The following is a 60,948-nucleotide window of genomic DNA, read 5'->3' on the forward strand; positions in this document are numbered from 1 at the left end:
TTTTGAAAAAAATCTCTAACCATCACGTTGGTGCCTCGTCTTAAACTTTCTGTACACTCAGCACTACCATGTAACAAATGCATATGAAGTTACAGCACATCAGCACTCGAGGCTGCCATCTAACCGGTGAGACGCGTTCGGAAGGTCTCTGTTTTCCCCGTCACTTACATGACAGATCTCAACTGCCGAGATAGCTTGTCATCTGGGTGAACGAACGAATGAGGAACAGACCGGCTCCGTTTGTCATTATCGCCTCTTTTATTGCCGTGTAGCGCGCGGCTCCAGCGGGGACGGAGGCGAGGACAGCAGCCCCCGCTACGGCGGGAGGGGTCGGGCCGGCAGCGCTGCAGGGCCGCGGGCGGGCACCAGGAGGAGCTGCCGCCCCGCACCGCCGCGCTGCTGCTGCTGCTGCCGCCCCCCCACCGCGGGCTTCAGCGAGGGGCTCCTGAGCCGCCCAGCCGCTCCGAGGTCCGGCTGTGCCCGGGTCGCCGCCACGGGACAAGGACAGGCGATGCTCGGGGTGCAGGAGCACTGGGCAGCCGCACCAGGAGCGCGCAGACAGCAGCTGCCGCGTTCTCAGAATCATTAAGTTTGGAAAAGACTTCTAAGATCATCTAGTCCAATTGGCAGTCCATCCCCGCCGTGCCCCTCAGTGCCACGTCTCCATGGACCCTGAGTCTGTAGAGACACCAACTGGCGATTTGGCACCAAATTCAGGACAGAGGAGTGCACTCAGGACTGCCTTCCCAAAGGAGCCAAGCTCACCAGCTGCTCCCGCAGCAGGAGGCCAGGGCCCTGGCACAGCCAGTGACTGCAGCAGCATGAGCCAGGGATGGCATTTTGTGGTGCCTGCCAGTGCTGCGGTTCTGGCCCCACAGAGCCCTGCGCCCACACTCAGAGCAGGGCTCCCATCCCTCCACACGTTGGTCATACTGAAAGGCCTGTTTAAAGCCACTTGTCCCAGGAATCCCACTCCCCGTTCATCACTGCCCCTCCACACCCACAGCCAGACTGGTGCCCCCAGGCTTTCACACCTGTTCTCCTCAGCCCCGCAGCACAGCCGCTCTGCTCTGCTGCACTGCCCTCCCAGCTCACCAAACCTCTCTCTGGCACTGCCTTTATAGATTATAGGAAAAGTGGGTATAAGTTTGTGTGTCCAGTGAAATAAGCAGAAAGCAGTCACACACTGCATGCACCCCACGAGCAGCAGCACATATCATTTCAGCGTCCTTGCTCCTGCATGGCTCCATTTCTCCTGCTCTGCTTGCCCTTCAGCAGTCCCTCTGAGCCCGCAGCCTTTCATCTTCTGTTGTTTCAGACCCAGTAGAGGTTTCCATCGCCCTGCGCACAGCCTAACACAGCCCGGCCACTGTGCTTCCAGACAAAGTCAGTATGACTGCGAAATGAGGAGCCTGCCTCGCACTTGTTTCCAGTCATATGAAGAACTCCTCCTCTTCCTCCTCGGGCCTGGTTCCAGGGCTGGCTCTCCACGTTTGCACGTGGGAGCCCAGAGCCCCGTGCCCCGCTCCTTTCCTCCTGTTGGCCACAGAAGATGGCAGCTGCGCACAGTGCAGGGCAGTGCAGGCCGTGCCCAGCACCCATGGCTGCAGAAGGCTGTGCTGCAGCGAGCAGCGACAGCCCGCAGTTCTGCCCACAGCCAGACCCGTGTCCACATTGGTTTCTGCTGCCGGCCGGCACGGCCAGCCCTCCTGCTGCCTGCTGCTTGTGAGCACGTGGTGGGAGGGCACTGCGGCACCCCAGGAAGAGTCGAGGAGGGCCTGGCCTGGCATGGATGTCACTCTGCCCCTCGAGGCCCAGGCCTGCTGGCCTCCCTGCTCAGCGCTGCGCAGAGCGACGGGAAGAGGAGCTGCGCTGGGGCTGCGCGGCAGTCCTTCAACACCGACAGCACTGCGCCGGTTGGGAAGCCCAGTGTTTGTTTCATTCTGTTTGGAGCTGTTCTGCACCTGTTGAGGAAATGTAGAGAGAACTCCCTTAAAACACAGTGCTAGCTTTACTCAGGCAACAGCACTCTGAGCCCCCTGCGATGGGAGGCACTTGGAGCCACTGAAAGCACTCAGGACTCCAGCCATCCCTGAACAGGTCCATGGGTGACACTGAACTGGTGGGAGGCACATGCTGAGGCTGTCCTGGAGAGAGGTGTGCAGGCACAGCAGCACAAAAGTAGGCCAAACAGAATAGGCAGGCTGATTTGTAATAATGATCTAACCAAGAAAGGGAAACAAAGAAAACAGGAAATGTTTAAATAATGTAAATATCCAAATAATAATAAAAATATCCAAATAGCAACCCAAGAGGCCAGAGGAGTTGTTACAAAGCAAAGAGCACACAGCTGAACTTCCCTCTGCTCCGTGTATAGCACAGTGAGCACCACCACCAAGGCACCGTCTTTGTCCAGTTTGATTGGTGCTCACACACTCTCAGGGCTGCGCACCACAGCAGAAAGGAGATGACTTTCCCATGGCATTTATTTAGTCCTTTTGCCCAACTGCAATTACAAAACTACTGTGGGTGATGTTGCATCAGCTCTGTACTTGCAAAACACCTGGTTTGGGATGGTACAGTGCTAAAACTCGGCTTTCAGAAGCATTTATAAGGTCACATCAGAAAGAACAGGCTGCTACTATCATCTGATTTAGGCAGGAAAGGGAAAAGGCGAATTCAGTGGCTCAAAAAAAGTACTAAGCATTCTAAGGATCTGTGCTCACATTTATCAATGACATCATAGCACTGGAAGGTGATTGCTGAGTTCATGAATTAAAAGCAAAATATGGACAAGCAAAGCCTCAATTTCCATTTTGAATCAGTCCTGCTCTTTACTGGAATAAAAAAAGAAAAAAGAAAAAGGCATCTTGTCTGCAAGCACCATGCACACACATACCTGAAGCAGAATTTTATTTCCTTCATAGTCTTGTGTTTGCCACCTGGTCCTGCTGATAGGAATGCACGGATTGGGCAGGAGAGGCACCAGCTGCCCCATTTCTTGCACCTTGAACTGCAAAAGTGATGACTCCTTGGGCTCAGCAGCCATCCCAATGGGCAGCTGCTTCAGGCAGAGCTGGACAGCAATAGTTTTAGTGGCATATAGCACGAAGACACAGAAATTGCTTTTCCGGAGGGTTGCTTCTTTCCGTAGGATCATCTCGTACAGCCCTACTGCATCATCGTAGTTATCAAAGCTGCAGTAGAGGGTCACACGCAGGATTTCGGGGCTGCAGCCCACCCGCCGGATGCCCCACACAGGCATCTGGTCATCCAGGCCATAGAAGTCCTGGGGAGCTGGTGTGCGGGGATGACTTCGTGGCCAGGTCGGGACACGCTGGTAGTGCCAGGGTGGGTGCTGGAGGAGATCCTGGACCTGGAGAATCCGCTCTTCTCCCAGGTCCTCCTGCAGAAAAAGGAAGACAGATATTCCAGGAAAGCTGCAGTTTCTCCTTTGGTACCTCTCATAGTATTTCAGTGGAGCAACTCGCTCAGACACAAAGAAAAGTCGAACATCTGGGCAGATCCACTCCATGAGCCGATCCAGAGCTTGCTGCAGAAACGCTGAGTATCCTGAGTTGGCGAGAAGATGCACAGTCATCAGAGGCTCTGCTCTGTCACCCATCACAAAGTTTCTCTTCAACAAACAAAACCAAACCAAAAATAGGAGTTTCCTCCTGCAGTGCTTGGAGTGGCAGCAATGCAGGCACTGCACTGAGGCAGAGAAAGAAGACGATCACTCAGAAGCTTTGCAACAACCCAGTGAGATGACAGGATTGCACACATGTGCACGAGGCTGGAAAGTGTGCCATGGCGCGACGGGACCAGCCCCTGTTTGCTCACGTCACATCAGAGCTCAGATGCAGATGCACATCTGACCCAGCAGCATGACCCAGATCTGGTCACCGGGTGCACACAGCCGAGGTGTTGAAGCACTGCTGTGCTGCAGTGGCTCTGTCCCACCTGGAGCAGGGTGGTGGAGGGCTGAAGCAGGAGTGCAGTCACTCTCCCGCAGGCATACATCTCCTGATTCTTGCCTGTGTGAAAACCTCAGCGTGTGTTCCTGCACTTCAGCTTGCTGATCTCCCCGAAGTCACACCCTTCTGGGGCACACAGATAAGCTATTATTTAAAAACAAGGAAGGAAAGCAGACTAACAAAGGGAAAAAAAACCCGTGTGAACGGGAGAGATAACAATGAGGGCCCATATGAATTGGCTCCAGGCACTGCAGGAGAATCCCAGGCTCAGGGCTGTGCACCTCGTGGGGCAGCAACTTGCTGTGCAGAAATCCCAGTGTGTGGAAGGGTCTGCTATTTAGAATGCTGAACTTGGACTATTCCCCTCAGCCCCCCCTTTTTTTTTTTGGAAATTAAATACAGCCCTAGCTTTATGTGTACCTGAAGAAAATCTCCAGGGTCTAATGGTACAAGGATCTGTGCTTCACATTTCTTTTATTTAAAGATTGCACTCAGTTATAGAAATGCAGTCATGAGACCAAAGTACAGTAAGAACTTAAAAGTTCAGCTTGTACTGACACAAACAAAGCTACCTGCAGCACTTCCAACAAGTAGTAACTGTTGGGACAGAGACAAAAATATCCAACCGCTGGACAATCACAGGAAGAGTGAGGGCTACGAGTGTTCAAAACATTAAATGCTGTAAATGAGCACTGAACAACACAGAGTATTACTAAAATATAGAAAAAGGAAGTGATTCATCAACTCTTTGCTGCAGCAAAGAATACAAAGAGGCAGGCAGTCGTCTGCCTTCCTGGGTGAAAAAAATGGGAATTCTGCTTGTGCAAGGAAAACCAAATCTCAGAGCTCGTCAGGACTGAGCTGGGAGTGGGCAGCAAGGTGATCACTGTCCATGGCAGCGCAGGCAGGGACACCTGTGTGGCCAGGTGGCACCAGCCCTGCGGGTACCTTGTGGGGACACTGCAAGGTGACAGGGCAGGAAACTGGAGAGCAGGAATGACGGGATGGACATCACCAGCTCTACCTCTGTGCTCACGTGGTGGGATCCCAATCTGCTGCAGGGCAAGCTGCTTGCTTCCCCAGGCATTTCCTAGCACTGTGTGCCCAATGCAGTCCCATCAATCACCAGACTTGCACTGCTCTTTCACCCCCATTTCCCTGCTCGTATCACATTGGCCTGGCTGTTCTGCAGGGCAGCAGCAGTGCAGGGGGAAAATGGCAGCGCCTGTAATATGAATGTTCACAGGGCAGCCACAGAGTGAGGGCTGTGAGCTGGGATGAGGGCAGCTCAGGAATGCTGCAGACAGCAAGTCCCACTCCAGCTCCCAGCACAGCTGGTGGGAGCCAATCTGGTTTCCAGGTAAGCCCACAGAGACTACAGAAGGGCACTGGCAATCTCTCCTTCACAGACTGAAGTCTGAACTAGCCCTGAATGTGAGCAGCTCCTGCCTTTCTCTCTGCTTCCCCTTCCCCCAGCTTTCCAGTCTGGCTGCCAAGCGGAAAAGCACATCATTCACTGTGACCTACCCAGCATGCCAAGAAAGATTGCTGTAAGAGATTAGGAAAATAGCAGCTCAGCCCTATGTGAAAAATCAGCCTGCACTCACAGAACGCCCCAGAACACCATCTGCACATGGCAGCGACAGGCAGCACAGTACAGGGTACAGCGTGCTGCAGAGAGCTGACCTGGTAAAAGCATGTGAGAGACGTACTGACCGCCAGCACAAGCATCAGTAGGCCCAGCATAAATAGATGCCCAATGCGAACAGCCAACAAGTACTGTATTGTGTGAGAATCAGTCTGTGATATGTTTCAAGTCCTATGGTGCAAGGGCACAGCAGAACTGTAACTCCTTTCCATAATGAGCTCTTTGATTGCTCCCAGCCCTCTGAGGTGCTGAGCCCCTCACTCCAGCTGACACCCAAGGACTGATGACGCACCACAGGATTTAATAAGTTCACTGTAACTTCCGTAACGAAGCAACATGGCAAGGTTTCAGGCATTGCACACTGTAGGTAATTAACTTCCAGGAGGGCGACTGAATTACTTCAGCATCTCAGGAGCAGGCCTCATTAAATCCAGGCACTGTCTTGGGCTCATTAGCTTTTAAGATATTTTTTTTTTCCTGCCAATTTCAATTTCTTCCTACACTGAGGCCAGTGACAGTTATCGACAGCAGCACCAAGACAAAAAGCAGAAGTAGGGCCCTACTTGAGCACAATAAGCTGTGCAGTCTGCCTCCTGCCCCAAGTGCTGTGCCCCCAAATTCATTATTTCTGAGGAAAGTAAAACCCCAGCGGCCAGAGGAGGAAAGCAGTCTGACCTACTGCACTTACAAAAGAGGACTTCTCTCCCAAGTAGTCCTTAATTCTCCTTTTTAACGAGCTAATAGAGAGGATCTCTACTAGCTCATCACACACAGCAAATCAGAATCAAGCAGAAAACAGGACAAAAATGGAGCCATAACCAGAGCAGGAAGGGGAAGGCCGGCAGGGCCACAGCTCCTCCTGTCAGTGGGACACAGCAACTCAAGGCTCAGCCTTAGGCAACGCTGCACCAGGCTTTCAAGGTGCACAAGAGATCAAACAAAAAGGAGTTTCCTGAGCTTCCTCCTGTGGCAGAGGGGGAACAGGCAGCCTCAGCAATGCACAGACACATAGGATCTAGCGAGTTATGTCAGGAGCTTACATTCAGCACGGCTGAAGGTGACTCAAGAGAAGCCCTCGCAAGGCCAGCAGCAGACATGAGCAGAGACCACATCGCACTGGGTGCTGATGAACGAGCCGCCAGGAGACAGGATTTCTCTCTCTGGACTCATAGAAGCTCACCTGAGCAAAGTCAGACGTATCTCCATGTTCACACTTACCCGCTGTGATGCCAGGTGTCCTCTTCAGCAGTTTAGCCTGTGGTGTGCGGTATCAGCTCCTCCAGCAGAGGGATGGCAGGCATCAGAGGCGTGCATTTGGAAACGCAGGCAAAGGAGCCACAGCCACTGCTTTGCTCTGAAGAGCTTACCATGCTGAATCAAGTTTTGTATTTGTTACAGCAGAAAGCAAAGGCTGCAGCCTTTTTCAACAGATACATTTCCAGCACAGCTGAGACCTCACTATTCTCTCTGTTCCCTTTTTTCTCTTGACATTTTAGTAAAATGCTGTCCCTTAAAAACTTGGCTTCATTTCAAAGTTTGAGGAATTTGTTAGATGTAAATACAATGGCAGGCTACTTAAAGCAAGACCCAGCGCTGTCTCTTTCATAGCATAAATACAAAGTGATCACAGCTGAGGCTCCAGATACCAACCTAATGAAATTCATAAATAACCAAGATTAAAATAAAGGTTAAAAAAGCAAACCAACCAACCAAGGAACAATAATGCTAACAGCCCACTTGGACAGACAGCATAACTATCCTGGATAAGACCACGTCTACACTGCGCTTTTATAGCACAATTCTTACTGCAGCTAACAAAAGGCTTTAAATGCAGAATCAGTGACTTGAAAACGACAAGCTATATCCTACCATTTGGAACAGTGTTCTCAGTTTTTTTTATATATTATTTGTCAGTTCCTTGTTAAAACCTCATCTCTCCCTTGCTCTTCCTTTTCACATCCCAGAAAAGGAGCTTAAACACGTGTTTCAGACTGATCACACTGATTATCTCATTTACTGAGACACCAGAATCACTAACAGAAAACTTTCATGCAGAAAAAACAACACCTCACATGCTACTTCGAGCCGATCTCTGGGCTGGCAAATCCTCCTCCTAACCCTGAATTGTTTCTAAGAACTGGAAGCTAATGCTCAGAGCCCACCTCACCTTTAACCACTGTGATGAGTAAGAGTCAAGGAGCTGCAGAACAAGCTGGGAAGGTTCTAGACAGTCTTGGACAGGCAACAGACTGCTCACAAGGAGTCCCATTTTCTGTTGCTTTTGACAAGAAACCCTCTGTGCAAGCTCACCACCCAAACCACACATCTTAACAGGCTACATTACTGTATGCATACCACCTTATTCACATGACATGTGAATAAAAAGATTTCAGTCATCCACAATACTTCATTCAGTGCTTTTGTTGTTACAATGGTACACGAGTCTAATTTCAACTCTTTAAAATGAACTTGGGTATTATGTACCTTCCAATATGTATAAAACTTGAAGTCTGCTTTTCATTTTAAAACTTTTGAAAATTAAAACTACACGTTAATAGATTGTTACAGCATTTACGTGTACATGAACTCAAGGAAAGAAAACTTACAACTGATTACCCTCATAAATGTGATCATGCAAACCTATTAATGAGCTTTTAACTAAGTTACAAGTTTAAAGGTGAACTAAGAAAGACCAAAAGTAAAATCAGGTAAGGAGCAGCAGAATTCTACTATGGAATCTAAAAGAAATCTCACTAAACCTAGAATCATATGATTCTCTAATGTACACAAACAATGTAAAGGCATAGGCATCAAACTCACCTTAAGCAGAGTCACAGTGATACCGTGTTCAGATGCATCTGATCAAAGTTTTCACATTTCCATCTTGAACTCCTTGGAACTGTGATCTGGTTGTAATGGTAAAGACATTTCTAAAAGGTGACTTCAGTAGAAGCCCCTTCCTGAACATTTAGTGTCTCCAAAATTCTATTAAACTTGAAATGGAAATGATATTCTGGTATTTGTTACTGAAATAGCTATCACCATCTGTTATTCCTTCAGCAACTCTAGCGTGCAAAGCTGGCCAAAAATTAAGATAAAAAAATCAGACCCATCCACCCCTTAAACATAGCTAGACAGCTGTTCATCTAACATTCAGGCTTGTGACATCTAACTTCACACTTGCCAAGAGCAAAGCAATCAGAGGCAGAGAGCTTCAGCTGATGCACAGCAAAATTGTAACTGCAGCACAAAGTCCACATGTCATGGATAGCAACGTTAGTATCTCTAAACCACAGTGGAAAAGGCTATGAACTCACTCCTTCCTGAAAAGCACAAAGGAAAGCATTAAAATAAAACTGTCACATGAATGCTATTAAGGACTAAGATACACAGAAAAGAAAGCCTTCATACCAACGCATGGAAGAACTAGTTACAATTTTAGGAAGACCTTAAGACACAATCCAAAACTAGAGTGGCTAACCAATTATTAGTTTTCTAATGTCACTAGAAAATAGACATACAGGCATTTTACTAATTGCCCCCAAATTCATTTTAGAAAATCTGATGACATAGCTGGATTCTTCATGAACAGTAGCAGGTTAAGCTCCTCGTTGGTTACCTTCCTTCTACTTAATTGAAAGTAAATCATGAGTTAGGGAAAAGTCTTATTTTTATTTAGTAAACTTCAATAAAGCCTTTATAAAAAAGACAAAACAGGCCTCAGAATAAATCGTGCTGAAACCATCCCAATCCCAGGCCTCCTCCATAGAAGCAACCCACCACTGAACAACAGCCAGGCTTCTCATCTTAACAGGCTGTAGACAGGGGTGAAACTGGAGGCACACTATCAGAAATACACTTCAGGTGAATTGCTAACATTACACAACAGTGCATTTGCTTGATATCGCTAATGAAGAAATAATCTGGCAGTACCGTAGCGCTCTACAACCAACTTCCTTTTCGCTTCCTCCAGCTCCACATTTTGGGAAGTCCATCCCCAGTATGTTTCTGTATCTACGGATGAAAACGACGTGAACCAAAACAAAACCATCATCAAATTAAAACAAATATTTACAGCAGAAAAACTGCGTGGTATGCAATATGCATTGCAATGTCAGAAAAACAGTTTAATAAAAACTCTGCAGTACAATGCACGCTTCAAACAAATTCTATGAGAATAATAGTGCCACTGAACTGCAATTTTAAATCTATTTTTGCAGCATGCTGACAAAAAGAATAAAAGCTTTGGTTTAAGAACTGAAAGTTTCATTATAGTAACATTTTTTTATTGCATGATTAAAATGCATTTTTAAAAGCAAATAGTGCACACTGGCTTCACTTTAATCTCCTCAAATACGTACTTATGATGGGAAACCCTGGGGCTACAGATCCATCTACAGTATTAACTGACAAAATATAATCCCAGTATGCTTCCCCAGAGGACAGTATTTAGTTTCAAATATTGCCATCCCTGTACTCTAACACACTTGAATTGTTTGTGTACACTAGATCCATTTATTTTAAAATTTTGTCTACATTTAGTGAAATAAAAACATCGCCCTGTACAATCCACCATCAGCAGTGAGTACAACAGCAAAAATTATTATACAGTTTATACACACTAATATCTTTTCCTTTTTCCTATGAAGAAACCAGAACAAATCTAGAGTATAATTTAGAAGGACTCATATTACAGAAGGGAAAGTCAAAATTATCTTGGCCTTTTCTGAGCCCCCAGTAGTTGCTGATTCATGTTGTTCAAACAATGAGTGCAGTTGGAAGAGTGAAACATGCTCAAGTCGTATTCTTGGGTCTCCAAAAGGTTACCAAATATTTAAATTAAACATGGCTAGTTAAAGAAACATTTGAAGCAGAGCACTATAACTGGGAATTCTGTTTTACCAGTTGTGGTTGTTCTTTTAACCCAACTTATACAATGCGCGAAGTGCTAAGCAACACTACAGAAACACGTTTACATCAACACTGAAGATCTGGGGAAATGAAATTCCAACAATTTTATTTTTTTAATGAGCTGTATTTTCTAAATTTGTTTTTATTTTTCTGTTTTCATACAGTATTGAAAACAAACGCGGCACATTCACATTTTCCCAAAGAATTGTAAGGATGATCTCTACAGGGATAACGTTGAAAAGCCTGAAGCTCAATCAATTCATGTTGAAAACTCTCAAAAGGAGTAAAAGGCTTGATCTGAATGGTCTAGAACATGTATTGTAATTTAATAGAAGAGATGGTTGTCTTAATATTAATGATTTAAAAGAACTTCCCAGTTCATGCGAAGAGTACAGTCCAAGAGTAAATCAAATTTTCTGAATGCATTTTATGCTACGTAAGTGTATACTTTGCGATCCTCAGGTGTTCGTGCCAAATATTCTCTCTCAATAAGTCCTTCAATACGTTTTTTAATAACAACTGGACTTGGTAAGAATCGGGCCTTCAGCTGCTGAGTTACCTAAAACATAACATTAAAAACAATAACATAAAATTACAGGTCAAGCAAGATCATTAAGTATCTTAACTGATCAAAATAATCAGAAAGTTGCACAGAGGCGGGGCTGGCTACAACCATGAAACAACAATCCATCTTCACTCTCCCATCATTTTTTCCCTTCGGCTGCCTGCTCAATTTTGAGAGGGGAATGGTCAACCTGGAGACACTCAATTTCACAACCATGGAAGAGTGCAAGAGTGGAAAGCACCTCCCATTTGCAAAGGTGTCAGAACTCAATGAGCACTCTCGCTCTTTCTCTGCAGACCTTGAAACTTTCAATCTTGGACCCAACAGTTAGCAACAAGACAAAAACAGAAAATAAGTCATGCTAAGCACAGTGGTTTTCATTGCCAATTGGTACTTAAGGAATATGATGACATATTAATAGCAGTAAAGGGAGGAAGGAAAATCAGATGCACATGAGTACAGGGTATGGATTTAGGTGTCTTTAGATAAATGGGAAAAACAGGATGGATTAATCACAATCTGTCAAAAATCCTCCAAAACCATGTTAGACTTGTGTAACTTCAAATGGAATCAAATGGAAAAACAAAAGCAATTCTGAAGTCCATGTTAAAACTATGTACAAACATACCTCTGCTACTAGCACATTGTGTTGCATCTTCTTTCTAGATTTCATTATCCGAACTATAGCAGCTTCTATCTCATGCTTTCTGTCATCGTCTACTTTCTGCCTTGTTTCTTTCCTTTCTGGATCAGATTCTCCTTGTTTGGCAGCAACTGAAAGGAAAAAAAAAGAAAGAGAACAAAGTATCTTAGCAAAGTTAAAATTAACACTGTGTAAGCTTTAGCTTTGCTATTTATTTTGTTCAGAAATCAAATGCTTTCCCAAGTTTTGACATCCTCAAACTCATTTGTTTATGAAAAGCAGCCAGAAGAACATATTAGCATTTTCTGGCATATTTTGATAGCATTTTGATAGCAACTGACAAGGTAGCAATCTATTATTCAATTATTGCTATGTTAAAATTTTAGCAGTACTCAGACCTGCTTACAGGCACAACCACCCCTATGCTCCCATTAAATATTTTTCTCTTTAAAGTAAAGAAATTCGTTAATTAAAACAGACAAATGATTCAAAGCTTTCTTCATAAACTATTTAAATACTTAAGAAGTTCCTCAGTCAGATGAAACAGTCCAACCTTCTCTATCCTTTTCATCTCAGCTGTTTCACCCTTGTATTCTGTTCTCTTCTACTTATGCTTTGCTCCTGCCTTTCTCTCGCCTTTTCACCCCAGTATCATCATAAACAATCCCTTTTCCCACACTGCTCCCACTACCTGTTTCCCTCCCATACTTCACTCAAAAGCCCCAAGTATTTATTGGTTTTAAAGAGGTCTACATTAAAAGTCATCTTTGTAAGAGAAACAAAACCAGAAGTATTAAATTTGCTCTTAAACCACCTTGAACTCCAAACTATATTCTCCTACCCCAGAAATTTATGAAACAATAAAGCAGAACTACACCAAAATTCCGACAGTTGTCACAGACTCCTGTTCAATTCTGCCAGTGATGTTTTGGGCCCTGATCAGAGAGATCATGGCCCTTCATTTGGTTGCTGCACTCTTGCTCACCAGAGAAATTCTCCACATGTGGTGAGCATGCTGAGAGCACAGCACTGTGCATGCATATGAAGACAGCTCAGCTATTGCTCCAGCAGCAGGATATACTCAGTGTAATAACATACTAATATGTTGTTACATATTATATACATAATAACCGTATGCAGCCCTGGATTTACACACTTACATCCCAGGACATAGCAGGCTCAACAGAAGCCCAAAGCTGCATTATGCACAACAAACAGCACGTGAATTCCAGCACTGCATGAAAAGACAACTAAAATGCCAATAATGGTGTGTATTTTACGTACCAAGACCCATAGCTTCAGAAAATCTTTGATGAACTAAAATTGCAAAGTTATTTTGCAAAACACTTGGAAGAGCATCTACAGCAGTACTACAAGTCAGAAAATATTTCCAGAGAGCTTTTTGAACTAAAGATACCAGTATGACTTATGTGTAACATAAACCAGCTCTTCACTGAGCTGGTAAAGCTGTGTCACGCCAATCAGTTGCTCTCATTTGTTAACTCCACTCAAATCATGGCCTAAAGACACTGCAGCTAACTGCTGTATGGAAATAAACTCTGCTATATCACGTGATAACGATTTTACTCAATTTCACAGCAGTACAACAATTTACACACCTGAGGCTATCTTCTTTTTTTATGAATCAGTCAATAGCCTGATATTTTTAATTTTACTACTCAAATTTCTCTTTTAACATTTCCTTTTATCTTAAAAGGAACTACACACTTTGAAAAGCAGAAGGCTTATTAACTATCACTTCCACACTTCCATTTTTAAATTCTTGTTTGGATGCAACTAGAATCATAGATTTACCAAATCACAGAATACCTCAAGTTGGAAAAGACCTCTAAGGATTGAATCCAACTCCTGGCTCCACAATCATTAACAACAAAGAAATATGACTCGTTTCCTTCTGCTACTACGGACATCAAGCTTACAAAATAACATTCTAAGACAAAACACTTTAAAGACAAGATAATATAAAAAGCCACTTACCTGTCTGAATCTTCACTCTGTGTAGTTTAGATGTGAACTGATCATTCACTGTAAATATATGTCCATTTTCTATTTCTTTCGATTTGGGCTCTTTTGTGAGAACACGCTGTGTTGGTTTGCCACACGCAAGGGACTGTAGGGCTCTGACCAGTTCTCTTTCAGGGATGTCAGTTTCTTGTTGAATTTCCTGAAGAAAAACATCCTCATCAGTTTACAGCTAGTGCAGAAGTATCACATTTTGCAGACAACAGCAGTGACTGCTTAAAACATCCATCCTTCAAGTCCATAAAGCAGCAATCACAAGTTAGTAAGCAAAGTATACTGGATGCAGAACGATGTCTTCATATGCTTTAGGGGAAGGCTTCTTCAAATTTAACTCAGTCAATGAGCTCACATTCGTTAGAAGTTCATTATTAGACTTTTAGAAACTGCAAACATCTCCAGTTCACATTCCCATTCAGACTCTTAAGAGACACCTGGCAGCTGAAGACTAAACTACCAGACAGAAAAATAGTCGTCGTACATGTAATTGCCACCAGAACTGCCACTTCACCAGCTTCCCCATCACCTGATCCAAGAGCAATACCCAGCTCTTCTGTTGTCCACCTACACTCCCCATTCTCATGGCACACAAGTCAAACTGACGACCTCCTGACTCATAACAACCGCAACATCCCCCTGTGCTTAAGAGGCTAAGACTTGTAAAGAACTTCAGTTCTTCAAACAGTGGTTAGAAAGCCAAACTTCAGAGTACAGCCGAGTTCTATCATGCTTATTTCTTCTGTGCACTCAGATTTTATTGTAATGGTCAAAATAATCCTCCTGTGGTCATACACCGCTGAGAACAAGTAATATTTTTCATATACTGGCTGCCAAGACTGTCATTAACTGCAAAGCATTTCCCATTCAGCATCTCACAACCAGATCTCAGCAAAGCTCAGACAGATAACATGCCTTTATTTTCCAACTATGTACCCAATATTCCACGTGTAATGATAACTTTATTTTTTTTTGCACATCTTTTTAAATTACTTCAAATTACTTTGAATGAGCTAGAAATTCCAGAAGTCTAACATGACCAAATCTCACTATTTTTGGTATTTACTGCCTGTGGGTGATTGGAAAACATTAAGTATTCTTAAGAGTATTCTTAGAAGAGTACATTCAGAAATATTCACAGTATTTGAAGTGATGTGTACCCACAGTTAAATTATTTGCTGACATCAACAATGCCTTTTCACAAGCAACTCAAACTATTTATCTGTTGCTTTACTTAAAACAATTGTCACAATTTTTTTTCCAGATGCAGCACAAAGCAGTATTAAAGAAAATAAGAAATCAAAGATGCAATCCCTTAGATGGTCACACCAAAAATTCTTACTAAAATGGATCAATCAGCATAAATTCAACCAAGCAAATGAAGACAGCACTTACAACCTGAGGACTTAGATAACTGTAGAGACTGTAAACCAAATCCAGCTTACGCTTCACATAATGCCTCTAACACGTTCATCAGAAATTAATGTTTGGAAGCCTACAACTAAAAGCCATCCTTTCATAATTGAGTTGCTATCACAAGTAAATGTGTTCTTTGCTCTTGATGAAAGCAAAACAGTTTTTTTTTCCTTGCTGTATCTTTCCAACTGAGCCATTAACACGTGCAAAACATTTCAGAAATCATAAGCAAGCTTAGAAATCAGAAGCGCAGGAAGAACTGTACTGCAATATGCTCCCTCAGAAGAAGGCAAAAAGTTCAAGTTGGACAAAAAAAAATGTAGCTCTGAATACAAATGGTCCTCTGCTCTCCTTTCCCCTCAGTCTGTGACATACCATTTTTCTTATACAATGCGCTTATACAATTGATGTAAACAGAGGAGAATCATAGAATGGCCTGGGTTGAAAAGGACCACAATGATCATCAAGTTCCAACCCCCCTGCTATGTGCAGGGTCACCAACCAGCAGACCAGGCTGCCCAGAGCCACATCCAGCCTGGCCTTGAATGCCCCCAGGGATGGGGCATCCACAGCCTCCTTGGGCAGCCTGTTCCAGTGCATCACCACCCTGTGTGTGAAAAACTACCTCCTAATATCCAACCTTAATCTCCCCTGTCTTAATTTAAAACCAACCCCCCATGTCCTACCCACCCTGGTAAACGGCTGTTCCCCCTTTTGTTCATACGCTCCCTTCACGTACTGGAGGGCTGCAATGAGGTCTCCCCAGAGCCTTCTCTTCTCCAAGCTCAACAAGCCCCGTTCCCTCAGCCTTTCTTCATAGGAGAGGTGCTCCAGCCCTCTGATCATCTCAGTGGCTCTACAATGCTTTTCCCCTCGTTTCCAAAAATGCATTATTTTGAAGGAGATAACAGAGCTGTGCACAAAAGCAGTACCTATTACATAATTTCAGTTCTAAAAACATTACTAAATGAGCTCCATCCGAAACCTACAAAGGATATATTCTAAGCATGGCCTTTGTCCAATTCTACACATGAAAACTGGTTATTACTGGGAAAAAAACACAGGGAAATTAGAAGGAAAGAAAGTCATGTTGTTGAAATGACAAAAAGACTAAAAGGATTTTTATTCATACAAACTTCAACCTGCAATTCTTCAAAAGCAGAAACGAGCAAAAGAGAACAAAGGCACACCAGTTTTTAAGATCCAGAGTCACTTCTTTGTTAAAATAATCCCTAGTTTTACTTCTACCAGCAACACCTGTATTTCTTGTTTGTGAAACCTAGAGATATAATAAGAACTAAGTATTTTCCCTTCGTTTTCAGCATTATCATTAAAGATTACATTTCACCCTTCAAAACACCGAGCTGCTTTGTAAACTTCAGCAAAAACAGAAACAAAAAGCTGAGCATTACATGAAATTCCATTACAAGAAACTGAATTGAATGAAAATGGAACGAGCTCTGAGGGTTTGCACAAACATCCTTCCTCTTAGAAGCAAGTAACATTAAGCTAGACCTACATGGCCGCTTGTTCCTTTGTTGATGTAAACAAATCCTTGACATGCAGAGATACATTAACTACGTAAATTTTGGAGAAGGAATCTTGCTATGTCATGATTCTTCACATTTCTGAAGAACCATGTACATTATTCTTGCATCATCGTAATCTTTTTCTCTCAGTCACATAGTTCAACAGCTGTTCACAATCTTAGCAAGTTTCCAGTTAATAATCTCACTGAATACAAAGAAAACGGTAAATAGCAAAGGTTTTCCATCCACAAAAGCAACTTAAAATTAATCTGTCCAGCTGTGAAGCTGCAGAAACACTTTGCTTTTATGCTTACTCAAGCACACTGCAGGCCATCTCTCACGCTATGCTGCGGTAAAAGCAGTAACTTCATAGGAGAGAACAGCAGCACATGGCAGCGCTTGGTAATCAATCGTGGTATTCAATAGTCAGTGAAGACAGACAAAATTCAATCTACTCTTAGATTTTCATAAGCTTTTCTGCTGAAAGACAACTCCCACATACTTCACCAAAGAAGCCAAACAAACATAGTATGCCTTCTTAATGTTTTAGTTAAAGGCTGACATAAAAACAGCTTAAAAACTCCTGAACATGAGAAAACAAACACAATCTAAACACTTGCAGACAGTTCTCTATTATCTAGTCTTAGTAAAATTAACTATGATTTAGTGCACGCGTCACAGTCGTATTTGTCAGTGCCAGGTATTATTTATTCATATATAAATGAGGCTCTATTCATAAAAAACCTCAAAATAATACATTTATAAAATAATGTAGCTATTAGTCCAATTTCAATTAGGAAAACCAAGCTGTTAACCTAGCTGTTAAATTCTCCTTTCTTTTTAAGTTCTCTCTGAGGAAGTACTCAAAGCTGTAATGCTCCTGCAGTGCACTGCACAAAACACAGGACTTTCTGAGCTCCCAAACTGTACATATTATTTAAGAGATTCTAAGCAAACTCTGCCTTTCTCAATCCCTACTATTTCAAATGAACATCCTCATAATAGCAGGCTAGAAGAACGCACTCCCAAAGCATTCTCCACCACCTTTTATGAGCTTCAACATTCCCTAGTAATGCCCCTCCAATCTCTATATTAGGAATCTCTTTGGAACTTCTTTATTGTCCTTTCTGGTTCACCATGAGAGAAGGGATAAACTACAGCTTACTCCAGACTGCCAGTTTAAACAATTTTACTGCTTAAAAAGCAATGACAAAAATCCCTGGGCCTATAGATTCAGTTACTCAAAGAAACTGAGCAAGCAGAGCCACCTGCTGCATTCCAGCTTCAGCTTTTCTCCTACAGCCAAGGAATAACCATACCCAACAACCCTCTTCAACTGCCCTGAAAAAACTTCCATTCCCAAATGACATCCTCTTCTGGCACTGTTTCTAGATAAAGCAGTGGTGCTGATCTGTTCCTGCATTTATCAGTCTGACCCACCATGCTCCAGTGGAATGAGAAGCGTGGTATTTGTACTCTTCAAATACCTAGTTAATAGAACTAGAAAGCCTAAAAAAAGTTATCTGAAAGACAGGTAAGAAAAAAAAAAAACAAACAATTCATACCTCAAAGGTGTATTTTTCTCTGTTGTTAAAGAGCATTAATATTGTCATCTGGAAAGTGGACACCTGCAATATGTGCTTCCGTGTATTTGAGCCAGTTACTTGGGCACCTCCAACGCCAACTTCGGAGCCATCTTCCTATTTTAAAAATAACAGAACTACCATCAGTTCATTCTTCACTCCAGAATATTTCCTCAGTAAGATGGAAGTTACGTGATGAAAGTTATCTTGGAGCTCAGTCCATAGATGTCATCGACTGGCATATGTCTGGTGGCACAACCAGAATCTCTCTCTAGTAGGTGACCTTACAATCACAGCAGATTTCTTTAGGATGGAGGCACCTTGGTAAATTGCATGGTCCAGCCACTGCTCACAGCCAGGCCATACAGAACAGGACACTCGAGACTCCATCCAGTCAAATACTGAGCACTTCCCAAGAACAAACCCCAGAGCCTCCATGGGCACCCGCTCCGCCACCTGAGTAGCTTCCAGATTTTTCTTGTATATATAAATATGAAGTATTATACACATTTGGAAAAATCTCTACATTGCTAGCACTCTAAATATGAAAAGCAGAGTAGACTTCGCTTAAAAGTACGTTTTCACACTAACAAAAATTAGTCTAAAGATAAATTTCATTTTGCTTTTGATTATTTCAGCCAAAAAACCTGCAGAACACTAAATTTCCTTCAAGATCCAAATTACTTTTCTGCAAGGAACTGAAAGGGATGATTTGCAACACATGAAAATCAGATTTAGAAGAAAAAAACATTTTCAAACATTTACAAAGGAAGAATATAGAAGGGATGAAAGGCACTTTTTGCTAATATTATCAACAGGCAAGCTTATTTTGTAAAATTATGGAATTAATACAACTGCGCACTTGCTTAGGTTTTATTCTAAATGCTAAAATGCAACACTCTCATAACCTTCATACTTCACCTTTTTAACTGGCCCATAAAAAGTGGCATTGAGATCTGCAGAACCCATGTGATGCTGGAGTGTCAGCTGTCGTCCACTGTGTTTGGCTAAATAAAATCTGCAATATAAATGAATTAAAAACTTAAATACAGCACGTAAATTATGTATTAAGTGGAAACTACTTAGTAGAAGCTTAGTAATTATGTGCACTTTCCATTGCAATTAAGGAAATTTCTAACTCCTCCTTTTTCAAAGCATTGCATTAGAATTCATATTAAGAACTCCCAAAGCCTCAAGTCTAAAAATACAAATTCTTGTATTCTCATTCTGCATCAACTGAAAAAGAGTGGTAAGATGGCACGTCTTTTGTTTTAATGGTAAAACATACCTGTAAGTTAAGTTAAGAAAAAGTTTGCTCTTAAAACCTCTACCTCAAAGCCTGTTTTAATACATACCTTCTAAATATTTCAAAAGCATGTCGGGGAGCTGGAGGGATGTTGCACTTTGGTGTGGCTGACTGGGTTGGCCAGTAACCTGTTGTGAGGACCCGCACTGTAAGATCAACGCCACCTAATGAGACCTACAATTGGAAGAAAACATTCGTTGTTTTAAAAGATCATGCTTCGCTGTTTTTTTCTATCACATAGAAAGTACAGAACTTGCACAATTATGGAAAAGATGGAATATAAATCTATAAACATTGTTTTACCAACACCGAACAAATGAACTCATCACCGCCAGAATGTTAGGAGATATGCCAGAAACCTCCACGCCATTCCCCTGGGGCATTTACAGACTTCTATTAACGGCTAACCAGGAGTGAAATACCAGTGATCACAAATGGAATTCACAACATATAGAACAGTTCTTTCTAAATAGGCTTTACTGTACATAGTCAAAAGGGGAAAGACAGGTTGCTAAAGACACAAATTTCTAAGTAGCCTCTGGAAGCAAATAAAAATACCAAATTATCTGATGTTAAATAACAGCAAGCTCCTCCTACTATTTGCCTCCATGCTGTTATGTGAACAGTTACTTTCACACACAGAACATATGTACTTTCTCTGAAGACAGCCATTACCAATAAATACTCAGCACTGCTTACAAAACACTGTACAGGTGAAACATGGATCCACAAAGTTGATTAGTTTCCATGAGTAGGAGATAAACTTCTAGCCTATCATGTGGCATTATCCTTAGAGGTATCTCAACTCACTTTATTAAACTTACAGGCGAGCATTTTCAGCTCTGGTAGGTGTTAGCTAGTACCTTCAAAGAACACAAATGAGGGACAAGAAAAACAAAATATAACATACCCAAATGGTTATAAATTGTTAAATACAAATAGAGCATGCTATATTTTAGACTGTCAATAAATATCCCATCATTTCAGAAACTTCCAGTACTAAATAACAGAGCAGCACTCGCTTGTATACAGTAAATTTTGTACTGCGTATGTGTCAAACGCTTTTGTGCATTACCAGCTTGTGCCTAGGAAACTTCTGAAAAATCTAGATTAATGCCAAGCTACTCAGAGAGAAATATCCTCTCAAAATGAATTTAGTTAAGGCTAAAGCACAACAGTTTGGAAAAGCACGCAAAGACCAGTATGGAGCTTGTTCTGTAGTCAGCATTACTGCCTTGCTTCCAATTCTGTATTATCAATGCTATAAGGCTCACAAGATAATTAAAATTGCCATTTATACGCAGAAAACTAATCTATAAACCATCTACAGAGAAGCTTCAAACAATTTTCGCTTTAGACAGAGTATAGGGAAGGTGATCAACAGAGACAGGAAGATAAAGGAAGTGTCTTTATCAGGAACTGAAATCATTTTAGTTAAAGTGGCTACCTTTCCCTGAGGTTTTTGGTCTCAGTCAGATTAGAACACAATATAAATTTAGAATGTTGCATATCAGACATTATACACAGCAGACCCAGAAAAGTTCTGTAAGCCTTTCACTTTTCCATCTCTTCGTTGCAAAAATGATACGAACAAATGGAAAGTGCCTTAAAGTGATCTAGACTTAAAAAAAAAACACTCTTAACAATTTAAGGTTTCGGAATTGCACCTGTAGAATTATGAGTAATGTTATCCTGGGCTTTCCCTTGTGCTTAGCTTTCCCCTTAATGACATGAAACCAATCATTACTTAAATAGACCTTGGCACTACCCATATGTTGGGACACAGGATCCAGCAGGAGACTTTGCAGGTCAGATTATTTAGAGTTGAGCAGATTTCTGATTCCTCTAGGAGGCACTGCACATATCTGAGCTATATAAATTGTTTAAAAAGGAGTAGGATTGACTATTTCCTACAGAATGCAAAAACACCTGGATATTAACAGCAATACTTAAAAACAAAGAAAGCAATAGATTTATCTCAAATATTATAAACACCAACAGAAACATCTCTGCTTCCATCATAAACTAATATTCCAAAAGTGTCATTAAAAGGCAACGAGGCTGAACAAAAGGCAGCCCTTGGGCAAACTGCTGGTCCCTTGCCAAGAATAAGACAGTCTCAAATGAGACCTAGCAGAACAGATGTTAACAGTTGAACTTTACCTTACTGGCTGTACATAGTTAAGATGGAAATACAGATATCATACATTAACTCAAAGTAAAACTGTCAGGTTGTCTCTAACATCAAAGAATCCTATGTAGAAGTCTCACAAAAAAGTGGGAGTGCTCTAAAAAATTTTTCTTGATGTCCGTGTTTTAACCATTCTAGAAGGAAAACGCCATTCGATTCCAAAGAACAAAGCTACAGTAAAGATGCCCGCCCACAAACACCTGCATCTGTCCACGTGTGCCTCCACAACCTCTGCTGAAACCGCCCCGCTGCTGTCAGGCACAAACGAGCCCGCACGCCCCCAGCGAGCAGCCGGGAAGGCGGCCGCACCGCGCCCCCTGGCGGCCACGAGAAAGGAGGCCGGCGGAGGAGGGACCGCGCAGCAACGGAGGCGCAATGGAGCCGGAACGGGATTCTACGCAGCGAAATTGGTTCTGTCTGGGCTGTACATCAGCCTTTGAAATGGCTTTTCTATTTCGGGAAATACTAACAGAGTTTACGAGATGAGAACCACTATAAGAAATTTAATTTGAGGATGCTAACCAAATCCTTCTTCTCACATGAGAACGCTAACAAAAAAATGCACGCGCCTGGATGAAGGTTTGTGCTTTGCATGAAGTGAAAGAAGAAGCACACAGGAGCTGTGCTCTTACCCCAGTCGACTGCAGATGTTGCCTGAACTCATCCATCGTCGTGTTTGAGATGCTCATGTCCCTGAACATTCCTTCCAGTTTAGATGTGAACTGACATCCACATTCAGTCTGAAACACACAACATCACTCATTGTGCCAGGGCTATGGAAGAGATCTGATACATGAACCCAACAGCTAGAGTTTATGTCTCATAAAAATGCTATTTCCATACATGTGGTTACTTGGACTCTTACTTCCATTACTTCCAGAACTTTATAAAAAACACCCCAAAATAACTTTCATTTTTCATATGTAAGCCTGCACAAATTGAAACTTTCCCTCCCTTTTCACCCATTCCAGTTTTTTTTTTTTTTTTTTTTTTAAACATAATTTCTGCATTTTTATCTCACCTAAAACATTGGTGAAAGCTTAATAGACCAATGCCTATGAACTAACCTGTTTTGTAACATGATGATGAGAAAATACTAGTTTTTGATGCCCAAAGATTTTTATCTGAAGTATACATCATTTTCGAGGGCTACTGCAGAGTACAAAGGAAGATCACAGATCTTTCTTCAATCTGTGACATACACATCTACAGACATACAGGCAAATATATGCGCTTCCACTGGACAGTCAGGACTTTCTGTACACTTCTAAAGCACAGCTTCACATATATGGTAAAGGCCAGCATGTTATCTACACTATTCCCATCTCTGGGCAAATCCAGGAGAAAAGACGGCAGTCTCAATCCATTGACTCATCTTGCTAAAGAAGTATGCCCTGTGTATTCTCACCTGCACCAGGTGGGAAGAAGTGGAAAGGTAACTGGGAATTAATTAATTTTGATAATCTGGAGAAATCCAATTCAAACAGATTTCATTCGTTCATGGTTGAGAATACAAAGGTCAAAAAACTGAGAATCAGGGAAGTTTGATTTTTACAACCAAATCAGACAGGTTCAAAAATCCCCTGGACGTTTAACATACCACAGGGGAAGAAGCTGCATTAGAAGCTGCTTCAAGGATTGCTTATCTTTAGGTTTTACCTTCTCAGTCTCTTGGTCACTCTTGCAACCAGAATAAACTAAACCAAGAGAAGCAAGCAAAACATTTCCAAACACAGGTATGAAGACCTTTTTTCAATCAATCTCGAACTACATCAAAAAGGAATTGAACGCTACTTCTGATCTGAAGAAGGATACAGTACAATTTAACAAAAATGAATGCCATCAAATACCCACTGTGAATTTACACCACTTCCAGATGTTTTCCAGCATTTCCTTCTTTTTATTTCTACATAATGTTTCAGAGTAACACTTCGTATTTTCTGTTAGGGCTTCAAAAATCAAATCTGTATTTAACTGCAAGGTGCAGCTTACATATATAACCCTTATGTAAGGCCAAAGAAATCATATTTATGAAATTTATGAAATAAATGAAGCAAAAAGTATACAAATATTGCCTTACCTTTAATTTAGATATCATGTTTTTCTCAGAGTCATCCGAAACACTCTTGTTTGTAAGAAGTCTTCTTGCCAAGTGCTGCTTATAATACCGCTCAAAAACATCTTTCTCTTGCATAAACCTAAATAAAACCATTGCTTTATCCAAGATAGTTTCTACTTCTTGCTCTGTTAGCTGTAGAAGAAATAATATACTGGTTTTAGTCTTCCAGGATGGATGTCATATACAGCCTACATATTTTAAGCAATTCACACCAAGTATATGGTGTAAGAATAGCCTAGAAGGAACATAACAAAATTGGTCTAACATATGAACAACTGAGCCAAAAGAACAGTGCCCAAACCCAGTAAAAGGGAGAAAATAACAATCAAAAATGTAGGAAGAAGCAATGATGAGGGAGCAATGAATGGTTAAAACTCCTGATTAAACAGTGAAACTTTCCTGATGACCATACATTTTGAAGCATTAAAAAAGAATTAGAAAAGAAGCACAACTATAAACCAGCATCAGCAACTAATAATATGGAAAGTCAGCTTAGAATGAAGATTTTCACATTTTGAGATTGACTTTGCAAAGCCTCTCTAGTGCCACAACAAATAAAATGATCACTTATTTTTACAAATAAATAGTATTGATTATTTGACTGGCTAACCAAGGGAATTACTTTGCAAGAGGATCATTAGGCATTGGGAACAACTACTGAACTATAAACATACTTAAGGAACTGAACAGGTTTCCAAGAAAGTCGCAGAATTTAATACAATCTAAGGGAGTGAGGTGGAGGTCAAGCTACACATCCTGAGATATCCTTGTGTGCCTTATGTAAGTTTAGCCCTAAAGTGTTATGGGCTCAGATGTGCCTTATGGACTTTTTCTTTGTTTGAAAAAGGCAGCAGTGCCATTTACCTTAATACAAAAATCATTCTCAGAAAATTACCTTAGTTTAATTTGATCCAAGATTGCACAGAAAACAGTAGGATCTTTTAATTTAATTTATACTTACTCCCTTGACTCCTTTTTTCAGCTTATCATCAATAAATAATGAGAGGTACTCTGGAGACCTAGAGTTGAGGTTGAGGAAATATTCAAAGTCACCCGCAATAGTTTGTTTGAAGAGTCGGTCGTTATTGAAAGATTCTTGAAGAAAGCGGTCAAACCTACTCTTCAAATCCAGTAAACCCTTCAAAAAAAAAAAGTATAAACCTTTTTACTGATTTAAAATTTTAAGTTGTAAAAACAGCAGTAATAGATGTAGGCTAGATCAGATCTACAAGCAGAGGTTCTGCAATGCCCTCTACGTTCTGCACTGTTAGGAAGCATGGGAAATTTCATTTCTGTTTGTAAACGTCTACAGTTGCCCTAAATCTCTTGCTGTAATAGGCTACTGACAGATTAAGTATTTTAATCACTCTTGTTGAACAGGCTGATTTACTTTATTTTAAATCGACAACTTAAAGAAGGTATTTTTGGAATTAAGCCTTATCTACGTAAAATGAATGAAGTTGACAAAATCACTTCCCTTCCTAAGTACAGGACATCAGAGAGATCAGGCTAAGCACCCGTTAACTGCATCCAGAGAGCCACTAAGCAAGTTTAAGGAGAAAACACACTGCAACAAGAGGACAGATCTTATTAACTTTTTTCCACCTGCAGATTCAAGCCAGGAATGTTCTGCACTATTTAGCTGCGTGTTTCCCATTAATCTGTACAAATCTCTGTGAATGTATGAAAGCTAGATACAAGTAACTGCTCTCCAATTACCACAGTTTGAAGTTCACAATCGCAGCGTGAAGTTCACAGACGTGAAACGAACCATTTCTTTCAGCTGAACTATCAGATTTTTACCATCATTTTTAGGGGTTGCACTATCTGTACTTAAAGCTAAAACAACTGAGTGTAGAAGGGGGAAGCATCATAAAAATCACATGAACACCTTGCTAAACATATATGATACATGTGGGATTTAGACATAAGTAACATATTCAGGGTGGTGGGGAAAAAGAATTTTGTGCAAAAAGTTGACAACTACTGTCCATACAATCCATTCAGGTTAAGTGATCCTGAAGTCATACATCGCTGAAGAATTTATTCATTTGTGGTTACTTAAAGAAGCCTTTCAAGAATTACTCAAGGAAGTAGTAGTGTTTCTTAGGAACTCACCATCTCACTTAAAGGAATGACCTTTAGACAGTCTAATATACGTGTATTAGAAATTTTAAATTCAAAGCAAATCCCACTATCTCTCTCAGTTAACCAAGGTTAGCTTATGTCTCCTCTCCAGGAGTACACCATCTGAACAACCTGGTGTTGAACAGGAGAAACTGTTAGTAGCTTGAATCACAACAGCATCTCAGCATCCCTTCCATTATTTCAAGGAGTCTTAAATTTAATCCCCGGCAATGCTTTTGCAATCATGTCACTGATGATGCTGAGGGTTTGGCAATGTTATGTTGCAGAAGCAGTGCTGAACTATGAAGGCTTTTTTTCTTGATACTATAATATATCTTCCCTCTCTATCTTCTTACCAGATAAATATTTTTAGAGGTTTAGCAGTAATCAAATACCGACTCCTTCTTAGGACATCTTCATGAGATGGTTGGGGGGAAATACTAATTGGGCTCTGGATGAGCTCTGCCAAAGCACGTGCAACATGGCTGTAAGTCTTCTTCAGCTTCACCAGGTATTCAACTTTGTGGCAAGATACATTGATAGCACCATTATAATTAAATATTTAACTCTTCCCCAGGTCAGCCTCTTAAGATACTCCTTTTTGGGTCAAACAGAATTCTAAAGTGAAAATTACTTCGGACACTTATTTTATATATTACTTGTCACTTTTTTGTTTTTATTTTTAAATAAATCACACCACCACAAAACCACAACAGCCCAGAACCTTTATACCTAAGAAAGTTCAAACAGTATTCTCTTTTTTAACAATCATTGGAGAATCATTCTTGTCCAAATTAGGTAAGAAGTTTTGCTTCAGCACTGCCAGACAATTCAAACAAAAATGTTTCTATACTCAAATGGCTTCTTGTAATAGTAACCAGTTCTAGTAAATTGATTGTTTTCAAACAAAGTAGAGATAATAAGATACACAACATGAAATGCTTCTTTAAAGGACCAGACAAAAAAAAAAACTGCAGCTACACATTTGTAAAAAATTAACATATTTAACAAATACACATTTTGATATCAACTGTAAAACATTTTCAGCTATAAAACATTTACTTGAATTTCAATTAACTCTGAAAGAAATTAGAGCTATGTTCTCAGAGACAATGGGAGGAAAGAAAACATGACAACACTCCTGAAGCACATTTTAGGGTCTTGGTAAATTAAAGCTACACAAAATCTTAGTGAGATGGAGAACAACAAAACACCTACTAATATGCAGAAATGCTGTGTCTCTCAGGGAGACCAAGAATTAAGCTAGCAATTAAAATGTGAGTGAGAGGTGAATGCTATAAACCATTAGAATCTTGCTATGAAATTCCATCTTGAACATCAATAGCCAGCGTTGCACACAATTACATTAAATAGATGCTAAGGAGCTTCTTAGGATAAAATTCAATCTGGAGGCAAATATAATTTACAATAAGCCAAAAAGTTCCAAGGTTTTATATAACTGTTTTGAATATTTTAATAAAAGTAGATACCAAAAACCCACTAATTAGGAGCTTGTACTTACCAAGCAACTTAGGAGTTCTAAACACTTCCAAAATAAAAAATGTGCGCATTTTAAATAGAAGCATAAATGAAGTTTATTAATAAATAATTAACCCTTCTGAGTCAGCGCTAAGAGGTTTCTCATATAAAACGTGTTACTCTGGAAAATACGGGAAAGAAGAAGGAAAGACAATTTTTAAATATTCAACTACCTGAATGTAGTCAACTGGATTCTTTCCTTCTCCCTCTTCAGAAACTAGTGCTTTGCCTTGCTCTCTCAGGTACGAGCTCATGCACTCGCACATTGTCTTCAGACCGTTTGGCACACGACTAAACAACTTGTACATGCAAGCAAGGTCTGTCGAAAAGAATGAGATGTTATGCATGATGCCCCGTGTAACTCATTCATTTCACAGCAAAAGAGTTCACACACTCAAGCGACAAAAGCATCCTGTAACAGCTCAGGCACTGATGGAAATTTCTGCCCCTTTTCTTTACCCCAAGAACATACTAACTACAGCAGCCACAGAAAATTAAAGTAAAAACAAAGGTGGTATTTCATTATTCTAGTTCAAGCTGTCTATAGCACATACTCTTGCGTTGCTGATCACCAGGCCAGCAAAAGTTGTTTTAAAGGCTGGTGTGTTTTAAGCTTCACTAAAATTGCTTCTTTTCATGGTATTTATGAATGTATCTTCCAAGGCTACCATCCCAAAATCAAATATTATGTTAAAACAAATTAAACAGTACTAATGAGATGCTTGTTAAAAGCAAAAAAGCAAAAAAAACCCAAAAAACAAACAAACAAAAAACCAGTAAAAACATGAGTTTAATTTGCATTTGTTTAGCTGAATTTAGTTTGTACTGTCTTGAAGGAATAGCCGCATAAATTCCCACTACTTTGTTTCACATACCTAAAATCATAAGAACCGACTTAGCTTAAGTACGGCTTTTGAAGAGTAGTCCTTATAAACCTCTTATGTAAAATCCTCACAACTAAATTAAACCAATGCCTATAAAAGTAATATTAATTCTTGTACGGTGTAAATACCCTTCAATATCCTTGTCCTGTCACACTGAAGCCTATCTTAATTGGATATTAATGCAAAAAGGTTAAGCACGGTACCACTCCGTTACCTTTCCATACAGAAATTCTCTTTTCTTACAGCTAAGAAATTTGCTCACTTTATCACTCTGACTGCCACCTAATTATGAAGCTACTTCAAGGAACAAAAGCCATTTATCCAAACAGTGAATCTGTTCCCATTCTCAATGCTTTAGTATGAAGACTGACTTCCAAAAATAGATACTACAATCGTTCTTCATTACGCTGTTTCATAAGTGCAGGTTCTCCCTCTATAAAAACTTGCATTCAGTTGCTGTCTCACAGTAACCTGTACTACAGAAAACCTTACCAAACCAAATCCTTCTTTTTCAATCACTTAGAATATGTTTCTCACCCTTTAAAATGAACAGACAACTTTTTTTCCTGCAACAAATCCTTCTCCCCCCAAATCAGTCATGCAATCCATTGTTATTTAGTCTATCATTTTCATACAGCACAACCCCCCCCCTCCCCCCCCAGAAAAACCCCACAAAACAGTGATGCATTTTAATAGCTACATACTGTAAGCACTAAAGCACTAAAATGGCTTACATAGAGTAGGTAACCAAGCACAGCACAAAAGATAAATACTTATTCTTAAGAAATACACAAATACTTAGCTTACCAAAAAAAAAAAAAAAAAAAAAAAAAAGTAACTGTATCTGGTACTAAACAGAAACAAGTTTCCTAAAAGCTCTCTAAAGCCTCTGAAGTACCATTCACAGAGGCGTGCAAAAGAAAGCCAAACAGGAACACAAAAGTTAAGCTCAGTTCATCCTATGTTTAAAAACAACAAGCAGTATGGTAAGCATTTCTGTCTCCCATATGATACAGTCTTACCTTCTGTCTTCCCATTTTTCAGCATATGAACTAGCCCAGAGTTCTCCATTTCCACTATAGTTTTCATATGCTTGGAAATAAGCTCCCTCTCAACAACTTTCACAATTGGCTCTTCTGTTGATTTATCCAGACAGTGCATCACCCGTTCTATTTCTTCATTAATTCTAGCTTCTACTTTCTTTATATATACAGAAGCACTGTTTTCAGCTAAAAATTTCTGACTTTCCATCTGTGATTAACACAAATTAATACTTTAGACTTCTTGTATTTTAAGGAGGAAAAAGGAAATACACTGGTTATTTCAGATCAGCATTCATCAACAAGTTAAATCACTCCCAGCATGTCCAACAAACAAGACCTCCAAGATTTACATACAAGCTTAACACAAAACAAAAGTCCTATTGCACTCACTGTGTTATGTATGTATGAGGGTGCACGAACACAAGTGCAGTATTTTCCACACTAAAGTTAACTAAATCAGCCTAATATCCAGTGACCAACAGCAGTTACAGCCACAGGTCCAAAGAAATCAAAGATGGGAGAAGCAAAAAATAAAATTTCTTTTCAAATACCAGTCAGTGCCATATTTATGAGTTATGCGCATCAATGGTTTTCTCGTTATTCTTGAGAATGTCAGTGCTCACCATTACATTTAAATGATGGTAATTCTGTGAAATTAGTGTTATTTTTTCCTCAAAGTTAGTCACACTTTTTATTTCATTTAACAGAGATTGACATACTTGTCAAATACCACCAACTCTCACGATTCCAAGCAATTATAAAAGCATTCCAGATACAAGTAATTACAAGACTGCTGTACCTGAAAAAATTCTGCAGACATCTCCAAAAACGGAGCCTCAAAGTCTTCTTCATAGACTGACCTTCCTTCAAGACCTAGAATCATTAACATCTGGCAAGCATTTCTTATTGCGCCTCTGCCAAAAGTAAGTTGTTAACAACTTCAGAAATCAACATAACATAGGGAGTTCATCGCAACAACAACTCAGAAAACTTTAACTTAAAATGAACTGATAAAAAGTCTGTTTGTTGCATGAGAGGTTTTCCAGAAGATTAAAGCAGTAAGATTATTTCTGTTCAAAACTAAGGAGCTAGCTGACAACATTATTTTTTAAATTTAATGATAGGAAAGCAGGTCTCAAGTTGTACCAATTCTGAAAACTATTAACAGGAATATATTTCACCATGCAAGAAATAACCAAAGAAAACTGAAAACTGCATGTGTAGATTAGTAGTAAACAAGGCAATTTGCACAGAAGGTGCCATACAGAATATGAAAACATACCTGCAACTTAAGCATCTGTTTAGGCATAAACACACTGATAAAATTCAAAAACATAAGAATTGCATCTATGAAAAAATTCTAGGTTCTGGCAGCAGAGGATAATATACAGCTGTTGCCAGCATGTGTTTTTCTCTTCATAAACTGCATGTTGGGTAATCCCAATTACAGAACTGCAGCCAAAGTAGCATGAAGTTTACGTATCTCCACACCCATCAGCTGCTCCGAAACTGGAGAAACAAAAAATGTGCAAACTTCGAGTGACTTCAGCTGCAGCATCTGAAGTGCATGCTAACAAACTCCCACAAATGTGGCAAGAGAACACGAGGAACAGATTTTAAAGCCCAGAGGTAACTGAACTACCAGGAACTAGATGGGTTAAAACATTAGGAATTGAAATGGAAGACTAAAAGAAAACTTCAAAAATCAAACAAAGCAGGTAGAGGAAATTTAAACAGCCTTTCAGTACAGAGGACAAGCAGGATGACAACAAGGGGCAGAGAACTGTCAAACCTCCACTTTTATTATCAAATGCTCTGACAGAAGGTGGTAATGGATAGATTCAACAAAAACTTCAATGAGGATCTCAAGATTAATATTAGGAATGTATTAATGAGCCTATCCATTTGCCATTATTTTAAGTTTTGAAAAAAGAAGAAATGTGGGTTTTTTTCCATGCCATGGAGAAACATTTGCTTAAGTAAGGATTTAGTTGTGTATGTTCGTGATTCACTCAAGGACTGGTAAGTATCACTTGCAACAGAAGACAGTAACTTACAAACATCTTACCTGTCCACAACCTCTCCTTTCCTTTCTCTTGCAATCATATCCAGCAGAGTTTGCCGTAAGTGATCTCTAATACAGCCATAACGCACAACTTGATCTCGAAAAATAATCAAACCCAAGTTGTAGACATTCTCCACATTATTTTGTTGTACGTAGACACGGTCCTACAACAAAGGCATTCAAAGCAATAGAACTTCAAATTCAGGCTATTCAGAAATGGAAGAAACCAGGCACATTAGTGTTGTACAGATATAATCAAGTGAGTCTTCTCATCATTAAAAGAAAGTAACCTCAGAATCAGTCCAACTTACCAAAACTTTATTTCATAGGAAGTCTACATTGTTTAAGATTGTAAGCACAGCATTTATGACTAAACCAGGCAAGAACAAATCCACACCCCTGACACTTTTTCAGAGTAGGGGGAGTCCCCAAATACTCAGAAAAATCATGGCATAATCTGAAAGGTTTTTTTCTTAATTCCCTCCCATCCACCCTCTTCCTCTTCTGTAAAGAATGTTATTTTTTCCCTATATCCCATTCATAATTCTACCACTCAATTTCACAGTTCCTCCTCATTAGGTAATGACATTTCTTGAATTAGCTGAACAGAAGTAAAACCAAAATAATTACAGCCAAAGTTTACCAACAAGTAATGCAAACTGTTTTAAGGGCTCCTGTTGGACCCATATTAGAAAGCTTCCTTCCTTTCAACCTGAGCAAGTATCTTGAAATGTTGTTATATAAATCTGTACTAAGCATAACACTGTTCTACCTCCCTACTCAATCTGTAAGATGGGTCAAGCTGCTTGACCATCTTCTAGCCCTCTACTGCATACACTCACTAATCCAGGCTGATGCTCAGAACAACGTTACAAGTCTAACAAGCATGACCACCACCATGCAGTTCACTGACACGCTACTGAGCAGACACACACAGTTTTCTTACAGCTATTTACAGAAACGTCCAATTTTTTTTTCCTATTTTTAGTTCTGATTGATGAACCTCTCTTCTGTTCCTTCCCCCAGCTCATCAGTGCACTAGAAAAGCAAGACTTAAAGTCGCCACAAGACAGAAAATGCGTGTATTTGCTTAATATCTATACAATAGTGATGAGGTAGATAAGATCATTGAAATAACAAATAGTGAGTGAGTTTTTGCAAACTATTTCTGAAAAAAGCAATAATGTTTCCGGTTGGTTTGTTTTAAATTTTCGCTAGGATATAATCCATTATTTTGAAGCAACTGTTCAGTTCAAGTTGTAACTAAGAAATACTGCTTAAAACTCAGGATGCTCGTAGAAATTTAAATGTTCTGTACTCACAAATATGACTGTGAAAAGGTTTTTGAAGAATTTACAGTTAAATAAAAATAACAAAAAAATCTATAGAGGATGATGGGTAATGTTTTAATTGGAGTATAAAGATTAATTTCCCCATTGGTTCCATCAGTTACCTTCTTAAGCACTTTACTATGCTCAGAATTCAAGTAAAAAATCATTCAAACACAGAAAATTAAACTTTTTTTTTTTTAAATAATGCTTCAGACTATAAAAAAAAATTACAAGATTGTACATTCACACAAGTTCCACAATTAGAAGAAATAACAAGGAACAGATTCCATACCCTTTAGTATTTTAGCAGCCAAACATACACAGAAAAATTATTCCTACACCAATTACACAGCAGATTGTCTCCTGATCAGTACAGGAAAGCAAAATACCAGTTTCCACAAAGCAGGAATGACTGTCCACTAATGCCCTGCAAACAGGTAGCACGTAGTTCATACAGCCTCTGTGGTCCAGGAAGCCAGCAGAACTCTGCCTTAAACCAAACACGTTACTCCGATTGGTATCACAGAGCCCGTTTGTCGATACACAGTGGTCTAGATCCTTACAATGTTATTTTTCATTTCTCCCTGCTGTTTGGAAACAATGCAATTTATTTCACTCTTTTGCTTATGCACCTCCATCAAGAACAAAAGTAACCATGATGCTGAAATAAGTTTAAAGTACGCTTTTTAAGGAGATGAAAGAAAATTAAGTGTTTAATGCGTTCTGTCACTTGTGGTTCAAAGAATACATATTCAATTTCTAAAGAATATTATAAAGAAAGAATATTCAGGCCTCTGAAGCAGAAGAAGCAGAGTATCTAAGTGGATCAAAGCAATGGTTGTGACTCATCTGTGTGGTTTCTGTTGGGGCACCCAGTATTAAATGCTGCCATTATGAAATAAAGGAATAACTGCACTAGAAACTCTTCTCAGTGCAACTCCAACCCCCTCTTCAGCAAGCCAGACCACTCCATAGCACCCAAATTAAAGCAGCAGCATTAGCATTGCTGATACTGCTGATACGCTCTCCCTCGGTACCAATCTGTGTTGTTGTTTACTGGAAGCTTCCCTACCTTCAAAAAAAATTAATCTTGGAGCCAAGTAGCTCCACCTGGGAACAGGTTTGACTGACAAGGCAACATGCTACCCAACAGCAATTCCTTCCCATGAGGAGAAGCAGCAGGTGCTTAAAAGGTAAGAGTAACTCTCGGGAGTCAAGGGTGGAGTTTCACACAGCAATTATTCATAAGCTACAGTGCTGCTTACACTGCAGAATAGTTCTGATCTCAGCTGAAACAAGTTTCCTTCTGCACATTATCAAAAGCCACATTTTGCTCCACCTCTGCCTGGTGCATGTTCAGCCTCTGGATGCTAGTATACTGCAAATATCTTTAATCAAAGTTCCGAATATAAAAACAACACTTCTCCCCCAACACTTCTACCCCATGTGTGAGCCATGAGCCAGAAAAGTCCTACACCCCAAGGTCAAAACTCACCAGGCCTACCAGTCAGCACTGGCTTCGAATGAGACACTGGCTTTGGGCACTGCACAGATGAGAGGGGAACACCCTTCAAAATACACAGCAGCATGTGAACAGCAATTGGTTCTGACAGTGTTTGCTGGATCTGTGTGTATGCCTATGCCCCTCAATGTGAGCATGCCTTAAAACATGACTTCACTCAGAGCAGAGCTGCTTAACTCATGACTTCACTACTTTGGTGCCTCTCTGCTTGCCGCAAACAGCATCATGGATGTACAGTGTCACGTCTCTCTGGCATCGGTTACTGTAGAGCCAAAAAGGAAGAGCCCAGTTTGAACATACTACCAAAATACAGTGTAGCTACATATTCCTGACATTCAATTGCTGGCATTGAAATATCTCAAGAAAGCTACATTTATCTTCACTGTACAATTTTAGGTTGCAAAATTGTAAGCAGAAAGGAGAGGTTGTACAACAGCCATGAAACCGAGCAAACTTTTATCAGACAAAAGAGGCACAATTATGCACTTCTCTTTTCCTCAAATACAATCATAAAGCAACCTTTGAAATGTCCTGAGGTTACAAATATAAATGAATTTCTGCCAAAAACGCTGAACTGCAAATACACCCGTTTACAAGTAAGTACCATAATAATGCACAAACCACATCGTACAAAATATAAACTTTTCTAAAAAGATGCTATTGAACTCATTTTCATTTTAGAAGTGGCAAATCTGAACAGAAAAAAAGATGAAGAGGTGATGGCAAAGTACTTGCTTTGAATTAGATCATAATGGTTCAAAATAAGCCAGAAAATGAACAGCACGAAAACAGACACAGCTTAGATTAGGATGTACAATCACTCAGCTGAAGCATGAATTCAGTAGAATAAGATTACAATTCAGTAGAATGAGATTAGAGGCTGTTAAATGTTGTATTTTCACGGATGTCAAACTGTGGCTTTTTGGTTACAATCGGTACATTTCCTGAAACTGACAGATAAGCAATGGGGGCAGCCTACAAAATGAGAGAAGGACAGGGTTACCCTTCTTTACAAACACACTGTGGTTGCACACACTTCTTCTGATAGAATACAAGCATGCCAATTAACAGCCAATTGCAACTGAGTTTACACAGCGGTTTGCTTTTCATTTAAATGACAGAATATTTTTATTTAGATGATATTCTGTGCTTAGATAAAGATATAAACTTCCTCTGACTTACCACTATAAAACTAAATTTCATTCAGATGAATCTCATAAGAGAGCAAATAATTCCTTACTTTACAAAGTCCTTTATTTTAAGAACATGAAGGAATATCTTCAACAGATGCATCTCCAGCTTACAACTCCATGCACCAATCAGCTATTTTAAGCGTTTTGAAAGTGTACATAGCACTTGTATCCTCCTGCTCTTAACCTTACTCTAATGAGCACAATTACATTGGCTCAACAAGTTATTCAAGTGACAAAAATGAAGCTGCAAACCTTTGAGTGGTCCAATTTTCAACTATCATTTATGCTTCAATCTGTATCCAAGCGTGTATTTTTAATGACAATGTGTTCTGTGCTTCTTCAATTTAAAGACAAGGCCAGTTTGTCCATTTTATGAGCTCCCCGGCAAACAAGAATCTAGCATTTTACCTAATGAAGACAGTACATCTTCTCAACATGAAATAATCTTTAATCCTTTTGGCAGGATAAGGCACACAGATAAGAAAAGTATCACTGAGGGCATTTTATCCTACCCTCGTTATTTAGATACCTGGTCTATTCTCAACAACAGACAGGAACATGGATAGCCAGTAAATCCATTAAGAAAAGACTGTAGCTACAATTACTACTCAAAATTCTTCAGCTTTTAGTATCTTATTAATCAGTAGTATTTCTTCACAGCTAATCAAAGAGGTTCAGCTTCACAGTGTAAGATCTTCAAGTGCTGCATGAACTTTGGTTATTAAGTAGATAACAGTATAATCTCAGTCAATCATCTTTCTTAACAATAAAAGAAATGAAGCAATATCATTATCTTATCTGTCACTGAAGGATATTACATATAATACTGTTTTTAGCATGATATGTGGAATAACAGATTTTACACACAAAACAGCCTCTCAACACATACCATTTTACTTCTCAAGTTAAGCCCTGGGCTAAAAACTATGTATGCCTACCACTCTGGGAATTTAAATACAAATGTACTATCTAAAGCATAATATGATCCAGACAAAAACATAAGGCCCACTCTCTTCAAATGCAACAATTTCTGCTAGCTGTAACATTAGAATGTATTTTTTCTTATAAAGTTACTAATATCAAACCAAGATATGTTTATCTATGCATGCTTTGTAATCTTAGATCTACCTCTGTATGAATAGCAAAACATTCAAATTTGAAGTTGATACTTATTGAAGAACACTGAGTGTATCTAAGCAGAATTATCCTCTTTAAACAAAAAAGTTTAAAGAACAACAGCAAACTACACCGGCAGTTTGTGCAAGGTCTGCACTATCATGTACAGTAAGAAACTACCTCTGGGTGAATAAAATCTAAGAATCACAAGATCAAACAGTTTTTGATGCATTTTCCTAATGATGAGATAACCAGAAAGAACCACCTAGTTTTAATTTGTCAAATAACTGTATGTCATGGTTCTGATCTCATGTACACACAAATTCAAAACAAGGGATTAAAAAAAAAAAGATCAATCTTAGAACATGACTGCTAAGCATACCTTGCCTTTCATCTCTCCAGCTCAATTGCTTACAGTTGTCAAGAAACAATCAAGCACCAAATTAAACGTGAAAAAGCAGAATACCCACCATATACATCAGAATGTCTCTAATCATCACCATTGCTGTCTGATGATCATTCCATGCTTGGTTTAGTGTTTGTAAAAAGTTGTTATTCAAGGAGTTTAATACATCTTCTCGCACCTAGAGCAAAAATGAACAGATTGTCACAAAATCAATCAGTTTCCCTTGCATCATTTTAATCTTAACAAGTTTTGCTTCAGAAAAAAATATCTGCTGTTCTGCGAACTTTGAACATTACAGACATGCTCAAACTTTTCTAACTGCTGACCCTGCATATAATTTCAGTAGAAAAATAAGGCTTTATACAGGTAAGGAAAAAAACAAGCTGAAAACAAGAACATAAAAGGGTCAATTCCATATGCTACAGTGTTTCAATTACTATCACAAGTCATTTCAGAATATTGGAAAATAATGGCACATGTTACAAACAGAAATAAGCTCAGGTAGAAAAGTAGCTGAGACAGTTGCAGTAAGTAACAGTTCTTTCACTCAGTATGAACTCCTATACCAATAATCCATAACCACTAACAAGAAGACTCAAGAAAGTCACTGTTTTTATTAATGCCTTTTAGCTGATTTGTTCATCCCATCAACTTCAGACTTCATTTCTGACAGTACTTCCTACTAATCAAAAATCCCACTACCACTCATGTACTCAAGAAAGGACAAATGGACGTTCAGTTAAAGTTGGCTTCTGGCAAACAATCTATACTTATACACCATGCAGCATAAATAAAACAACTTCAGTACTGCCTGTAATATGACATAAAACCATAAATTTTAATACAAATTTGGAGAAATCTTTTCCAACTCTATTTCCAAAAGCAGAAAGTCAACAGACTAAGTAGGCAATAAAGACCATAACAAGCAGCATACAGATCTCTAGGCATGTTTGCAAAGACTGGGGGTAACCATTAAGGCTGCAACGTGCAGATGGGGAATAGCTTCAATTTCACACAGCCCAGCAAAACCCCACCTCTGCAGCTGCATTTCTGTGCAGTTATACATGGTGATTTCAGCAAGAAGCGATAAGTACGCTGAAATTTGTACCTAAAAACATATCAATGGTTCAGTAAATCAAGGCTTTATAGAACTGTTACAAGATTTTACAGGCTGCTACATTCCAAACAGACCATTTGAAGACTGTTAATGGTGAAGCAAGACCTCACTCTAAATGTTAGCAAAATTGGGAACACTTTTTTTTCTGTACTGGAGGGCAGTTTTTGCTTGTCCAACTTCAAACAACTAGAAAATGAGACCGAACACCACCCTTCTCTGCACACTGAAGGACTTCACTACAAATACACCCCATCTCTTCTTCTCAACAGTAGAGAAAGTCTGCTGGTGCACCTGTGCTGTCTGCACTCCCCCAGTATGCAGGCACAGGTGGGGCCAGGCCATGGCAGAGCTGCAGCCCACAAGGTCAGTGCCAGCAGCTTAATGCAATATCGAAGTACATCATCTTTCACTTCACACTGCAGCACAAAATACCCCACAGCTGTGCTCTACGTCACATTAAGTGTCCTATGCTTTACACAGGAGGAATGCTCAGAGGCTAAGATAACTCTTCACTTGAGAGTCCAAGAATGCTTTAGCTGGTTTCTGTTCTGATCCACCAACACACATCCATTTCCTCTAACAGCTATAAGAAAAATCACCACAGGGCACCTAGGGAGAGCTTTATCCTTTTTATCCTTTTTTTTTTTTTTTTTTTGTGTGTGTGTGTGTGTGTGTGTGTGTGTGTGTGTGCTATGACCAGGAAACACTGCAGCCAGCATCCTAAATGCATTTCAGCTCGACAGCTTCAGCTTCACTCTTCCTTCCTCTGAAGGCCAAAATACAAATACAATTGAGAAAACTGTAACTTCTTACACATTTTTATAATAGCCAAGTCAATTAGTGCTTTCCCTAAATCCTCTCTCAATTCCTGTTCCTATTTTTCCTGTCCTTCTAACATGGCCAACAATCTTTTTCTTCAAGACTGTTCCAACCTGAGAAACAGAACCCGCATCACACAGCTCGTGTCCCCAGATCTCCTGCTGCTATCCATAAAGAGGACAGTCTGTTCATGTCACATAGGCACGGGATATTACATCCCTAACTTGAGTATTTATGGGCAATAAATCGCCTTTCATTCACTCCCCACCCACCAACCAATAGTAAATCTATCCTATAATACTCCATCCTTCAAACAAAATCCGTATTTTTTTTACATTTATACATTTGCATTTATGCTTGGGTGCTAGTGTGAATTCATTGAGACTTCAAACAGGAAAGCCTAACAGGTAACAAGCAGCCACTAGCTGCAACAATCTCAACTGTAACCACCTGACAGACAGCATTCTGTCATTTAAACTTAATATTTAATAGGTGTAAGAAAAATAATGCAGTCTGGCATGCTACCACATATCTAACAACTTCCATGGGCATCGCATACCATCCACACACTACGGCCTCTTCCACAGAAGCTGCAGAAGCTTACCCTGGTAACACTCAGCTCTGTTAACAGTGGCTGATCTATGTACCCTGCAGGTTGTTCAGAGCTTCTGAAATCTTCCAACCTCCTACACCACAGACCTGAGCCAGGCTCCCCTCCCAGGTTTTGGAAAACTCAGCGTTGTGGTGTAACACACAGCCACTGCTGCTGCTGCCTGCTTTGCTCCTTCTGACAGCGACTGCCACTTAGCTTTTGGTCTCCCAAAGGTGTGTGCTGCTGTCATCCAACCCGTGTAGCTTTTAGCTAAAATATAAATACACCACATACATTGAGAACTTCCCCAGCCACATTTGTAGAGCGCGAGCTTAATTTCCAAAAAGAAGAGAAAGAAAAGTGCCGGCATTGCTTTCAATTTCCTGATAAATATGAAGAAAACCTGGAAATGCACGAGTCACGTTAGCAAAACTTATCAAAGAAAAACTAAAAGCACAATTAGTTTACAAGCACAGATAATCAGGGTAGGGACTGATCAGTTTTACTCAAATATACAGAAGACCATCACAGGTCTGTGCCCTCATAATTGCACACACCCATGACAGTAATCCTGCTACATTAAGCCAGGGCCCATTCACGCACCAGCTGGTACCAAACAGGGTGCTCAGGCTGCAAGAAGGACGTGCTTCCAAGCAGACAGAGGAGCTCTCACACCTGCACCACCTCTGCTGTGCACTTTGCCAGGCTTTCTAAAAACACATATTAAATCCAGGAACTGCACAATGCTGCACAACACAAAGCTACTCGAAGTCTCACTGTGAAGCCTCTCAACCACACACTCCCTCCATTTATTTTTAGATGCAGACAAGTTTGAAAAACTGTTCTTCAAGTTGCTACAAAAGCCAAGCCAGTTGTTGTTTACAACTGCTGTTAAATACATTCCTTGTACAGGCCTTGAATACAACCATATTACAGGAAAAGTACCATAGTGCACAAAACACTGTAGCCAAGCAGAAGCACAGCACCACAGTCAAGCAAAAGCACAGAGTAAAACTGCTGTGGTGAAATTAATGACTTCTATTTGACAACTGGATATTCATGAACTGAAAGGAAGCCTTTCAGAGACAGCTGCTGCTCTTCCAAAACTTAAAATCTCAGTATGGAAAATTGCATTAGCAAAAACAAACTTAAAACTTTAAAGGTGGAAAGATAATTGTAGGTGATACCTACATACTTCATACTTCGTACCTTGCTAGCCAAAGTACTCCTTAATGCTTGCAATTTGGTCTCCTACACAACTAATAACAAAATTCCCCCATCTACTTCATAGACACTATAGAAATCACCTCTTGGGGTCCTATCTAAGAGGTACAAGCCTTCTCTCAAAAAAAAAAACACAACAGCAAACAATAAATCTTGCCATAGATCACAGATATCCTTCTAAGTCCCAGAACAGACATGGACTGTTTACACAAACCTTCTGCATCAGCATTCCATCCCATCCTTCTGCACCTAACAACAACCCCACAAGGACCAGCTGCGTCCCTCTCACTGTAGGCATTCTTGCATGCCCTTTGTTACCACTAGTACAAGACAATGTACAGTTGGTGATAAACTCCACCAGTTTTGCCAACAAAGATTACTGTGTTATAAAGCATTCTGGCATGCCAGTGACAAAACAGCAGCAGAAGCATTTGATAAGGTTTCCTATATCCCACTTCTTCAGTGTTGCTTTAGTATCTCCCCAAATCAGCATGTTTCAGTCCACTTAGGTGTAGGACAGTCCTTGACATTTCTGGATCTTTGATGAGCAGCAGACTCAGGCCACACATTACCTAAAAAAAATACTATATTGACCTTGGCCAACAAATCCATCAATTTTTCTGTCTCACATACAATCTAAAAAAAATGCATGTCTGGACAGTCCAAATTTTAACAGACTAAAATGTTCATAGAAGTAAAGAATTTTGAAAACATTACCTTGCAAACTAACTTCAAGATATCTTTTTGTTCCAACAAGTCATTTTATTTATAACCAACCAACAATCTGTACACTAAGCTTTTGGGGGGGTTTTGTTCGTTTGTTTTAAGCACTTGTACGGCATTTTGTGTTGAAGGAACAGAGCGGGCTCAAGGCTCAAGACACATGAAGAAAGCACCCAAATCAACCTACAAGGCTGCCAAACAACAAGGAAAGAAACAATCAGCAAAGTATTAGGCGCCCAATAATTAAATGCACCTTTCTTCCTGTGCGTGAATTGAAGCGAAAAGTTCTAATGCCTTCTATTCAGTGACACTTTTTCATTTCATTTTTACAGATACATAATATATAATAATAATATATAATAATAACATAACCATATTGTCAATATAAAGGCAAACACAAGCATGTCCTGTGGTAAATATGAGATAGCTCAAGACAGCTAACTCCTATCAGTGATGCAGAGTACATTACTTGGCTTCCTTCTTTCATCAAGAAGTCACAGCATGATGATCATAACCACAAGCTGCTGGGGTCTGCAAGTTCAAAACCAAGCATACCTTATAGTAACTTAGGTGCTTTCATCTTGTATGATTGTGCTGTGTTTGTGCATATCATTTCAGTACAACTAAATACACTGCAAAGGCAATTTATGGCTTTTTTTTCTTTTTTCTTGGAAGTTAAATATTACTACGAAAGATTCTTTATACTAAAAATATTGGTCAGAGCACAACTTTCACCTAGCAATTAGACAGGTATAAAGCACAAATGAAGTTCTTAACTATGCCACACCAAAAAAAACCACATGCACTGCAGGACTGACAACCACGTTTAAAAACATCTGAGTACATTGCCCCTGTCCAGCCACTGCATCTACTCTTAACTAACGTGATTGCAATACTACACACATACAACTTCCTGCAGACAGATTACCAGTAGATGCAGACAGCAAGCGGCAATTTCATTTGAAGGATTTTAGCAATTCAAAATGTAAGTTCTGCTCCTTAGAATACTGCACACCTGCTCTTTACTAACATTCAACCACTTCTGCAAATTTTCATTTTAATCTAAGTAAATAGTTTTCATAAACTTTTATTTGTTGGAAGTTTATAGGAAGGAATCATCAGACACCTGAATAATTCAGCCAATTTAACTTCATGACATTTAACTACTAAAACTCGGTATTTTTTCCTATATTAATAAAATGTTTCCCCTGTTAACCATATGCACAGATACCATTTGATTAATTACATTAAGAGATCAGAATGCTATAGCACAAAACTCCTTAAAAGCATTAGAAAGACCAGCATTAAGTGACAGAAAGGCATTTTTTCCTACACTAGCACCTGTACAAGCCTCTCAGGCAGTGCAGTGACTGTATAAATGCACAGGATCTGCTGCTCTTTGGTCAATTTGCCACAGTCAATGCTTCAGAATAATGATTTTTGCATATAGACAATTCAAATGAACAGAACTGGGAACAAAGACAAGCAGCCTTCCTCAAATTAAAACAGGATAATCTCAAAGTGAAAAAAGTTTGGTCTCCTAATTGTTATTAAATATAGACTGGAAATACTGAGGTATACAAGAACAGAGCACAGAAAGTCTCAGCCATTTGCCACATAGTATAGGAATAGTGCAGATTATGAATGTAGGCGTTACAAAAACATGATGAGCTACAATTATAGAACACTTCTAAGTTATTTAGCCACTTCATGCAGGATGTTTCCTCTCACACAACAGTAAAAAAAAAAAAAAAAAAAAAAAAAAAAAAAAAAAAAAAAAACCAAAACACCCAGTATATCCAAAGCAGGTTTCAGACTATATTTATCTGGACTGTGCCACTGAAATTCAGGATTTTAGAAAATAAACTCTTTTCACCTGTGGCACAGCAATGACACACATCTCTGCATAGCCACTGCAGTAACTCCAGTCACAAAAAGCTTTCCAAAGATCATGCACTATTTAGACAAGCCTCCCACCCACCCTCTGTATTTCAGCCAGAAGCAATCATCCAAGATGCACAATGGTGGACGGCTGCTCTAATAAAAGGACAAAAAATTCTGACACTCCATCGGAATCCACAGTCAGAATATGGGATCAAAGCACCTTTCTTTTCCAAAACAGGTAGGTATGAATGTTACTGCAAAAAAACGAGGCATCCTACCTAGACTTAGGATCCTACAACTTCTAAATATTATCTGGACTTTGAAAAATTAAGCTTCAACTTGGCTTCATCAATAACATTCTTATTAATCAACCCTAACTCTACCCATCACAACTACAGAGATTGTTCCCTAGTTCAATATGAGATATAAAGGGTTTTTCCTCAGAAGCTACATCTTCAGAAACAAAACTTCTGCTTTTCATTGTGGCTGAATTACGCAGTTTTGAAAAAGCTGAAAGGATAGAATGCAAACTACCCAGGGCTTTTGTTGCTGCTGAGCTGACATTTTAGCACATTGCTTACTGCCTATTTACATTGTGTAGTAACTCTCACTAACTCGTGAATTAGTTCATTTGCCCATAACAAGCAGGTTATTACATGAGTATTTATTTTGCTCCACAAATGAAAAACAAATCAAAATTAGTTCTGAGAAAGTCACAAAATGCCATCAGAAGGCCACAAACATCTTTTTTCCGCAAATAAGAATCCCGTATCTCAGCAGTGACGCTTCTGGGAGTTGTTTGGAAGCATGAAATGGGAAACACTTCCTACAGTTTATCCTCCATCCAAAACTTAGAGCAAACCTTGTCAGGAATACGATGTCATTTAAGCACAATGTTAGCTCAGAACTACCATTTTTTGAATACACTGATACAATTTCAACAAAAGACTGAAAGATAACATCAGACTTTCAAAATTTAAATAACTGAACAGAATTCTTCCACATCAGATACTTCAATTACAATTCATAAAGGTGACATACCTTGTTTATGAGATGCTCAGTGACCACTTCTCTCAGTCCAGTGTAGAGCTTTTCTCCATGCTTATGCAACACCATTGTATATGCATTCCTATATAGCTCCTCAAAACTGAGACCACTATTGTTCTTACGCTGGATCTCTTGGATTGCATTTTTTAGGAGATCCCAAATGCTGTTTACATATTTCTCGTCCATAGTCATCTGTAACGATAAATCAAGACATCATGGTTTAGAATCAAGAAAGATTTTTACAGAAAGTTACCTTCAGAAGCTGTAATTCTAGAAGCAGTAAGTGCTTCTGTCACATCTGGATTCCAATATCGCAAAGTCTCTCCATCTTCAACAAAACAGTACGGATCAAAGTGCTATTTTTCATAACTATTTCTTGAAATCTACCATTTTTAGTGGTTTAATACCCTCTCCTTCAAACTTGCAAATTCACAGAACCCAACCTTCAGAGTCTGCACAGGGGAAAAGCGGGTAGTTGTAGACACAAGTCTGGTCCCCACTCCTCTGCTACAGCATAATAACGAAAATGAGTTTTCTTCCCATGTCAACACGCTATTGTTACCCCACCAGACACACTGCAACACTGCTTAACTGGACTCCAAATCCTCTGGCACAACAAAAGACAAAAATATTCACCACAGAGCTAGCAATCTCATTTAGCCATCCATATGAGCCATCTAGGTGATCCTTATTTACAGCAATGCACTAATGGCCAAATAATGACATGTCTACAATTCAAATACTTACAGATGTTGAAAAATCCCACAAATTTCCAGAATTAACATCTGTATTGCACATATTTCCACTGCACAAGTAAGGTTACACGACCTGCTATAGGATATAGGTACATCTCTAAGCAGAACAGGCAGCAGTTATTGATCTGCTATTCAGATGCTATGTACTTTGGTAATTACACTAAGTAAAAACAGTATGAACGTAGAGAAAAAACCTCAGTGAAAGAGAGAAACAGTTATAAAAAAAGACTCAATTTAACATCAAGCCAATTTCTGTCTTCTGCTATCTAGTCATTAGGATGAATCAGTTTACAACCAGGTTTTAACAACCCAAGTCATTCAACAGAAGGTGCTTCAGAACACAATGCCCTGTGGATAAAGCAGCACCTGACATAGCACAGGCTCAAAGAGCAGCAATGAAGTACCTAATAGTAACACTGCAGAGTTTCAGCTATCAAGCTTCTTTATCCAACTGAAAGAAAAGCCACTTCAATTAAACCAAATTCAAAAAGCAAATTTTGAAGATAAGTTTGGTTGATGCAAGAAGGCTTCAATCTAGCCTTTTCACTTAAAGGCAGGGGAAAAAAAGTTAGAATACTGTTCTCAGAATTACTGTGAAGAAATAAAATATCCTTGAGTTTACTAATATTATCAAAGCAAACATGAAAATAAGACTTAAAGCATATTAGTATGACACGATGAAAGAAAATCATGACCAGCCCTGCTGCACTTTCCTTCTTTTCTCCCCATCCACCTGAAAATACAGTGAGGACAGGAAGGACCCAGAAAACTGAAAGCCAACAAGTCAAAACCAACACAAGCTTCTGCCCTCCAGTCTTTGGGAGTTGTGGTTAAAAACCAGCAGTTCCATGATAACAGTAATCCTATCATTTAATACTCTTTCGCTCTCCTAACAGCAGATTCTCTAACCTACTACCCTGTCCAAACCCAAAACCTGAGAGATGTCAATACCTAAAAACAGTAACAAATCACACATTCAGAAAATTCTAGCTCCCCATCTCCCAAAAGCAAAACCTTAAGTAGAACAGAAATGGTTCTATTCTACCACACACGTTACGTGAATAACACATTGTGTTATTTGCAATATTTGTAATATTGAAAGGTCACTTACTTTCTTTTTGATTTGCATTTACTATATTGGTGCCTTTTTAGGGAAGTAATTTTCTGAAGCCTTCTTGAACACAATTTTATGAGTACTGATAATGAAGGCACCTACTCAGAACTGTAGACAGCAACCCAAGTAACAGCTTTCCAGCTTTTCTTTCACAAGCCTGACGTTTTGTTTTCAAACAAAGTGGACTTTCAACCCAACACTTCCCTATGTCACTGTCTCTCCTTACTAATCAAAAAATCTCTAAGCCAGCATGACAACTTTTTTTTTTTTTTTTTTTTAAATCTCAACTGCAAAGTAAGTTTATACCAGATTTATACCAGTCACACTTCGTTTTAAAACAGGCAAATCAGAGCCCCTACTCTGAGGAGATATCTGAACATTGCTACTTGTTGGTCCCAAGGTAGGCATATCAGTACATCACAGATAAGCAGAACATCTAACAGTTCTGATCTGTTCAGGAAAAAAACAAACAACAACAACAACAACAAAAAAAACCACCAAAAAACCCAAACAACTAAAAGTGGGGTCTATTTCTACTACTTTTAATTAGAATGCTATGACAAGTGAAGGAATGACTGCAGTATTTGCTTGCCCCAAACTCAATGGATACAAAAGCAAACCTAGAGCTTTCTCTCACTTAGCAGCCAACACACCAAGCTGCTCTAAAAGCACAAGAAAGATCCAGAAAAGGTAATTTCAAGGATATAAAGAAATACTTCAAATGAAAGCACAGTTTATTATCTTCTAAGATCAGACAAAAAGGGCACCGCTTCTCAGCACACCAATGTTTTCTACTCCCAACTTGCTTTAGATTAGCATTTGTGAGATCTGGGGGAAAACTTGCTAAAGTTGCAGGATATCATGTCAAGTTTGTACAAAAAATTATTTCCTCTCCATTAGTGAAAAGTTGTTTGACTTGGAATAGAAGAAACCCTCATGTATCATCTTCACATCTGCATAAGAACTGCAAGGATAAAATCTACCCTTGGATTATTAACTTAAGGAATACAGAAATAGATTAACCTCAAGTCAGATTGCATACAGAGTATTTTTTAAATAAAAATACATCCCAAACGATAAATAAAATTAGTTGAGCTCACAATGCCACCAGAATACATCTTTCATCTTTCAGAATTTTACACTAAAGCATCTCTAAAAAGCCTCTTAGAGAATTACGATCCTAATTTTCCTATCTGATGCAACTCCCTGGATCCCAAGTAATAACAAAGCCTTTAAGAGATCCTCTTCCACAAATCTGAACACAGAATCAGAAACCAGATGTTCTTTCATGTTCATTCCCAGATTCCTTCTAACAGTTGAATATTTTAAAAACGAACTGTGCAACTTAAATACAGTTGTCATTCTTCTGCCTTCTACTACAGTAAAATAAAGGAAAAGCTAAGTTACTGTTTCTGCTTATGCTTTGGAAAAAAAACAAAAAACAAAAAACAAAAAACCAACCTAGATTCAAAAAAATGTGTTCAGAAACAAAATCATAGAATCACTGAATCCTCAAAGTCACAAGGGACCTTTGAAGGCTGTCCAGTCCAACTGCCCTGCAATGAACAGGGACATCCCCAGCTCCACCAGGTGCTCAGAGCTTGGTGCAGCCCAGCCTTCAGTGTCCCCAGGGATGGGGCATCCACCACCTCTTTGGACAGCCTGTTCCAATCATGTCAGTAGCTTTTACACTTGATTTCACAAAGATAGTTGGAAGCCAATGTCCAGAGAAAAGACATGTGCTAACATACTTTATCTGAACATCACCCTTCCTGAGGAATGGGCAAGAGATCAAGTCCCTTACTGGTAGGAAAGATGGCTGTTCATAAGATACTGCTAACTGGAAAGCTTCCAGGAACTGCTGCTCTGATGCTAATGATTCAAAAGATGCAACTTGAACACAAACATCTGAAAGCACAGAACTACATCTTGAAGAAATTAAGACTACAATATTTGCACACAAGAACACAAAGTCATATCACAGAAATAAAAAAAAAGTGCGAAGAATTCAAAAGGTCCTTTATTCTACCATGCTGACACAATGCAGATACAGATGCACATATTCCTTCTCTTTAACAGTGTCTGGCTATCCTATCAAACCCTCCAAGACTGAATTGGCAATCACTGATTTCATAAAGTTCTCACAACCATCTCAAGCCAAACAGGCCACTGTTAATTCTCTCAAGTTTAAAGGCTGCAAAAAGGCTACATCAAATTTTTACTTTCAAAAATGTTGCAAACATCACCCCTCTGTTCTTCTGCAATTTGCGGTTTGATTCTATACACTGCCAAGTGACATGGATACATCCAGAACTGGATTACCGCAAAGCAAAGTTTCTTAAAAGTTTCAAAAATGTAGCCAACACCTGCCTTATCCTTTCTACCATATCCTTTAGATCTAATGCCCAAAGCACTGGAGCAAGAACAGGTTGAAGTTTCAGAATGCAAGCATTTACACCATAAAACTTGAAGGAAATGAGTGGATACTGGCAATTCAAGCCAGTTTAGCAGCTCTGTCGGTAAACATTTGCACCTAGTAATTGCAGTCTGTTCCCACTGCCACTTCTAGCTGTCAGCAGACAAAATGGGCAGGGACTGACTGCTGCCATCAAGAACCACCACCGCAGTCCTGACCAGCTTCACAGCATCTCTCATCTCTTGGACTATCTCTTCACTTCAAGGGAAGCCACCGAGACAGTACCAAGTAGTGCATTGCATAATAGTTCAGCATCCTCAGCCTGGGTCCTTCATTCTGGAGGAAGCTTGGCTGAGGTTACCCAGAACAGGGCAGGAGCAGCACATTTTTGCCTCAGAAGCTCATCACAACCTGGATTTTTATAAACTTTTCCAGTATCACTAATTTAAAACACAAGAATTTGCAATGACAGATAGTAATTGCTTTAGTGTTTGCTACCAGAATCTCTCTGAACACAGCATTTTAAGATACAAAACTACACATCCTTTAGCTATGGAACAGACAAAAATCCAACAATATTCAGACTCCTTTTGAAATCTTCACTGCTGCCTAGTGATCAGCATCCCTGGCAGAGGTACACCACTGGCTACGCTTGATCACCAGAAAACATCATTATGTCAAGAATTCAACAACTCCATAATCCACATTCTCAAAAACAACTCGTCTCAGACAAACTTAATCATTAGACACAACACTCCTGAACTGTGCTATCTGAACAGGTAGACTGCTACATACACGAAAACATGAATGGAAGCTATGAAAGAGGAGGTAGAGAAAAAAAGTACAGAAATCCCGACCTAAAGCAGTTCTGCATTTGGGTTACTACTCCACTCTGGCCATTTGTTAAAAAAAAAAAAACTGCAGGAAAATCACACCAATCTGCCCACAAAATTGGCCCAAACAACTCGCTAGACCTCAGCTCAGCTCAGCTCAGAAACCACAACATCCATCCATCCTTCCAACTCTACCAGACTCTGCTCAGAAGCATGCAGAATGCACAGATGAGACAAAGGGAATACCCCTCTGTCAATTAAAACACCCAGGAGCTGCAGGATTGTGGCAAAATCCCTCTCCTTCTACAGTTTGCTCAAATTTTGCTTTCTGCAGCAATGAAAAGCTGCTCTGGCAGCATGGAGAGGAAGCGATAAGTAGATTAAAAAATGATTGTTTCTGAAATGCTGGAGTTGCACCTCCTTCTCAGTGACTGATAGATTTGGTCAACCTCCAAGGCATTGTCTGAGAGCACTGCTGGTCTCATCACAAACCCAGCGCTGTTTTGGGGTGGGGGCTTGGAAAGGAAGGGGCTGGGTTTGGTTGGTTGGCTTTGATAAGTTCTATAGCAAACTGTAACGTTCTCCAAGAACTTCCTTTTCCAATAAGGCTAAAGCCCCACAAATAAAAGATTCTCTCACTCCTTCAAAAAGGAACATTTTCTTGCAATAAAGCAGGCCTGACAGGAGCTTTGCCACACAGCAACAATTTGACCGTCTGTGAAAGGCTTCAAGTCAGTCTTTAACAAACAGAAAATGTCATTCCACAGCAATAATTTTACTGTGTTTAGAGAACTGAACAAATTTAAAGAAAGATCAGACTAATTTCCCTTCTATATTTTAGTCACAGCCTCAGAAGAATGAGACTCATCCTGAACTAACAATGCACTTCAACTTACCAGTGTTTGGTTTTTTCCTTTTCTTTTTTTTTTTTTCCCTCTCCTTTTTCTTTTCTTAAAATCACTATTTCTTCTTTCTCTCCTGGTGCCCCTCTAGTAGTCTTACAAATCTGCAGAACAGTGTCCTGATGGAAAGCAGAAAAATGAAGCAGAACTCCCCAGCACTTGCTGGGGATTAATCAGCTGAGATTAAGAAATATGTAAACTTGATAGACAATCAATTACTGAATAAACACAAAATATAGTCTAAAATCTTTTATTTTCTTCTTCTTCTTCTTTTTTTTAATAATAATAAAAAAAAGCAGAAACAAGGCACTCTAGAGAAAGTAATAGGTCTTAATTTAAATTGAAGCAGAACTATATCAATTCTCTGATGACAGACATCTTTCCACTTGCAGGCCCTTGCACGCTTTTCCAACACTAAATCCACACGAAGTGTTTGTAACCACTAACACACAACTATGAGAATGCACCACATACTCACAGACCAAGGTCAAGTCTTCCACAAAACTGATTCACAGCATACCACAAGTGTAAAAGACTAAATATTTTTGTCAGCTCTCTAAACACTGCTTAGGATTAAAACATTACCTTTTGATAGATGTAAACAGCGGGAGCATATTACAACAGCATCCACTTCCTTCAGAGCAAGTTTAATGTGTGCTCACTCATTTCTAGTGCCCCAGATTTGCTAATCCTTTCCATTTTTCCATCAGAGATGCAAACTCATGCACTTCAAGTGTAAGTCTCTAGATAAGACAGACTCAGACTTTCCCTCCCCTGACAGTCCATCAGGAGAAATTCACAAACTACATTATACTGTCTTGAAACCAATTTAGGATTTTAATTTGCAATTTATGATACTCAATTTAAAAATACACCTTCAAATAGTCACTCATTCATACAGATAAAGGCAGAATAATATTTGTTTGAATAGTGAAGGAAAATGAAAGATGCTACCAGCCTCACATCATTCACTTATTGGTACGTATGGATTAACACAGACCAGCTCTTAAGATTCTGTAAAAATAAATAAATTTTTTAAATCCCACCAGTAGCATAAGTAACAACACAGTATAGTCAAAGTCAGCAAACACTGTGTCCAAGATCACTTACACAAAGCCTAACTCTGCCTCATCTGTCTTGCTATTTATTTTCCACGAACTTCTTGACATATACACCTACTTTAGTCAGCAAGGATAGAAGGACATCCTCTAGGGAGTCTGGATACGTCATAACAAGGAGAGAGGGGAAAAAAAAAAAAAAAAGGAGATGAAAATTAACTTCTCGACATTTCAAAGTCTCTGCTAATTACACTGGAGACTTTATCCTAGAATTAAATGCTTTAACCAAAGATGACAGCAGAATGTTATTTAATACAGGTGCAAACTTTTGCCCACCTGCCATCAAGAGAGAAATCTTGTTTAGAGGTTGTATACGAACAAAACTAGTTGGTATTGTTTAAACTTCCAGAAAACCCAAATTGTTAACAGGCAGAAAATTGGAAGTTCTAATTCAAAGGACAGTTGTCACTGCTACAGAATGGAAGCGCTTACACAGCCAAAAGAGTGACACTGCCTGTATTATTAACCACAGCTCTTTCAGAAACATTCAATGACATTTCCACAGCACACATTATCACCATGCCTGAAAACAGAGAAGGATTATAAGCCACCTATCACGAAACTACTTTCTTCCCACAATCACTTCAACCTAACAACAGTGAGAAAACCATCTATACTTTTGAAGCCCTTGCTAATTTGGAAACTGTTAAGAGCTAGATCTTAGTTTACACTTCAAAAAGCCTGATCTTTCACGCTTAATTTTGCAGGGTAACAGAAGAATTTTCAGACATGAAGTAACTTTTTGGCTTATTCAGTAATCTTTGTTGCTCCGACTCTGACTTTGCATTGATAACTTGAGGCGCAAATTGCACCCTTGGCAGGGGGAAGGAGAACTAGAGTTAGGATTGTTTAACTCAAAAAATAAGAAAATCCATTCTGAATGTCACAGAGGAATAAATACAAAAATTTGACACCAAAACTGCCCATTTATCTCCTAGCAAAAGAGTAGTAAAACCAAGTATCAGTAATTTGAGGAATCATGAGAAGCGTCCGCTAAACTCATCAGTAGTAGAGATCTCAAGACAAATTTTCCCAAATTAAAGTTACGGGAAAAAAAATTGAGAAGTTTGTGTAATGGCAGAAAATCCTAAGCACAGTTGGTATTAAAATATCTGAACTTCCTCAGAAGAGAAGAGGAACGGAGCGGAGCTGAGCAGTGAGCCTCCCGCCCAGCTGCCAGCAGCAGGCTGGATGGTGCCTGGGACACACAGGGACGGCCACACGCCCCAGCTCAGTGCCCTGTACCTGTCTAACAGGCTCTTCTCAATGGTGAAGTGACAGATGGTGAAACACTGGCACTAAGTGTGACGAACCAGTGGACGTGCCTTTCACCATCTGCAAACAGGCTAGAAGCCATTCAGCAATTCAATCTGCAATATAGTTCTTAAAGCAGCCAAGGAAACGCTTTTCAAAGCCTGAGGACTAGTGAAGGGAGGCAAACAAGCACACAGTAAGTCCCGCTGCCGGCCCCACAAAGCCACCTACTTGCTGAGCGAGCTCTTGGCTGCAGCAGAGGGAAGGCAGCTCAATCCTCCACCGGAATCATTTCTGACGTGGTAGAGACTTCAGAGCAGAAAGGAAAATTGCCTACAACCTAACAACAAAAAAACACCAGACCTCAAGAACGCCACTGGGATGTCTGACTCCCTCCCTCCCTGTTCAAAGAGCCCCAACGTGGCACAGGCAGCCTCCAACGGCCCCAACGGTCGCCCGGCCTGCTGCTGCTCCCAGCTCTGCCACGGCCAGCACGCGTCCACGCTTTGGTCCCATATGCGATCAAAGTTCTCTTACTTTAAGACCAATAGCTTACACTATCAAGTAGAAATAAGTAACATTCACTGGAATTTTTTGGGTTTCTCTTTTTTTTTTGGAATTCTTTCACATTAGTGACTGGTATCATGCTCAATCTTATGCTGCCTAGGAGAGATGCAGCATGCCTCAGCCCCAGCTGAAAGCCACCAGGGAAAGCAGAACGCTGCGCAGAGCCCTGCTCCACCATCAGCATTCTAAAATGCATCAAAAATCAGCACAGTTTAAAGAGAAAAGCCATGAAATACACCCTTACACATTTACAGCTCATCAGTAACACCACCAGATGTATAATCTGCTTTTGTTTATTCTTACTTGCATTACAAAAAATTGGCCCTTCCACTGACAGACCTCATCCATAAGTCTAAACAACTAAAGCATGTTATCTCTATACATTTTACATACTGTGAGATCTTATTTAAAGTGCAACAAGACACCTTTAACCCTTCAAGCATTGGTTTTGTGCAGAACTAATTAAAAGATGTAGTCAGCTCCTCAGTAAGTACCACCCAAACGTAAATATTTATCATGATCTTCCCCTCCTTGCTGTACTCAGGGATTAAACAATTTTTTTCCTTCTCTAAAGCATGTACGTTAAAAATGCCTGTATAGGAGCTCTTTTGTGCAACAGTATTTACTTCTTCTGATGCTCCAAAGCCAGCACCTTTACAAAAGAACCATTAATGATTTTTAAGTTTATGCCGGCTTTAACTAAACTTGGAAAAAACAAAAGCATTGTACAACAACAAAATGTGTTTGAGCATGCTGCAGTTTTCTATTCTAATGCTCTCCTATTCCTCGTCTCCTCAAAAACTGATTTGGAACAAGAAACCAATGCTCCCTCCTTCTCAAGAGCTGGTTTTTCACATGTTCAGCTTCTAGCAACCAAAGACCATATTCAGTATTCACAAAATCAAGAGCCTGCTTCAGAGCAGAGCATTTTTGGGGCTTTTTGTGAATGCTCTCGTTCGAGCTATCTTATAAAAATGTGTCCCAGTCTATCACAAAATGCTTTTACCACATACAGACAGATTATCAGACAGGATAGATCAGTGGTGGTGAAGAAAATTTCAAAGCTCCTGACAAAGACTTGAGGATACATCTTTGAAATTCTGAGAAACAGTGCTACATTTCATTATACACACTTGCGCAAACAGAAAAAAGAAGCATTTTGAAAAATTATAACAATGATGGTTTTCCAAGAAAAAATATCCTATTATTATAAATCATAACATACAATAGCAGAAAATATTGATCAGTTTTTCTGCAACTCTCATAAAGCCCTTTCATCTATCACTGTCCAACAGGGGAAAAAAATAGTAACTCCTGCTTAATTGTGTAGCGTACTACTGTACAATGCAACAGTGGGAGGGAGAAAACTACTGAGCCGCCTGAAAAGCTCCAACTGAATCAGCCAGTATGAAACCTTAACAAGCCAGTGGGGCTATTTTATAGTCTTGCACAAAAATGAAACAAATTTCAAATGCAGACAAGAGCCACAAAGAACACTATTCTTTCCAATGGCACACGGGGGCACGTACTCCAACCTCAGACCACGTGGAATGATGACTGCTCAGAACTGAGATCTAAAAGGAAAGTTAATAAACTAAGAAGGGAAGAACCAGAAAACTTGCAGCTGAACCCTGAATGCCTATAGAACTGAGAAATTCTAATGAGATTAGGTTAAACCACAACTGAAAGAGAATATGTATGGTGTGCTAGAAATAAACAGAAAGAAAAACCATTAAGTATTCAAAGGCTACCTTGGCATCAGTGTTAGCATCTTCTCAAAATGATACAATTAACGCTGGAACATTCGGTCTGCTCATAGCATTTAAAATGTATGTGTGCATATATACACATATATACACATATATATACACACACATATGATATATCTATGGAAATGGGAAAGCCTCATAAGATTAATTGTCCAACAAAGAACAAGTGTTCCCATATTTCTGTAATTTTAGTTCACATCAAAACACTTGTTTGTCTTAATCAGAAGAAACAGTGTTTTAATTTTTTGGTCTTCTTTATTTCCAGGTTATAAACGTACAAAAACATTGTTATTAATGCTGTATACACTATGCAGTTAAGTAGCCAAGATGCTCTTGTAATTAAGTGTTTGAGAATATAGAACAACCAGGATTCACAAAGCCAATCATGGAAAATCACAAAGTTAAGTAGATGGTCGCACTGAACTGCAGCACTCAGTGGAAATGAGTTATTCTGATCAGTCAAAGAAGCCTGCAGTTAACTATCTTCCAGTTCTGTCCTCATCTCATCCCCTGTATCTTCCCATTCATCTAACACACTCAGCAATACAGCAGGTATACTCTGAAGAAGCCAACGCAGAAACACAAATGTGGCTTGCCTAATCTGGTCATTTAAAAATTTAATTACAGTTCAGTGTGTTTCCTAGGCTCTACCTGTTGTAAGACGCTCAAGCAAAATACAAAATTTACACCAACTTCTTGATTTGATAGATCTACACGTTACAAATTGCAGCATAAATTTAACAAACTTCATATCAACTTGTATCATAAATACACCAAGATCCAAAACAAACCACAGAAGCAGTCAGCATTCCCTGAGGGGGAAAAAAAATCCTGCCTATATGAAGCTGAAAACAGCAGCTGCTGGTTTGAAGGGAAAGGAGCAGCATCGGTGGAGGTAGGAGCTACAGCACTTTCTCATGTAAGAGCTGAAGTCACTTCTTCCACAAAGAAAGTTCTAAGAGAACTTAGAAGTAACATCAACTGACAAACTGGATTGAAAGCTGCCTTCTTCCATGAGACTGCATGAAATGAGAATTTTCTTGGGCACGAGTATTTCAAACAAAAATCACTGAAACATACATACTTGAAACACTCATTCTGTCTCAAATGCATGCGTAGGATTTCTCCAAATGCTTTCCAGAATTCATAATGTAACCATACAATAGTGATTCACCAGAATAGACAGTTCTGAGAACTGGCAAAATACTATTTTGCAGTCTTGCTATAGAGAGGGAAGACAGCTCTGCAGGAAACAAAACTGACTAAAAGCACAAAAAAAAAAAAAAAAAAAAAAAAAGGAAAACCCAAACCCAAACATACAGAGCTATAGAAATCAAACCCCACTACCCCACCATTAGGTCATGCTGGTTTTCAGGAACATCTAGCCACCAACCTATGGGTGACCATTAGCACACTGATTTAAGAGAGGGATGAGCTCTTGCAAAACAAATTAAAAATTGTTCAACATAACTTAATGCTACTTGCACTGATTTTGAAAATGAATTATCAAACCCTTCTTGAATTCTCACATACTGCTTATTCCTGTAAGAAATGGGTGTTTTTTATTTTGTAAAACGTTCCCATCACAACACATCTAAGGCTATCTTCCCTAACCAAACAGTCACGCCAAGCAGCTCAAGCACACTTGCAGGAAACCTAATTTATTATACATGCCAGATTGCAGCTGTAGACATCTCTCCAAGAGCTTGAAGTGCAGAACTGTCATTCTTTGGCACCACCTTTCAGAGGTCAACTAAATCATGTTAAAATTAGATTTGCTGTAAGATTGTTTGAGAGGTTTTGAAGTATTCCTTTAGCCAGCAATAACGGGTTCGCTGAGAGCTAAACAGCGGGAGGCAGCCTGAGACTTGAGAGTACTTTCAGCTGGGGGAGGGTGTGAAAAACAACCCCCAGCATTTCTCAAAACCAGTGCAATGAACCCACGTTTTGTGGGAGTATCAAACCTGTATTTCTGCATAAGACACATACTATATATTTAGCAAAAATACTACTGCACTCCTCCAAATAATAAAAAAATTACAAGTTACATTCCACTTACATGAGTGACAATCACTTGACATTTCACAAATTATATTCTTTTAGCATCCAGCTACAGCATATTTCTATTTTTTCCCCAGTGTTTCTGAATTTGAAACAAGAAAGTTTAAAGGTTGCTTAACCAAAGAGAACCTACAACCACCCAAGAATCTCCACACACTAAGTTCCAACTCCTGCCTTAATGCTGACCCTACACAGAATGGTATCAGACAGTGTGACACAAATACAGAACAGCTATATGTTATAAAAGAGTTGAAAGTCCCAAAGTGGTTACTGAAAGCAGCGCAAGGAAAGCCTTCTGCTGTGCTATGTGAGATTACTTAACCACACCACCTCCTCCTCATCAGTTTGCTCCATTGGACACACATGAAACTTTCACGAGCTTCTGAAACTTCTGACGCAAAGACTGTCACTGCCATTAATTTAAACTTGACATGAGGAGACATTTCTTTTTAAGAAGGTAGTTTTTTAATTTGGTAAAGAAAACATTTTTTTCCTCTCGTGAACAGAAAAAAAAATACTGGTTAAATGTGCAGGAAATTATTTGCCTTAATTGTTTTTTTAATGGTTTTACAACTCAATTAGCAAAATAATATGCCATGTGCTCAAGGTAAGAAAAGACCACACGATGAGGTAAGAAAAAGTACATGGCACATCACAGGACTTAGCCAAAAGTAAAGGAGACCTGCCACAATGGCAACTCTGCTGACAACTACTAGAAATTAACAATAAAGAATCTAGAAAAAATACCAGAACATGAAGATCACTTGATAAAACATTTGTAGTTTTAAAAGGTGTTTGTGAAATTCTACTTAATTGCTACTAAAAAAAATGCACAGTATTATTTCGCAAAATATTATTTGATCCCTCCTTGATCTATTGCAAGATACAACAATGACAGAGAAGAAGTTTAAAAATAAAATATAAAAACATAAAAAGGGACAGAGCCTACGTGCATTGAATTTCCATAATATTGCTACGTTCCAGGAACCATACCCATCCAATCTGGCTGCTTCTACTTTCACACAACAGTCAGCAGCAACCTCCACGCACAAAACCAACTAAAGCAGAACAGGGAGACTCAACCCTGCAAAACAAAACCTGAAGAAGCCGACAAAGTCACCTCTGAAGGCTCCTAAATCAGTAGTGAAGAGCAGAAGCACCAAATGTGAGATAAAAGAGTGAAGATCCATAACTGAAGTAGGAATAGTACACACTCTAAATATAGACTCTATCCCGCACACAGATGTAACCTCATTGACATGAGTAATCCCACTGCAGTCGCTGGCACCATTCACAGGACTGAAGCTACACAAACACTTGGGGCTCTGCAAAATCTGTGTTAAGATTTTAATGTGGACTCTAACTATTGCCTTCTGCAACCGTGCAAGGCAAAGCCCTCCAAATCTCTTAACCAACTACACGCTTCTTCTCCATCAATGCCTGATCAACAGGATCGTCCACTAAATGTCTCAAAGAAGAAAATCTACTGAATGAAACCTGGAAAATTGCTGCCAACAGAAATCACCAAGTGTTTAAGATCTGCACGCCCTGATGGCTATATGACTTATTGTTGTTTTAGGGAGACAATAATTCAGGGAGCTTTGATGGATTTTGTTCAGAATTTTAATCTAAACATTTTTTTAAACTGAAGAGAAAAACATGAACAAGAATGGTTTTAGAAGAAAAAAATGATGACAATGCTTGCATTTCTGTAAGAGCAGAGATCTTCACCCATCAATCTAATTTCACGTCCTTATTTGTAACAGCACTGAAAAAAATCACTTGGAAACTTGATCTCATTTGTTGAATTTGCTGGTGCTGGCTAATGCATATCCACACATTCAGCTGTAATAACTGAATCTGTTCATCAAGTTAAAAGATTGCTTTTTTTTTTTTTTTTTTTTTTTTTTTTTTTTTTTTGCTATAGTTGGTTATAAAATGTACATATTATTTATATCATGGTTGATTTTTGTAAAACTTTCCTACTTTTTGTCAGTAAAGCCCCAGCCACGTTGCAGGAAGACTTTATTCCTACAAGTCAGAATATCCAAACAAAACCAACCTTAAAAAAGACTGCTGAAAGAAATACATGCAATTTGGAGACCAAAAACTCTCTCCAGCTAGAAGTCGCTCGTTTCACAGCTCACTTCTTTGTTTTGACTTTTACCACTAAGTGCAACTGTTGATGATCAGAAGTAGAGGGAAGAGGAAAGCAGTCAGTCACAGTACAGTGACTAAAGAAGCTGCTGAAAATATAGACAATCCTCCAACTTTATCAGCGAGTTTTGTCACAAAGCAAATATTCTGATATACTCCTTGTCAGTAAATAAGATAAACAGGTACGCCCAGCTTCTCTATAAAAGCAGGGCACATTAGTTCTGTACTACTACCTACCAGGATCAGGCGTAACATCAAAAAGTTACGCTAAGCCCCACATGCCAGTGACTCAACAAAGTAACTTCTTTTTAACACACGCATCGGTGCATGCTTGCACACATACACAAACACACTTCCTGGCAAACCTCATGCAGCTTTCCTCTGTCTCTCATTTCTCAACGCCATTAACAGTCCCGTAGTTGTTATTCTGTCCTAAGCTTTAATTGAACCAACTGTCAAAACACTGCAAGCTTTATGGCAGAATAAATGAATAATTGGGCTCATTCCCATCCGCAATCCAAGGGATGGCACAGCATGCCCACGGCCCTACAGAACACGCACGGAAGTTACCTGCGCCCGACTTTTACAGCAACGACTGGCACTCCGCCACCTAAGTCTCATAATCGTACGACTTACAGCCTCTTTCACGGCGTAGAGACTCAAATAAATTCTCGACAAGGAAACTCTCCGGAAGACACAAACGAATACCACCCCCCTTCCGGAGCTAACCGGCGTCGTGGACGAAGCCGCGTAACCTTCCACTCCTTGCCGAGGCCTCTGCCTTGAAAACAAAGAGCTGCCGGCCGCCCCCCGCCCCGCGCGGATTCCCCGCACCGCGGTGCCTCAGGGCAGGCGGCGGGCGCCCGCGGGGCTCCGTTCCGCACCGCCCACCGGCGGCGGACCCGCAGCGCCGCTCCCGGTACCCGGCGCCTCCCGGCCCGCCGACGGCCGCCCGCCCCCAGCGGGCCCGCGGCCGGCCCGGCCCGGCGTCCCCCCCGCCCCCACGGCTGACAGGGCGCGAGGCCGCAAGGCCTGCGGAGGCCGTCCCCGGCGCGGGCGGCCTACTGGCCCCGCGGGGCCGGTACTCACGGGGAAGGCTCGGATCCGCATCTTGGTGTCCTTCCGGCTGCCCGTCCCCTTGCTCAGGTTCGACATCTTCGGGGCCGGCGTTGGCGGCGCCCCCCTGGGGAGGGGCGCGGAGGACGCGCGGGGGGCGGCGGGGCCGGGCGGGAGAGGCCGCCGGCGATCTTCGCCGCGCGCTGCGGGCCCCGGGACTGCGCGGAGGGCCGGCCGGGCCGCGGGGTGGTGGGGGGAGGCGGGAGCGGCGGAAGGCGAAGCGGCGGCGGCGGCGGCGGCGCGGGGCCCTCGCTCCGGCGGCGGCGCTTCCTTCACCCGCCTCCTCCGCCGCGATGGCGGACAAACATCGCTCAGTGCGCAGGGCCGAG

At 40.1% G+C, this 60,948-nt stretch overlaps 2 protein-coding genes across 3 annotated transcripts; both read right to left on the bottom strand.

The window, feature by feature from the left end:
- Positions 1-1,433: 1,433 nt before the first annotated feature.
- Positions 1,434-3,625, bottom strand: FAM124B (family with sequence similarity 124 member B; the record flags this gene model as incomplete). Its single annotated transcript, XM_079539732.1, has 2 exons — positions 1,434-1,964; positions 2,900-3,625. The coding sequence occupies 2 exons, from the start codon at positions 3,623-3,625 to the stop codon at positions 1,434-1,436; spliced, it is 1,257 nt and encodes a 418-aa protein (XP_079395858.1).
- A 7,263-nt stretch (positions 3,626-10,888) lies between these two features.
- Positions 10,889-60,658, bottom strand: CUL3 (cullin 3; the record flags this gene model as incomplete). Of its 2 annotated transcripts, XM_079539498.1 has the most annotated exons (16): positions 10,889-11,095; positions 11,730-11,875; positions 13,743-13,929; positions 18,292-18,426; positions 19,231-19,327; positions 19,665-19,789; positions 22,439-22,546; positions 23,887-24,057; positions 24,887-25,063; positions 27,765-27,910; positions 29,498-29,726; positions 30,318-30,432; positions 31,587-31,747; positions 37,216-37,329; positions 44,552-44,749; positions 60,593-60,658. In XM_079539498.1, the coding sequence occupies 16 exons, from the start codon at positions 60,656-60,658 to the stop codon at positions 10,964-10,966; spliced, it is 2,307 nt and encodes a 768-aa protein (XP_079395624.1). In that variant the 3' UTR covers positions 10,889-10,963. The 2 variants fall into 2 exon arrangements, with proteins under 2 accessions (XP_079395624.1, XP_079395625.1); XM_079539499.1 differs by lacking the exon at positions 44,552-44,749.
- Between the last annotated feature and the right edge of the window lie 290 nt (positions 60,659-60,948).

Source organism: Tetrao urogallus, assembly GCF_951394365.1.
Source record: "Tetrao urogallus genome assembly, chromosome: 9".
Lineage (NCBI taxonomy): Eukaryota > Metazoa > Chordata > Aves > Galliformes > Phasianidae > Tetrao > Tetrao urogallus.